Raw genomic sequence first — 72089 nt, 5'->3', positions numbered from 1 at the left:
ACATTGTTTTATGAATGAAATCCAGATGAGACATTTCCCAACTTTATTCCTGTTATATTTGTAATAATGTAAGTAGTAAATAAATCTGCTGTCTGAAGTGTGTAAGACAGTCATTTATTATTTTAGTAGATTTTTTTAAATCTTATTTTAGTTCAGCTGAAGTAGATGAATGCATCAGTGTGTTTTCAAACGCATTAAATCTGAAAATTAATCACAATTGATCTAATGAAATACCTAATCCTAATATTTAAATATTAACGCAAGTCATAATTTCTGTTTTACAGATTTAACAAGTAAAACCAAAATCTTTCTAAGTACCCACTTTGATACATTGCAAGTGATGGTGAATGCATATTGAAAAATCTCATTTTGTTCTCCAGGTCCCTATCATCATTGCCTTGATTCATGTGAGTCATGGAGCGGCAGAGCTAGTGTTTGCAGGAGACCTCCAGAACCTCACAGCAAGACAGATGATCTGCGTGGAGAACCAAGAGTACCCTCACAATGGCTTCTGCTGCAAGAACTGTGAAGCCGGTAAGTTCTAGTGAAGATTCATCTCTGTCAAACCGTGAGAACTTCCCTTGTGAAGGCCAGTATTGTAAACACAAATGACTCAAATCGCTCAAAGCAGTAAATTAAAGCATACACTGGAAGTCAAGATGTTTAAAATGGCTTTCCAGACTTTGTTGATGAGGCGCTAACAAACATCTGCCAGTGTTGCTATTAAGAGTATTATTCTTTGATGAAAATAGCAAAATGGTTCTTTAACAACAGTAAGGGTTAGGGTTGGCTCATCATAGAGCTGCATATCTTGAGAGATATTGTAAGGCTTTTGCCAAAGGTGTTTGTAGGCCTGGACTTGGTGTTTAGATGTCCAGGATGACAGGAATGCAAGCCTGCATGTGTTTTACTCTCTGCAAACATGAAGCACCCATGAAGAGCAGCTTAAATCACCAAACTGCCTGATGGGAATTAAACACTAAATATAGAGTTTGGAAATATAGTATTGGCAGTTACAATGAGAATATGATGAATGTAAAACAAATGATATAATGAGATTAATTTAATGTTTAATATAAAACAAGATCATTTTGTGAAACATAATGGCATAAATGTATTAATAAATGTACATTTATTTTATAAAACATAATGGCACTTAATAGATTCTTGAAAAAATTACTTAAATATGAGAATTGTCATATGAGAAATGCTTATTAATAATTTAATACTAGATAACTGGTGTCAGAATATGTACCAAGACAAAAATAAAAACATTTTAAAAGACATGTAATGTGACAAAGGAGGCATGCAGTTTAAATTAATAATACAATCATTTTTTGTTGCTGTTGAGTTTGATTCTAAATAAGAACTCATTCCCATTCTACTTTTCACTCCTAATGCCATATCTTATGTTCTAATGTCTTTCATGAAATCTTTTCTTCAACACATTGTTTTTTCTATTCACAGGCACTTATGTGAAAGAGAAGTGTAGCAGGAACCAGGAGAAGGGCATTTGCGCTTCCTGTGAGAAGGGCACGTATGCCGAACACCCCACAGGCATGGAGCAGTGTCTGCAGTGCAGCCAGTGCCACAGAGGTAATGTTCTCCACCTACTTCTCTAAACCAGCCATTTACCCCTGAGTTTGAGTCAGTATCATAATTCCAGAATTCATAAAGCCAGATCTTCCTCTTAGAGTTGTTTAAAGTAAGTGTTTGAATTAGGTCTGTGACTTGCAGAAGAACCTTGTGCTTTTGTAATTGATTGTTGAGTTTTCCAGTAGACAGCCATCTGTAGTCTGCTCTGACTCTCTAGAGAAGCAAAGCACTCAGGAATGTAACATTTATACATCTCGAATGATAGAACACACATGGTCCTTCCTTGGCATGCTGGGAAGACAATAACGGAACCAATCACCGGTGACTACTGGACAAACATTTAACCTCAGAATCTAGAAATTAGAAAATAAAAATAAAAAACATTTCTGAGATGATATAACAATGCTGGCATAAGAATGATTTGCTTTTGGAAATTCAGACACGCCTTTGTACAGAATGGAAAAATGTGCGGCATACTGTGATCTCCAAGTGAGACGGAACATCTAAAGCAAGCTGAACCCATCGCAGAAAGCTCTGCTCTGACAGCCCAATTATTTGCAAAGCTATTTAGTCTGTCTGTGGTTCCTGTGAAGTCAAAGCCATCCATTACACTGCTATTTATTTTGATTGGACAGCCACATTCACCGTTTATTAAGTCATTTGATTTACCTAATCACTCTTTCCCACAAGACCCTACTGCTTGTTCAGAACCAAACACTACTTATTCGTATAAAGAAAATCTCACCCATAGGATTCTCAAGAGGAAGGGGACATAAGCAGGCCGCATGAATACAGCGGAGTCTAGTGTTTCCTGTGCTGGACACCTCACTCCTGGGAATCTGATCTCCTAATGTTACACGTCCTGGGTGTGGCCCCACTCCTGTGTTCTTTCACTAGCCATTTGTGTGTGTGTGTGTGTGTGTGTGTGTGTGTGTGTGTGTGTGTGTGTATGAATGACTGATCTATCCTCTAGTTTATGCACACCTTTGTGTCTTTTGTCCAGGTTTGTGTGCATGCTTGGGTTTTAGGATGATGCAGGGCGTGCCTGTATCATGTGGCGTCTTGTTCGGTATCTGTTTTGTGCAATGAATCACTCCCAGGTTAGCCTGCTGAGTCACAGGGGTGTGTTGATAAGACTTTCCATGCAGTACAGCTATTGTAAAGAAAATGTAATTCTGGGCTGAAACTGGATCTTTATTGATTGGAAATTCATCCAGTAATTAATTTAAACATTGAGTAATTTTTTTTTTGTTTTTTTGGATTGAATCTGGATGGGGTTCTGGATTTATCAAAAATGTAACTATTTTATCTTACCCTGCAGAGGTGCATTTCTGCTGTCTGCAGATATTAGTTTTCAAATATATACATTGTATTATTATTTCATCTAAATGTGGATTAAATCTGGATCAGGATCTGGATTTATCTGACATTTAAATAATTTAACCCCCTTTTAAAGGTGCATTTCAGCTTTTCTCAGAGACAGGTTATAGTTCTAACAATAATATATAGAATCGTTTTTTTTTTAATCTAGAGTTGGATTGAATCTAGCTGGATTATTCTCTATAGCATCTGGACTGAATCCGGATTGATGCAATTATTCAGTTCACCCTTCAGATGTGTGTTAAGACATTGTCTCTATTCCAGTTGTTCTCTGAGGCAGATGTTAGCTGTAACAGATAGACACTGAATCATTCTTTCTGAATCTGAATCAAATCTGTACTGATCCAACACTACTCAGGTCACCATTCAGAGACATAATTGTCCCATACATTTGGACTGTTTGCTGAGACAAAACCATTAGGTCCATTGCTTCTCTCCCACTTGTTCTGATTTCTTCATCCTTCTCTTCCTCCCTTTACAGATCAGATCATGGTTGCAGAATGCATCAGCACAAGCAACACAAAGTGTGAATGCAAACCCGGTACCTTCTGCCTGCCAGACGAGCCATGTGAAGTGTGCAAGAAATGTGCCAAGTGAGCTTCTCATTTCCTCTGGAACATGCTCTTCCCATTTGACCTCTGTTCTGCAGCATAACACCCAGATGAAAGCAGACAGATCTGACACTCCCATTTTCTATTCTCTTAACCTTTTAGCCCCAGCCTATGGTTTAGATCACCACCTCCAATGAGTCAGATCCCTTTCCCACTGATTCGCTCTCTCCACCTTTAACCCCTGAGGCTATTACTGTGCTATTCATAATGAAGATCATTTTAAGACTCCTATTTTAAGCCTTTGGCTTCACACCTTTTCTAAAAGGCATTTTTTTGACTGTGGTTTTGCAGGTGCAAAGCTGATGAGGAAGAAGTGAGCCCTTGCACTGCGACATCCAATACGAAGTGCAAAAAGCCAAACTCTCCTCCGACAGAAGGTCCAACGGAAAAGCCTTCGGCACCAAATGACACTAATACTATAGGTAAGGCAAGCACATGTGTACAAAAGTCCAAAAAAAACTTAATGTGCCCCTATTATGCCATTTTTAAGATTCCTAATATTGTTTTGGGAGGCACCTACAATACAATTACATACATGCAAGGTAAAAAAAAAATGATTCAGTTTTCTCAAAATATGCATTTAAAGCTGCGGTAGGTAACTTTTGATGCTCTAGCGGTTAATAAACAGAACTGCTTGCGTCTTGCGGAAGAACATCGTAGCCAGAACTACTTCTCTCTGTTTATGTCTATGAAGAATCCCAAAGGTACTGGGTTACTCCGCCGCGGTACCCCCGAAGCAATCTAAAATAGTCCGAATATAAACACTTATTATAGGTGCACCCTAGTGATTCAGGACAAGCCAAAAGCACGGTTTGGAAAATGGATTCATGGTGTACTCGCTTATTATATACTTTTTTCTACATTTTGAACACAAACAAAGTTACAGACCGCAGCTCTGATTGGTTATTTTTTACCGGGAGCGATGGAGTTTCTGCAAAGGCAATAGGACCACTGGGATGAGCCAGAGGTGCTTGATTTTTTTCACAGATTATCTGTCCCATATTCTACTGTCAGGACATAATGACAGGTTTAACAAATATGTAAAAAATATATTTTTACAAAAGTTCCCTATAGCACCTTTAATATCACCTAATTTTCCAACGATTCTCAAATAGTTTGTTCGAAGCAATTCTAAGATTCAGGATTTCCCTGAGCCTACTCTGCTCTGATTGGTCAGATGGCCCAATCTGTTGTGATTGGTATACTGCTTACAGCTCGTCAGAAACGATACACCCATTTCCATAGTTCCGCATTTTGAACCTTCAATAAAAAATAAAAACATCTATTATTTGTCATACTTACAGGTTGTGATTCAGTAGAGCCAGCTGGTCCAAATAAACAGGGTACTACTGAGCCATATTTCAAGAGCAAGTGTTTTGTGAATCCCACGTTGAGCTTAGAGAAACGGTCTGTTTGTGGCCAGCCAACGTAGGCTGGAATTATGCAAATGTGTTACTTGTAGCCATCACGGAAGTGACACTAATACAATACTAACGGCTCGTTTAGGTTATACAGAGTCGATACTTTATTTTGGAGACAATAACTTTATTTATCGTGCATTTTCGGACAACTATATTACACACGGGATGAAAGGCAATATTGGAAATGGCATAATTGGGGAACTTTAAATTGATAAAATAAGTGATGCAATCATGACATTAATTATACTGCATCATCTAATGAATCAAGGAAATATTTAATCTTCTTTTTTTTTTTCAGCGATTGTTATAACAGTGTTACTTCTGCTGATTATCATCCTGCTTGGAATATTTTTCTTCTATAAAAGATATCGACGTCAACGAAGCAGTATGTTAAAAATCCTTTTTTATTCCTTGTATTGAATAACACTGCTGCAGCAGTTATATCTGTATCATTTAAAGTAATTGCGCAACATTTAATGCATTCGTAGTATTATGCCGTAGATCTGCAAAGTGGAAAATCAACTTTTATTGAAACTGCTTTAAATACATACGTTTTATGGACATAATTCCTGTCAATTTTATTTCAGGCCCTGCTGATGATTTGAAAGAAGTGAAAGTTCCTATCGTAAGTGGTTTTTGGCTTTTTATGCATTACCGTATTTTTCGAACTATAAGTCACACCTGAGTATAAGTCGCATCAGTCCAAAAATACGTCATGATGAGGAAAAAATCATATATAAGTCGCACTGGATTATAAATCGCATTTATTTAGAACCAAGAACCAATAGAAAATATTACCGTCGCGGCAGGAGACAGTAATGTTTTCTATTGGTTTCCATTTTTCAACCATTTCCATTGGTTTTTCCATATTTATGTGTCTGAAACTATATGTGTGCTGCCGTTTTTGACCAGGTCTCCCTGGAAGAAGAGATTATTATATCTCAATGGGATTTTTTTCCTGGCTAAATAAAGGATAAAAAAAAAAAAAAATTCTCTTGGTTCATGTCAAATTAATTTTGATAAATAATTCGCACCTGACGATAAGTCGCAGGACCAGCCAAACTATGAAAAAAAGTGCGACTTATAGACCAGAAAATACAGCAGTTTGATTCATACATGAATATTATTCTAATTCTTCAAAAAACTTTACATTTAATATAATTTAATTTACATTTATTCATTTAGCTGACGCTTTTATCCAAAGCGTCTTACAATTGCTATATATGTCAGAGGTCGCACGCCTCTGGAGCAACTAGGGGTTAAGTGTCTTGCTCAGGGACACATTGGTGTCTCACAGTGGATTCGAACCCGGGTCTCCCACACCACAGACGTGTGTCTTATCCACTGCGCTAACACCACCACAATTTAACACAATAGTTAATATTTTAAATAAATATTGATTAAATTATATGAAAAAAAATCTATATATATTTTTTATTAAATTTATTTACTTATAGTTTTAATAAGTTGATGTTCTTCTTGACATCACTTAGGATAAGCGCCCAAGATCTGAAGAGGAACAAGAGAACAGCCGCAATGCTGGATTAGAGAGGGAAGAGGGTCAACGCCTAGAGTCCCGCCCCTTTCTAATGCAAGAAACACAGGAAACCGGCACCAAGAGCATACCAGTGGAGGACGAGGACCGGGGACTGGGTGACAGCTTGCCAAACACTACCAGCTCTTCCCAAACCAGTCTATCTCCCCTCCCTCCTGCAGTCTACAATGAGGAATCACCACAATCGACTCCCCATGCCCAAAGACAGCCAGAGATGGTTACAGAGCCATGGGCAGGGGTTAGTAAGAACTAGTATCTGTTTAGATCAAAATGCAATGAAACAACAAGATAGTACATTGAAATGTTTGGAAAAATCCTTGTTCCCAAGTAGAAATCTTTATTTCCTAAAAACTGAAAAACAAATTTTACAAAATTGCTAAATCAGTTTTTTTTTTTTTTTTTGTGTATATAGAATGATGGTCCTCCCAGAAGACTTGTTCCTGTACTTGGTAAGATATCATTCTTTCAGACACAGTATTTGGAGAATACATACAACATAACATTTCTTGGCTTATATTTAGTTAATGTGACTTTAGCAGTTCAGTAACCACATCAGAGGATAATTCAGACATCACCAGACATCACAATGTTTCAGTTTGTTAGTTTAGACTCATTAGTAAGATAAATTAGCTATAAAAAGAGAAATAGTACAGAAGAAAGATATATTGTCTCTTTTTTTTCAGTTTTTCTGAAGAGTGCAAATGTTCAAAAAACAAAAATGGAACTGAAAGAAAATGTAAAAAAGATAGAAATAAAAATAAGATACGTTACCGTTCAAATGTTTTGGGATGGTCAGATTTTTTAAAAACAAAATAAGTCTCTTATGCTCACCAAGGCTGCATTTATTTTATCAAAAAATAAAGCAATAATTTTTTTTTTTTTAAATGTTATTTATTATGATGTTAAAGTTGGATTTTCAGTAGCTATCACTTCTGTCCAGAAATCATTCTAATATGTTGATTTGGTGCTTAAGAAACAATAATATCAATGTTGGAAACAGCTGTGCTGCTTAATTTTTGTAGAAAGTGTGATCATATTTTTCAGAATTCCATAAATAGAAGGTTCAAAAGAACAGCATTTATCTGAAATGTAAAACTTTGTCACGAGTGTGAGTTTTGATTAGTTTAATGCATCCTTGCTGAATAATTACTTCCAAAAATCAATAAAAATCATACTGACCCTAAGTGTTTATAATAAAGAAAATAAATATAAAACTAATTCCCTATTTTAATCATTCCTAACCTTAATTATAAGTACAGAACGCGCCCTCTTCATTAAAATAATTGGATCTTTTAAAGTTCATATTCAAAAGGGCCATTAAACATGTTTCTGAAGTCTCATTGCTCTGATTTAATAGGTGAGGAGGAGTCTCTAAACAAGAGTTTCGACCTGTTTGACACCCTGGATGTGCGGTACCACAACAGGTTTTTCCGCAGCATCGGCGTCAGCGACAACGCCATCAAGATGGCTGAAACGCAGCAGCATATGGACAAAGTGTATGACCTACTGCGGGTTTGGATGCAAAAAGAGGGCCTGCGGGCAAACATCAACACATTACTACAGGCTCTGCTAGACCTGGATCAGCGGTATTCAGCAGAACACATCGCCTCCAAGGCTGTTGAACGAGGCTACTACAAATATGAGTAACATGTCTTAAAGACTGCAAGATATTTGTTAAGTAAAAAATCGAAATAACGGAGAGGTGTTGATTCGTTTTAATTTCTCTTCAGAGGGTCTATTGGCATGAACTTGATGTCCCTTTACGGAGACATTGGAGAATCACCTCTCTGTAGCGCCCAAGTTGGGTTTAGAAGCCAACACTGGACCTTTTTTTGAGGATTTACACTGGCTATCAGCACAGGGCGATGTGTTCCCTCTAAACCGTGCATTGTAGTAGCGTTACTTGATGCACTGGCCTCAGGCGTTTAAACTACAGGTTGATCCAAAGCCTACGTAATGATGTCAATTAAACCTTTGATTACGCCAAATGTTCAAACTAAAGCAAGTGTATTTAGTTCCGTGCCTTACTTGTTCATACTCAACAGGCACAAACTGAAGATTTTCACAAGCTTCACACTACATGTAATCATATTCTCATGAACAGAATCACTTCTGTTCTTAGCTACCAAACCTTGTTAACGAACTCAGTTACAAATGAGCAAATAAGCCTCAGAATGAGTTTTGGATTTCAGTCGTATGTCAGCAGTCCAGAGTTTCATGTGAAGTTCAGAACCTGAATTTTTCTTTGGTTGTTACAGAATAGGCTGCCCCTGAATTATGCCAATCTGTGAAAGGTGATTTCTATTTTTTTTTATTATTATTTTTCTCGACAAATGACCTTCCTTCATCTGTTTGGTGCATGGACGAGATGTTTTGCAACCTTCTCGGCCTTTCTTGCCTGTTCTTTTTTCCTTATTTATATTTAAACCAGTGATGTATTTATTTGTTTCATGTAATTACGCATTATTTATACCTGTTACCAATATTCACCTAGAGTAAGTGTTCCTGAAGCATTTAACATAACTCAAATGTTCACCAGTCAAATCCTTCCGGTCCTTTCACAAGCAGATTAGTGCCATCTTCAGGTAGTTTATCAATAGCTAAGAAGACATTTCTGCATTTCCCCCCAGTGTGTCACTTAATACTGACACGGCATTTCTTGTTATATGAATCACCAAACGTGGATGTAGTCGTTCGTGTTCTGAAATGCTAAAGAAAAGCTTGAACGAGTACCAGGGTCAGTATCTCTTGGACGCCCGTATCTGCTTCCACAGATTGAATTAATATTGAGGATGAGGCATTTCAAACCTCTGCTCGCTGTTCTTGTTTTTATCTGCGGTAGTGCACAGGTACGTGTTTTTAAAGGGTTAAAAGATGAAGGAAATTTGTGCTCACCCAGAAACTATTTTCAGTTCAGTTACGTTTTGTCTAGAATGTACATAGTTGTCCAGAATTTTATTAAACAAAACTAATAGATATATATTTATGCAAGCCCTAAGAGCAAAATGTAATGAAGTACTGCCTAAAAACTGAACCAGAAGGAACAAACAGAAATAGAAATGAACAAGTGGAATTGATGTTATCTGAATAAACAGGGCTCTTTAATTCATTTACGTAGCAGTAAATGAACTGTCGTCTGACTCGGCTGTATAGCTATGTAACTGTATTGGTGTATGAAATATATTTTCAGAACATATCTCACATCAGCTTTACTCCTTAAACAGACTTGTTGGGAGTTTAAAAGCTGAAATCAGATCCGAACAAAATGGCTCCAATTCTTAAATTGTAGAGATGTGTACAGTGCAGGCACTGCCACCTATTGACATAGAGTTGAATAGCAAGAGAAAAAAACCTGCATCAAATTTAAGGGACCTTTTTCCCCCCACATCTACACAGCCTTTTCTTTACATCTTCAATCTTTTTGCACTGAATTTAACATTGAGTGTCTCTTCAAATGTAGATGCAGGAGTTTTTACCTCTGAGCAGGTCAGTGCCATCTGTTTCTCTGTGTTGTTTTATACATATTTTTTTTTAGTTTTATATCGACTCCACATTGATCCTGCCTTGACGCCTCTAACACAGCCTCGCATGCCTCAGTTCTCCCTCATTCTGCACTTCATTTTCTCAGTGAAGCATAGAGTAGAAGTTTTGTATCCCTTTCTTTTCCCCCTTAGACAGTTGTTTCCTTGTTTATGAATGTAAAATGTGTGTTGTTGCAAAGTAGAATGTTTTTGTTTTAAAATAAAATAAAATAAAAATAATTAAAAATGGCATTTTTTTTTTCTCTCCAATTTATGTTTTAAGACATGGTGTTATTGTGTTTAAATATTAATTATATAATTATTATACTATTATTACGATTGGTTTTTATTATCTATTAATAATGTCTATTTCTTATTGTATTTTTAGTCATTTATAATATATTTAACAGTACATAATTGTTTCCTTTTTAGAAATGGTGGTGCTTACAAAGTAATATGTGCTTAAAATTGCACAAAAACTCTTTAATTTTTAAATCATTTTGCAATCAACTTCTGTATCTTTTAAAATGTATTTTATTATAATATTTTATAGCCTAATACTAAAGGGTTTACTCTGAGATAAAGAAGACTTTAGTGTTCATAAAAGAGAATGGTATGCAGTGACAGAAGACTTTCAATGTGGAACATCAAAATAAGTCACAGTGTAACAAAGATATACAGATGAAATCATCTAAGCTACTTGATGTGCATAGCAATAGAAAAATATACACGTTAACAATCTTTTAAAATACCATCTTTTAATTAAATAGTTATAATCATAAAGCTGTTCATACTATGATGGGCTGAGGTATCAGGGTGCAAAACCTGTATGTAATCTCCATCGCCAGGTTGTCTCAAATTATAAAACATTGCATGTAGCAAACTCTACAACTGTCTTAATGTAAATCCGCATGTTGTTAGGCTTTATGGAAGGTGTCATCCGCACTCTGCCGGGCACTTCCAAAGACCTCTGCGAGTACCTGCTGACTCCCAGAACTTCCAGTAGACTTTGGGCCCCATCCATGCAGACAGAATCCACACTCCATGATGCAAGCACACTCCTGGATATGAGACATGAACGCACAGCCAAACAATCATCAAATAATCTTTAAAGCTACACTCCATAAACTGACATCAAAAGAAACTGTGTCTCATTCACTAATCAATGCGTGGCTTATTCATTATGATACGCACAGGAGAACTTCTCATTAATACGTTTGTGCGTATATGAATTTGTACTTCATTCTAAACCGTGCAACCGTGTGCCTGAAGTTAGGAATCCACACATCTTTTATCACATATGACGCTATCTAAATCAACGCCAAGCAAATGTGTCATCTTTGAAACCACTTCAAACACAATTATCATGTATTATACAGACCCAGTTTATAGACCTCTCAGTCAGCTATATATATATATATATATACGTATCTGCATTTTTATGCAGAGGAACACACTTTTTTTTCTCTCTTTTTTTGGCCTGAAGAAAAGATTTAATCTTTACATGTTTATAATTCTACCCATAGTATGTAATTTTTGTGTATGTGTGGTTTCAGCTTAAAGGGGGGGTGAAATGCTCGTTTTCACTCAATATCCTGTTAATCTTGAGTACCTATAGAGTAGTACTGCATCCTTCATAACTCCAAAAAGTCTTTAGTTTTATTATATTCATAAGAGAAAGATAGTCTGTACCGATTTTTCCCGGAAAACACGAGCGCCTAGATGCGTGACGTGTGGGCGGAGCTAAAGAATCACGAGCGGCAGTAGGCTTTTGCGTCGAGAGCGTTTGGAAGCTGTGACATTACCCAGAGCCTTTGAAAAACATATTTAATGGCTCTGACATTGCCTTGAGAAAAAAACCATCATCCAAAATAAACCATGGCTAATAGTCAGATTCAGCCGTTTATTTATGATCCAGAATCAGATCCCGAGGCTGAAACTGAACGAGAGCAGCAGTAGCAACGACTTGCTCCGAGCGGGGCTCGAACCCGGGTCTCCGATGGGAGGCGGACGCACTAACAAGGAGGCAGAGATATTTTAAACAGTTTTACTCGCCGCCTGCGGTTCCAACACACGATCGTGACCCATTTTCGTTGGGATTGCATCATCCTTAAGAAATAAACGATACGCAAATCCGTCGTCAAACTGGCCCTTGTTTGTAAAACAAGCATCTTCGAAATGCAGGGAACAAACACAAACACTTGCACAACTCCGTTGATGCTCTGTAAAAATAAACTCCGTCCACTGGTCCCTTAATGCTGTTTTTTCTTTGGTAATCTGTGCAGGGTTGTCTTGCCCTGGCAACCAAAAACACACTCCTTTTGTGACATTTCGCGATGCTCTCGCTCTAATCAGTGATTGTCTGTGCACAGCCTCTCTCTGCTCTGCTATACGGGAGCGCGCGCTCTTCCGGGAGAAGTGCCCTTAGGACCCATATAAGGAAATTCCGCTCCATCTAACGTCACACAGAGCCATACTCGAAAAAAACTTTCCGAAACTTGTGACAGAAAACAGAAACTTTTTGGAACAGAAATACTCCTTCAAACGTACAACTTAATTTTTGAAACTTTGTCCATGTTTAGCATGGGAATCCAACTCTTTAACAGTGTAAAAAACTCAGTATGCATGAAATAGCATTTCACCCCCCCTTTAATACAAAATTTAAATACAAAATGTATTGGTGAACGTTCAAAGAGATTTCATGTAGAAATTCCAAATAAATAATGAATGAGACATTATTTTACACATTTAGCTGGAAAATATAAGTCTAGGAAGGCTGCATTGAAAGTATGATCTTTGGTCTAAGCTATCTAGTGTGTTTTGGTCTTTCTCCGAGCCGAACCAAAACTAATGATGTGCTGTAAGTGGTCTTGTTCATACGTGGTCTTCAGAGGCTCAGAGATTGAGATGCCGGTCCGATCCAGACGTGCTGTTTGTGTGTGGAGGGTCAATAACACTTAGTATCATGGTACTGGAGGTCTTTTTGGGCCTGATGGCGCTGAGAAGGTTCATGGGGGGAAACATGTTAGTCGTAGGCCTCTCTGGTTCAGCCTCCCATGCTGTTTTACTACACGATCTGATCCCTCGTTGCCTACACGTTGTCTCCAGGCCCTGTCTGGGTTCCACTGATTCCACTGCTGAGATGCCCACTCGTCTGTGACTCCTCCAGGACCAACAGGAACATGAGCTACAGCAACAACCTCTTGCTCCTGAACATCCTCGGGTGAGCAGAGCCAGCAGGTCCCTTTTGAAGGTGGTGTTGAGGGCAGCATAAACCAGCGGGTTACACACAGAGTTGCTGAATCCTAGGATCTGAACCACGCTGACTAAGAGAAACTCGGAGTCAAGATCAAGGTCCAGCTGACCTGAGTTCAGAGAACATACATGCAAGGTACAGTTATTAAAGCGTATGGAAATTTCTCTACAAATCAAGGAAAAAAGCTTTCATTAAATGCTTTAGGGTTGACTTTTCGGGGCTTTAAACAAATTCATTTTTTGTGATAAAAACAAGAGGCAGGGTAAAATGAAAAAAAGGCAAGGAATAGAATATACAGTATATTAAAATCAATAACAATATGTTGCGTTACATCCTAAGCTGCTAGTCGAGCTCTTTAAGATCAAGTGAATTCTGATTGGCTGTCAATTTTTTTTATAGTTCATCAGCTGAAAAAAAAAAAACTAATTTTAAAGTGATTCCAACAATATCCTGCCTTATTTATAACTTTTCTATTTTTATAGGATTAGAACAGTTATTTAAACTTTATAGTTACAGCTATTGTTGTTGGTGTGAACAGCCTTTTATGGTAATGTCTTGCTCTTAAGTGGAACTAAATAGCTTCTATAGGTCAGAGAGATGAAAAGCAGGGATTTACCAAAGCCACACTGCATGTCCATTTATAATGAGAAAAATATATGCGACCCCAGAATAAACGGCACATAACACTGAAATAATTAAATTATTTTTTTTAATTTAAATATTTCCTCTTCATAAGCATTTCCTAGAGTTCTGATATCCTGCACTTGCTTATGTATTATTATTATTATTTTTATTTTTTGCATAAATTACATTAAGGATGTTTATGAATTACATAAAATGCTACACCTGCATTAATGCATTTTTGTGTGATATCACACAATCTGTGTATGGAGACAAAAGTGCTACACCAAATTCAGAATAGTTGCCAATATGATAACTGTGAGAGGAATAATAGAACAAATGGTTGCCTGTCGAAGATTCACAGGAATGAGGTGTTGACCTCTACGAAAGGTTAGGGAGGAGGAAAGGGATAAAGACGGACAGAATCTGAAGTGAGAATGGGTTTACTCTACTCTCACAGAAAGGACAGCATCTGGCTGACAGAAACATGTAAAAGGTTTTATTATTTTACAACAATAAGCAAGAGGGAAGGGCACAAGAGGTTTGGTACCGTAGTCAAGCAGGAGGGAGACCAGATGGAACGGCGCCCAGCAGGCGACAAAGAGCATCACCACGGTGGCCATCATTCTTACTGCACGCTTCTTCCTCCTGAGAATGAAAGGCATTTCTATTGTTAAAAGCATATCAATAGAGGCGTGCCAATCAAACAGCATTTCTTTGGACCAGTCTACCAAGATCATGAGAACTGAGAGCAACAATGTAGACGTTATGCTATGTTGGCAATGAAAGCATCTGCTAAACTGACCTTTCAAAAGCAGTGTGTGATTCCCAGAATTAGATGGACAAACAAAGAGTGTTTTTTGTGTTGCTTATTGTCAAAATCATTAGGTTCTGAACACATGAGTATCCATGCTGCGCTATTAGCCCAGGGGCCTTCAACTTTTTTAGGCTCCTTGGTGAAAAGAGCAAGGACACCCTGTTATATGTTTTATAAAACCGAGTGTTGCATTTTAAGCTTGTCCTATAACTTTGTACCATATGAATGTATTTATATACTTTGCAATGATGCTTACATTGCAAAATCTTAATCACTAAATGGATAATTTACCCAAAAATTGATTTTCTTTCATCATTTATTCACCCTCACGTCATTACAAACATCTATGACTATGACATCTATGCCATTTTGAGAAAAGTCTCAGTTTTTCTGTCTACACACTGTACGTAATGGAAGCCGTTGGTCACCAAAATGGTTGGGTAACCAATATTTCTTCAAAATGTTATCTTTGATGTTGCACAGAAGTAAATCCAGATTTGGAATGACACGAGAGTGTGTAAATGATGACATCATTTTCATGTTTGGGTGAACTATATCTTAAATGATTTATATAAATGATTATAATCATTTAAATGATATAAATGAGTCATATACTTGTACACTAGATTGTAATTTTACTCAATGGGATAGTTCACCCAAAAACATAAATTCTTCATTAACAACTCACCCTCATGTTGATCCAAACCTCACTTTTTTTTTCTGTGGTACACAAAAGACAATATTTTGAAAAATACTACAGTGTTTTTGTCCAAACAATATAAGTCAATGGGGTCCAGTGTTGCTTTCGCGCATTATGTGGACAAAGAGTTTGAAACATTCTTTAATATATTCAAAAGAAAAAAAAATTGCTTTTATACTGCAGTCCAATAAATAATAAGTAAGTATTGAGTAACTTATATTTTAGACACAGTATTATTATTTAAGGCCCACTCACACCAAAACCAATAACTATATTAATGTCCACACAAGCGCATGTTAAAATTTTGTTCATTATAAGCATGGGCCGCAGTGACGTTGTCTGCTGCTTTAAATATTTAAATACTTAAAGTCAGTTGTATTCTGATTTGTATTCAGTTTTTTTTTACGTTCATCAGCTGGAAAAAAAGTTCCTTAAAGGGGGGGGGGGGGTGAAATGCTCATTTTTACTCAATCTCCTGTTAATCTTGAGTACCTATAGAGTAGTACTGCATCCTTTATATCTCCAAAAAGTCTTTAGCTTTGTTATATTTATAAGAGAAAAATAGTCTGTGCCGATTTTTTTCGGAAAAACACGAGTGGCTGTAGGCTGTGGGCGGAGCTAAAGAATCACGAGCGCGAGTAGGCTTTTGCGTTGAGAGCGTTTGGAAGCTGTGACATTACCGTGAAGAAAAAAAACAATCATCCAAAACAAACCATGGCTATCAGTCAGATTCAGCCGTTTATTTATGATCCAGAATCAGATCCCGAGGCTGAAACCGAACGAGAGCAGCAGCAACGACTACAACAGCGTCTCTATGTGGTAGTATTGAAACTGTATATATTTGATTGCGTAACCCCTCTCTCCCGGCTCCTTTCTGACGGTCCTCGCACTCGCTCCGAGCAGGGCTCGAACCCGGGTCTCCTCTAACAAGGAGGCTAAATGGCTACAGCCACTAGCGTCTGTTGCTAGTGCGTCTCTTGAGATCGGGGTGGTTTACCTGCACAGCCACTACTCGCTGGCCTCCGTTACACTTAGCGGTTTTGGAAAATGACTAAGTTCCACTTTATGTCGTCTTTTTTTTTCTTTAAAAGTGTACAAGAGGTTTACTTGATGTGCTTACACGCCGATAGCTAAGTTAACAACACAGAGATATTTGAAGCAGTTTTACTCACCACCTGCGGTTTCAACACGCGATCGTGACCCTTTTTCGTTGGGACTGCATTATCCTTAAGAAATAAATGACATGCAAATCCGGCGTCAAACTGGGTCTTGTTTTTTTTTTTTTTTTTGGTAATCTGTGCAGGGTTGTCTTGCCCTCGCAACCAAAAACACACTTTTTTTGTGACATTTCGCGACGCTCTCACTCTGATCAGTGAAGTCTGTTGTGCTCTGAGTGCTGTGCTCTACGGGAGCGCGCGCTCTTCCGGGAGAAGTGCCCTTAGGACCCATATAAGGAAATTCCGCTCCATCTAACGTCACACAGAGCCATACGCGAAAAAAAAGTTTCCGAAACTTGTGACAAACTGGAAGGAATATTTTTGGGACAAAAATACTCCATCAAACGTTCAACTTAATTTTTTAAACTTTGTCCATGTTTAGCATGGGAATCCAACTCTTTAACAGTGTAAAAAACTCAGTATGCACGAAATAGCATTTCACCCCCCCCCCCCCCCCCCCCCAAACATATTTATCATACATTTGTTCTGCCAATGCACATAGTTGAAATGGAATAAAACCTCAACAAAGTTTTTGTTTTGGTGGGTAAAGTATCCCTTTAATATATTTAGCTTCTTTCTGTTACAGTAACTTTGGTTGAAGTGAATTTAATATTAATGTTTTGTTGAATGCATAATAAAATAGTAAGCAAACCCACTGTTGTAGACTAACCTGGTAATCTTGCTGATTTCAGATCCCGGGAGCATTTGAAACATGACATCATGTACTTTGTGCTTGCCCCAGAGCTCTCGCATGATCTTCCAGTACAGGATGGCCATGGTCACCAAGGGGGCCAGAAACACCAAGACGGACAGACAGGTAGTGTAGGCTCTCCTCTGCCTCTGGCTTGGCCATACTTCCAAACAACATGTATGGTGGACATCAAACAGGAAGTCATATTTCACCTGGATAGTTAAATAAGAGGAAACTTATTATGTAGGCCCTTCATTCTATTCTATTTCGAAAAAAAAAAAAAAAAAGAAAAAGGTTTGACAGATGGCGGGAAGGCTAGAGGCAGCTAAATATTCAATCTAATGAATTTGTTCAGCTAATAATATTGTGATTATTGATAATTCATCATGTTCCCAAATGAACTCTAATGGACTGATTTACTGACTGGCGTTAATAACGATAAAAGACAGCTATTATCCTTCTTATAAAGTTTCTCCTGAATTCCTGAAACAGCATGACATCATGATCATGTGATTTGGAGTTATGCATACAACATGTTTTTGAGGGGAACAAAATGTGTGAAAACTGCACGTGCAAGAGACATGTTCTGCTCATGTTTAAACTGTCAGCTGCTTTTTCTTTTTTAATTTCATTTAGTCTTTTGCTTTAATAATCACAACCCATTTCATAAACTTAATGAAAACTAGGACATTTCTTTCTTTCCTCAGATAGATTTAGCTGATACTACTATTTGAGCCAAATACTGATGTTTAGGACCTATTTCATTGTGTTCCTCATCTTTGACTGTTAATGACTTGAGTTTTGTCTGTTTAATAATATGTCCCTGCAGCAGAGTGGGAGCAATCACTAAATTGCTTGTTTAATCTAAAAATAATGTGTAAAATGGATAGGGATTGTTCTGAAAATGTCAGACAGAATGTGAATGTAGTATTTTTATGATTTTTTTTCTTTGGTTTGCATGTTTACCTCTACTTTCTGAACAAACCACATGGGAGCCGCGATTGCGAGGGCAACCAACCACACAGCCACTGTAAAATGAGGGACAAGACGTAACATTTGTACTTTTGTAGAATTTCAAAAGAACACAAAAGAAGATGATTTGAAAAAGGTCACTGTTTTTGTCCATAAGTCAATGGGGTTCAAATTTGGTTTGCACTTTCATTATATGGACAAAACATTCTTTAATATATTTGGGCAACCAACCACACGGTCACTGTAAAGTAAGTCAAAAAACACAATATTTTTTGTTTTCTATGCAGTGTCTAGCTCAAGGTTTTCATATTATTGATGTCTGAGGACTGCAAGGAGTCTGCAAACTAAATTTACTATATTTGATAACATTACTGTTTATCTGCTTTCTTAGAATTCATGAGTTTATTTCTTTTTTTTATGACACTTTTTTTAACAATAATAAATCTAATAAATATTTTTGAGAAAATATTGATTATATATTGAGAAAATATTACGCTGAGAATATTTTTGTTATAATATATATAATATTTTAATTTCCTTACTGTACTGACAACATAAAAAAAATTTTTTGATTTAAACATAACAAAAAATATTATATGAATTACAAAATTAAATTAAATTCACACTGTACAAATAGATGTTTATAAATTAAACATATATAATTTAATATTTTTAAGAGGACCCTTATATTTTTAGAAGGGTTCCCTTACAATGGGGAAAGGTAAAAAAAAAATGGGGCTTTCACAATGGATGAGTTTACCTGCTGTTGTATGAGATATCTTTAATAACCTCTTTTCATAACTCACCCAGCATTTTGAAGGCATGACAAAGAAAGTAGCTGTTGCGGACATGCAGAGGATAAAGGATTCCCTGGAAACGTTCTATAGCAATACATGTCATGGTGAGCATGCTGGTCCCGATGGCCGTCACTTGTAGGAATGGTATTAACTTACACAGAAAATCTCCTGTCGGGCAAAAAATTCATGAGGCACAGTGAGTGAATAGTTGAGACAGAATATGAGTGAATTTGAGAACAGGCTAATTAACTGATGAAAGACTGTGTAAAAAATACTGAGTACCAAACTGCTTGACCAGTTTTCATATACAGTATACACAGAAGGTAGGATTAACTGTTGACACATAAGAAAAATTAAACTGAGGAGGACTAATAGTGATAGAAGGAAATGTGTTCGCAATTAATGTCTTTATGGACAATGATGAAGACGTACAGTGCGTCACATTTAAAATGTTCGTCACATTTAAAATGTTCGTCACATTTAAAAGATTCAGATTAAGCAAATTTCACTTTTACACAAAGATAATGCAAGTAAACATGCAAAATACAGTTTTTAAATGATAATTTTAAGCGAACCAGTCAGAGCCATTATCCACAAATGGCGAAAACTTGGAACAGTGGTGATCCTTCCCAGGAGTAGCGGGCCTCCCAAAATGACTCCAATAGTGCAACGACGACTCAACCAGGAGGTCATAAAAGAACCCAGGAAAACATCTAAAGAACTGCAGGCCTCACCTGCCTCAATTATGGTCAGTGTTCATAATTCAACAATAAGAGAGACTAGGCAAAAACAACATCCATGGGAGAGTTCCAAGGCAAAAGCCATTGATGACCAAACAGAACACAAAGGCTCATTTCACATTAGCCCAAAAATATCTTGATTATCCAAGGCTTTGTCAAATATTCTGTTGACTGAAGCGAAAAACGTTTATGTTTTTGGAAGGTGTGTGTCCTGTTACATCTGGCATAAAACCAAACAGAGCATTTCATAAAAAGAACACCATACAAACAGTTCAACTTTGCGGTGGTAGTGTGATGATCTTCAGGAACTGGACGACTTGCCATAATTGATAGAACCATGAATTCTGCACTCAGAAAATCCTGAAGAAAAATTTCCGACCGTCAGTTTGTGACCTCAAAAGGGGGCAAAAACTTTTTCGCACCACTGTTGGGGTGAGGAACATTGTGACACAATGTACCATGTCTACCGAACAAATACAGCATTGATTTAACCACTGCACGAGCAGAACTTCATTGTAAACTGTATATATTGTTTTATATATTGCTATTTTTGACAAAAAAAACGAAGTCTCATCTTTCAAATGATGTCCTTTTTTTCAGAAAAATTCAAACCATAAATGCCATCTTCATGCACTTTGAAGTGGTGTGACAGGTCGCTGTAAACGCATCGGTTCAAACGGTAACTCGGAGTGTGAGTCAGCACGAACGTCCCTTCCTCTTTACTAATAGTTTTAACACAAAATAAACATGAATGAACATGTCATGCCTCATGTAATCGCTAATCAGTGTTTCAACCTGGGAATGAAACAGCTTGTAAACAAAATGTCACGTTTCTACGTGCATTAACCTCAGGAAATCATCAGTGTCCACAGCTTGTTAAAGTGTGCTATAGCTAAATGAAATCAAGGGAAGAGCATTTCGCGAAATATAAAAATAAAAAAGGTAATTAAATTGAATTTGGGCTCTGTTGTTAACTGTAACCTTACAGGCTTATGGTAAAAGAGCTCACTATAGTTAAGAGCGTAAGCCGAGGTAGATTTTTATCCTTAATACATTTTTAATAATTGTTAATGTGTGTTTTTTTTAGTACACCACTATTTAAAGAAAAAGAAATATTGTTTTCCCCCTGCTTTACCGAAACTGTACCGAACCATAACATCAAAACCGAGGTACTGTACATACCGAACCATCATGTTTGTGTACAGTACCTTTACAATCATAACAATAATTATTATTATTATTAACATAAAATACCCTTTCTTAGAGATGGGAAAAAAAAATCTGACATTCTTTTGAGATGCCTAAATAAATTGTAGCACAGTTTATGTCTTTTTAAAAACCTCAGTGCTAATTTTTGTGCTTCAAAGATGGTACAAAAGACACCTGCATTTTAATTCAGTAATGCAGGTGCAATATACGGTACTGCATTATTATGGATAGACTTCAGAAATTCAATTTCAGGCCTAAGTGCAGTTTTGCACATGATTTATTCACTGGCATGATTTCATGTTACAAGTGCATCTTTTAATCTGTGCACATATACTGATGTGTACTGCAGCACAAACTTTTGACGAAATGTAGTTTTGTGAAAGATGAAAAAAGAATGTGAAGAAAGCACAGAAATCCTTTACTCTTTGAACAATACTATACCATTTAAAAACGTTGAATTGTGAGATGAATGCACTAGAGGTCAAGTACTTTGTTAGGGTGCTTTCACACTTGGTTTAACTGCCTGTCGAGTGCTCACCAGAAGTGATGAAATCACCCTTAGCTTCATCAGTGGCTTTGACCATGCATTAACTATATATGCTTAAAGCTTTGCTTTCCCAAAGATCTCACTAAATAGTGTTGAGATTGAGCTATAAATCAGGAGAATCATAAAAAGTTAGGGAATAAGTGGGCGACCAATTGTTTAGACAGTTATGGTGCATTATAAACATAACAGAAACTGATTTCTGCCAAGTGTGAAAAAAATTAAGCCTACCTGCCAACCAGTTGGTGAAGAAGTGCTGCAGCAGTGTGGCAGGAACACACACTATGGATATAAGGAGGTCACTGAGTGCCAGAGAGCAAATGAAGAAGGTGCTGGGAGACTGCAGAGCCTTCCTGTGACATAAGAGAACCAGCACCGCCCCATTTCCCACCACTGCAAGCCCAAAGATGAGCACGTAGAGCAGGCCAAAAACCGGAAGCAGGGCGCTAGGGAGTCTGGGCACAGCCACCAGAGGAGGAATGGAGAATTCCTGTATGAACTGCCAGCGAGAGAGGTTGGAAGCCTTCAGCATGAGGTCCAGGAAATGGGCAGTCAGGTTCATACTGATGAAGGTCAAGGGTCTTAGCTGTTTGTAGAACACCAGTGTGTTGGATTCTTCGGTTGTAGTGCCAAATATTGTGTAGCAACTTATTAACAATCTGTGGAGTCTAATCTTCACGATTTCTACAGAGTGCCTGTTTAAGTTACATTAATGAATGGTTATGTGTGCAGTACTGATCTGTTTCTCTTTGATTTTTCATGGCTGTTCCTTTTTGTTGATGAAAACATGCCTTTATCTCCTTCCTATTAAGGATATGCTTAGGGAGCATTGATTTTAAGTCACTGTGGACAATCTATTGTGTTTATTGACAGTTTGCTACACTGCTTGACAAAAACCTCTTCAGTCAGAAGTTGTGTGACACCAGCATTATAATGATGCCCCACTGTTGACTCTCAGTATGTCAGTAGAATTTCCTTTCTCTTTTCCAGCTCTTTCTTGCTGATGCCTGATTTCACTTTTTCTCTTGACTCTTCTTCATCTTGTAATCTTGCAATATGCTGACAAATCAACAAACATGGTTCGGTTCAGATGATTTGAATGTCCATGTGCTGAGAACACAGTCCAAACTTTTGGGTGAAATCTACTTTCAATATATAGGTAACTCAAAATAAAATACAAATTATTATTTAATTTAAATTAAATGTTTGAATTTGAGGTACTCTCTTTGAGACAACGTTACCTTCAAGCAACTTGCACCGTTCTCCCAATATTAATATAATATTCTATTAAAATTATACCGTGGTTACACACCAGTAAACAGTAAATTGGATTTACATTATATAAAAATATTGTTTGCACATTTATGTGTCTATTTCATAATAAATATACAAGCAAATAAATACGATTACGACTAGCTAATGAATGCATCGATGACGTAAGTAGCCTATAATAACTTTATATTTTTACATCACAAAATACTTGACGAGAGATTTTAAGATTGTAATCTTGCCATTTACATTAGTTAATTAAAAACGAATTTAATAAAGTTAATACAATGTTAATGTTGCATTAACTAAAAAGTGCTATAGCCGCTTGTTAAAAGTTATGTAAAACGCTAAACCAACAGATAGGGCTATTCTAAAAATAATAACAAATAAATAAACCGAAATCGATTCATCCTCCCCACATGTGGAAAGGCGAATCCGATATGATGTTATGAAGTAAAATAATAAATAATCCTCACATTTTCTTTCAAAAGATCACACAAATGATGGCAAATGTGTCCATTCTCCTTTTCAAAACCGGATCGCTGTGTTCTGTGGATCGTTATTCCTTCAAAGTTTCTCCGCCGCTCGTTTGAACTTCTCCTTTCATCGTCTTACTGAACCGGGCTGAGACACTTTGGAAAACGTCCTCTGCTCCTCATCACAGCTAGCAGGTTTTATCTATGTATTTATTTCTTACCTGGAATTAGTCAGTCATGATTTCCTCTCACAAGACAGCAAGACACACTGACAGTTGAAGTCCAACATTCAACTATTGTAGCCTCGGTGTAATCAGGCGACAGCAGTAACTACTCTATCTATCTATCTATCTATCTATCTATCTATCTATCTATCTATCTATCTATCTATCTATCTATCTATCTATCTATCTGTCTCTCTGTCTGTCTGTCTGTCTATCACAGATCATGTTTTCATGCAATTTTAAGACCTTTTTTGAGGCAACTAGTGGTTATATCTAAGTGTGGGTTGCTTACTTTTCTAATAGTCTTCCCAGTAATGCCTTTATATTGTTCATTCAGACTGATTCAATGTGGAACTGGCAGGAACACAAGAGGCGGGATCTATCGCACGAACCAATCACAGCCGAGCATAACCAGTCATTATGTCTATCTATCTAGCTATAGCTAGCTTAGGTCAATAACAAACAATAAATAATGCAGTTTGTATTGTTATTTACAACAGTAATCACATGTATGTAATCATAATTATATTTATTATTATATATTACTTTAGTTACAGGAAATATAAATTAAAAAGCTGCCATAAACTTACTTTAGAATTATATTTACAATTATAACATTACATGTTTAATATGAAGTGACACTGACATGGTAGGTAAACCGACAGTCCATACTGTGATTTGATCTCTATGAAAATGTAATGTAAGAGATTCCACATTACATAAGTACAATAACATCATTTGTATTTAAAATTTTACTGCAAGAATACTATGATTGTCCCATGGTCTGGTTAGTGTAAGTGTTGTTCTCATACTCTAGCCCTAATGCATGATTTTCAACTCTTTTTAACTTGCCATTGAAATAGTAGAAGTGGCTATTTTCATCTTCAGCAACTTTATCCATATTATTTTGGGTAATTTGTTTAGCACTCTGAGGTGATGGTTGCAGTGCATTCTGCAATATGAAAGATAGATCTGCTGTCTCTTGCTTATGTTTCACAGTTGAAAACTCTTGTGGTTTTGGTGTAGTATTGTATGGCATAATTATTATCAGCTTCTCCTGGCATCTTTTCAACCCAGAGCTGGTGCGATGAATTAATCCAAAGCAACCGTCTTCATCCGTAGACTGAGATCCTTCTGTTTCTTGGTTTGGTGTTGTTTTATCTTCTGGGGTCAGTATCTCAATTTCTGTTGTACATTCTGTTTCTGGAAGTTCAGTTGTCATTTCTATCTCCTGTTTAGTCACTATGACAGTATGTTCATGTGTGCTTGAAGGGGTGGACACAACTAATTCATTCATACCTTTTGTTGCAAGATATTCTGAACCTAAACCATTATGTTCTGACTGTCTTTCTTCATTTGTGATATCTGTTCTCTCCACAGGTGTTTTATCTTCAAGTGTTTCTATCTCAATTTCTGTTGTACATTCTGTTTCAAGAGTCTCTGTTGTCATTAATATCTCTTGTCTGGTTACTGTGAAGTCTTCTGCAGATTTTCTGGAAGGGTTTGGTGTCACTAGTTCATTTGTATCTTTTGTTTCAATTTTGTCTGAAATAAAATCAGCAGGTTTTGTCTGTCTTTCTTCATATGTGACATCTGTTCTCTCCACAGGTGTTTTATCTTCAGGTGTTTGTAACTCAATTTCTGTTGTACATTCTGTTTCAAGAGTCTCTGTTGTCATTAATATCTCTTTTTCAGTCATAATTAAATCTTCTGTAAGTTTTCTAGATGTGGTTGCTGTAATTAATGTATTTGTACCTTCAGTTGCAAGATGGTCTGACATTAAATCATTAATTTTCATCATCTTCTCCTGGCATCTTTTCAACCCAGAGCTGGTGCGATGAATTAATCCAAAGCAACCGTCTTCATCCGTAGACTGAGATCCTTCTGTTTCTTGGTTTGGTGTTGTTTTATCTTCTGGGGTCAGTATCTCAATTTCTGTTGTACATTCTGTTTCAGGAAGTTCTGTAGTCATTTCTATCTCCTGTTTAGTCACTATGACAGTATGTTCATGTGTGCTTGAAGGGGTGGATACAACTAATTCATTCATACCTTTTGTTGCAAGATGTTCTGAACTTAAACCATTATGTTCTGACTGTCTTTCTTCATGTGTGATATCTGTTCTCTCCACAGGTGTTTTATCTTCAGGTGTTTCTATCTCAATTTCTGTTGTACATTCTGTTTCAAGAGTCTCTGTTGTCATTAATATCTCTTGTCTGGTTACTGTGAAGTCTTCTGCAGATTTTCTGGAAGGGTTTGGTGTCACTAGTTCATTTGTATCTTTTGTTTCAATTTTGTCTGAAATAAAATCAGCAGGTTTTGGCTGTCTTTCTTCATGTGTGATATCTGTTCTCTCCACATGTGTTTTATCTTCAGGTGTTTGTAACTCAATTTCTGTTGTACATTCTGTTTCAACAGTTTCTGTTGTCATACTTTTCTCTTGTTCAGTCCTAATTAAATCTTCTGTAAATTTTCTAGATTTGGTTGTTGTAATTAATGTATTACTTTCAGTTGCAAGATGGTCTGACTTTAAATCATTAATTTTCATCATCTTCTCCTGGCATCTTTTCAACCCAGAGCTGGTGCGATGAATTAATCCAAAGCAACCGTCTTCATCCGTAGACTGAGATCCTTCTGTTTCTTGGTTTGGTGTTGTTTTATCTTCTGGGGTCAGTATCTCAATTTCTGTTGTACATTCTGTTTCAGGAAGTTCTGTAGTCATTTCTAGCTCCTGTTTAGTCATGAAATTATGTTCATGTGTGCTTGAAGGGGTGGATACAACTAATTCATTCATACCTTTTGTTGCAAGAAGTTCTGAACTTAAACCATTATATTCTGACTGTCTTTCTTCATTTGTGATATCTGTTCTCTCCACGTGTGTTTTATCTTCAGGTGTTTGTAACTCAATTTCTGTTGTACATTCTGTTTCAAGAGTCTCTGTTGTCATTAATATCTCTTTTTCAGTCATAATTAAATCTTCTGTAAGTTTTCTAGATGTGGTTGCTGTAACTAATGTATTTGTACCTTTAGTTGCAAGATGGTCTGACTTAACATCATTCATTTTCATCATCTTCTCCTGGCATCTTTTCAACCCAGAGCTGGTGCGATGAATTAATCCAAAGCAACCGTCTTCATCCGTAGACTGAGATCCTTCTGTTTGTTGGTTTGGTGTTGTTTTATCTTCTGGGGTCAATATCTCAATTTCTGTTGTACATTCTGTTTCTGGAAGTTCTGTTGTCATTTCTCTCTCATTTTTAGTCATTATGACAGTATGTTCATGTGCTCTTGAAGGGGTGGATGCAACTAATACATTCATACCTTTTGTTGCAAGATGTTCTGAACTTAAACCATTATATTCTGACTGTCTTTCTTCGTGTGTGGTATCTGTTGTCTCCACAGGTGTTTGTAACTCAATTTCTGTTGTACATTCTGTTTCAAGAGTCTCTGTTGTCATTAATATCTCTTGTCTGGTCACTGTGAAGTCTTCTGCAGATTTTCTGGAAGGGTTTGGTGTCACTAGTTCATTTGTATCTTTTGTTTCTATTTTGTCTGAAATAAAATCAGCAGGTTTTGGCTGTCTTTCTTCATGTGTGATATCTGTTCTCTCCAAATGTGTTTTATCTTCAGGTGTTTGTAACTCAATTTCTGTTGTACATTCTTTTTCAAGAGTCTCTGTTGTCATTATTTTCTCTTTTTCAGTCGTAATTAAATCTTCTGTAAGTTTTCTAGATGTGGTTGCTGTAATTAATGTATTTGTACCTTCAGTTGCAAGATGGTCTGACTTAACATCATTCAGTTTCATCATCTTCTCCTGGCATCTTTTCAACCCAGAGCTGGTGCGATGAATAAATCCAAAGCAACCGTCTTCATCCGTAGACTGAGATCCTTCTGTTTCTTGGTTTGGTGTTGTTTTATCTTCTGGGGTCAGTATCTCAATTTCTGTTGTACATTCTGTTTCAGGAAGTTCTGTAGTCATTTCTAGCTCCTGTTTAGTCACTATGACAGTATGTTCATGTGCTCTTGAAGGGGCTGATGCAACTAATTCATTCATACCTTTTGTTGCAAGATGTTCTGATCTTAAACCATTATATTCTGACTGTCTTTCTTCATGTGTTGTATCTGATCCCACCACAGGTGTTTTATCTTCAGGTGTTTGTAACTCAATTTCTGTTGTACATTCTGTTTCAAGAGTCTCTGTTGTCATTAATATCTTTTTTTCAGTCTTAATTATATCTTTTGCATGTTTTCTAGATGTGGTTGCTGTAATTAATGTATTACTTTCAGTTGCAAGATGGTCTGTCTTTAAATTATTCATTTTCATCATCTTCTCCTGGCATCTTTTCAACCCAGAGCTGGTGCGATGAATTAATCCAAAGCAACCGTCTTCATCCGTAGACTGAGATCCTTCTGTTTCTTGGTTTGGTGTTGTTTTATCTTCTGGGGTCAGTATCTCAATTTCTGTTGTACATTCTGTTTCAGGAAGTTCGGTTGTCATTTCTAGCTCCTGTTTAGTCATGAAATTATGTTCATGTGTGCTTGAAGGGGTGGATACAACTAATTCATTTGTACCTTTTGTTGCAAGATGTTCTGAACTTAAACCATTATATTCTGACTGTCTTTCTTCATGTGTGATATCTGTTCTCTCCACAGGTGTTTTATCTTCAGGTGTTTGTATCTCAATTTCTGTTGTACATTCTGTTTCAAGAGTCTCTGTTGTCATTATTTTCTCTTTTTCAGTCATAATTAAATCTTCTGTAAGTTTTCTAGATGTGGTTGCTGTAATTAATGTATTTGTACCTTCAGTTGCAAGATGGTCTGTCTTTAAAACATTCATTTTCATCATCTTCTCCTGGCATCTTTTCAACCCAGAGCTGGTGCGATGAATTAATCCAAAGCAACCGTCTTCATCCGTAGACTGAGATCCTTCTGTTTCTTGGTTTGGTGTTGTTTTATCTTCTGGGGTCAGTATCTCAATTTCTGTTGTACATTCTGTTTCAAGAGTCTCTGTTGTCATTAATATCTCTTGTCTGGTCACTGTGAAGTCTTCTGCGAATTTTCTGGAAGGGTTTGGTGTCACTAGTTCATTTGTATCTTTTGTTTCAATTTTGTCTGAAATAAAATCAGCAGGTTTTGGCTGTCTTTCTTCATATGTGACATCTGTTCTCTCCATAGGTGTTTTATCTTCAGGTGTTTGTAACTCAATTTCTGTTGTACATTCTGTTTCAAGAGCCTCTGTTGTGATCAGTGTCTCTTCTCTGTTCTTTGTTAAGTATTCTGCTTTTATTTCGGATACGGTTGTTGTCAATGCTTCATTTGTTGCTTTTGACTTAATATTTTCTGAAACAAAATCAGCAGGTTCTGAGTGTCTTTCTTCATGTGTGGTAGCTGTTGTCATCACAGGTGTTTTATCTTCTGGTGTAAGCAACTCAATTTCTGTAATACGTTCAGTTTCAAGAGCCTCTGTTGTTAGTAATGTCTCTTGTCTAGTTGAAATGAAATCTGCATATTCTGTTGATATGGTTGGTGTCACTGGTTTATTTGTGCCTTTTGACTGAATGTTTTCAGAAATTAAATTAATAGGTTCTGAGTGTCTTTCTTCATGTGTGGTAGCTGTTGTCATAACAGGTGTTTTATCTTCTTGTGTTTGCAACTCAATTTCTGTTATATGTTTAGTTTCAAGAATCTCTATTGTCATCAATGTCTCTTGTCTGGTTGAAATTAAATCTTCTGCATATTTTGTGGATATGGTTGGTGTCACTGGTTCATTTGTACCCTTTGACTCAATATTTTCTGAAATGAAATCAATAGGTTCTGAGTGTTGTTCTTCATATGTGGAAGCTGTTGTCATCACAGATGTTTTATATTCTGGTGTTTGCAACTCAATTTCTGTTGTACATTCTGTTTCAAGAGATTCTGTTGTGATCAGCGTCTCTTCTCTGTTCTCTGTAAAGTCTTCTGTATATTTTGTGGATATGGTTGGTTTCAGTGGTTCATTTGTAGCTTTTGACTCAATCTTTTCTGTAGTGAAATCAGCAGGTTCTGAGTGTCTTTCTTCATGTGTGGTAGCTGTTGTCATCACAGGTGATTTGTCGTCTGCAGTTTGTAACTCGATTTCTGTTGTACATTCTGTTTCAAGAGCCTCTGTTGTTAGTAATGTCTCTTGTCTAGTTGAAATGAAATCTGCATATTCTGTTGATATGGTTGGTGTCACTGGTTTATTTGTGCCTTTTGAATGAATGTTTTCGGAATTTAAATTAATAGGTTCTGAGTGTCTTTCTTCATGTTTGATAGCTGTTGTCATCACAGGTGTTTTATCTTCTGGTGTTTGCAACTCAATTTCTGTTATATGTTTAGTTTCATGAAGCTCTGTTTTCATTAATGTCTGTTGTCTGGTTGAAATCAAATCTTTTGCGTATTTTGTGGATATGGTTGCTGTCACTGGTTCATTTGTACCCTTTGACTGAATGCTTTCTTCATGTGTGACAGCTGTTGTCATCACAGGTGTTTTATCTTCAGGTGTTTGTATCTCAATTTCTGTTGTACATTCTGTTTCAAGAGTCTCTGTTGTCAGTAATGTCTCTTGTCTAGTTGAAATTAAAACTTCTGCATATTTTGTGGATACGGTTGCTGTTAGTTTATTTGACCCAATATTTTCTGAAATGAAATCAGCAGGTTCTGAGTGTCTTTCTTCATATGTGGTAGCTGTTGTCATCACGGGTGATTTCTCTTCTGCTATTTGCAACTCGATTTCTGTTATATGTTCAGTTTCAAGAGCTTCTGCTGTCATTAATGTCTGTTCTCTGTTCATTGTAAAATCTTTTTCATATTTTGTGGATAAGCTTGGTGTTACTGATTCATTTGAACCTTTAGCCTCAATATTTTCTGAAATGAAGTCAACAGGTTCTGAGTGTCTTTCTTCATGTGTGGCAGCTGTTGTAATCAAAGGTGTTTTATCTTCTGATGTCAGTATCTCGATTTCTGTTGTACATTGAGTTTCATGAGCCTCTGTTGTCATTTCCTCCTCATGGTCTGTCACTATGGTAGTATGGTCATATCCTCTGGAGGGAGCTGATGTAACTAATTCATTTATACTCTCGGTTTTAAAATGTTCTGAAGGTAAACGATCATATTTCGACTCTCTTTCTCCATATGAGGTATCTGTTCGCTCCACGTGTTTTTTGTCTTCAAGTGTTTGCTCAATTTCTGTTTTACATTCTGATTCAGGAAGCTCTGTTCTCATTCCGGTCTCTTTATCGGTCAGCACGGTAGTATGTTTATTCCCTCTGGATGTTGTTGGTGTCACTGGGTTATTTGTTTGGGGTTCTTTTGTCATTAACATATCAGGTTGACTCGTAACCAAGATCAGCTTCTCTGTTGCTGTCAAGTCCTCTCTTTTCTCATCCTTGTGTTTTATATCATATACAGTGTTTTCTGCTGTCGCTTTTGCCAATGTTAATGTAATTCCACTGAAGCTTGTCTGGTGTTTTTGACCATGTTTTGTGGTTTCCTGAACTGCTTCCACTGTTGGCCTGATTTCTTTGCTCCCTGAAGATATTTTCTTCTCACTTCCTTCATTTTCTGCTGATGGCATCTCTAGTTCTGTTGTACAGTCTCTTTTAGTCTGCACTTTTGTAATTCCCATCTGTTGTTTTGCAAGTGCGACAGTATTTGCATATTTTCTGGAGGTGGCTGGATTTTCTAATTCGCTTGTATTCATTATAGGATCTTCTGTCTTTAACAGATCTTTAGTGCTTTCGATCTCAAAACTCTCTGTTACTTCTACGTTATGCGGCTTTGTAATCGTTTGACTGAATGACATGGTTGAAGTCATGTTGTCATCACCTACAATAAATTCATCATCTATTATGACAGTCGTTGGTGTAACTATGCTGTCCTTTGCTGTCATTGGGAAAAGTCCCATTCCCAACAACAGCAGTATTTTTTCCATGTGGATGACAGCATCATTACTAGAATTGGACACGAATTTCATAGCACTTTCTTCTAACTCATTTATTTCGATTTCTGCTCCTTGGTGCTGTTGAGAATATCTTGTAGCCTGGTTTATGGGACAGATAGTTAAACCCTTTCGATTAGTAAATATTTTCAACTTTGTGGCAGATGGGAAAGTATTCCTTAGCATCTTAGCTAGTTCTGACACCTGGTTCCATAAACATCTTTCAGGTGCGTCTTCAAAAGCATCTCCTGGAAATCCATCTGTTATTTGGCAAGAATGATGGTCAGTAGTCCAGTAAGTGGGGTTTTCACTTGGCTGCTTGTCCAGTTTTGTGGCTGCTTGTCTTTTTACATGGAATAAACCAATTATAAGACATGTTTTTGAAGTGATGTCTTGTTTAGATGAATGCTTCTTCCCTCTTAGTAAGCTCCTAACTATCTGTCAGGGAAATATTTAATATACAGTGAGACTTCAGGTATTTTTCCTTAATGGTATTAGTGCAGCACTGACGAAAAAACAAAAAACAAATGTAACACAACTGAAATATAGATGGTATGTATAATGTTAATAGATGGTATGTGATCTCAATTAAATTCTTTGTATGTTTACAAAAATATAATATAGCATATAATATATCAAAACCAATTGTTAAGAAATAAAAATGCTTTTAATCAGCATTTCTGCTGATTTTTGAATTTGTAGACTTCAACAGACAATGAGTGCTTAATGTTGAATCTTTCCCAATTACCATTTATTTGAAAAATTATTCTTGCTAAATTATTATGCTAAATTTCTGTTTTAAATGTTTGATTGTCTTGCTACCAGCATAGCTTACCTTTGGTTTTAAAATGGCACTCGTTATTTTCTCTTTATGATGTCCTCTGTAAATCCAAGTGCATGGCATATGATTGATCCTGCGCACCTCGGCAATGTAGACACACTTTACTATAAAGCACCTGCAAATGAATCCATTTTTTTTAAGAACAGATTGAAGTAGAGCCCAGTCCTGACAAAGTATTTCTTGACATTGAGTCCTATTAGGAGTCCTAGATGTTTTCAGCAGAGGAACTACCATAAGAAGAGACAAAGACAACCACCATAACCTCATCACGCCATAGGCTCCAACAACATTTCATTTGCTGCTTCAGGTCGTTAGACAGGAAGGTCACATCATGTCCTTATCTTTATTTTATCCGAGTCTCTGGGTTTTACTATATACATATGATAAAACAAGACATGCACCACACTGCAGCTGGTGACTATAATGTTACCCCGTATCATCACATCCAACCTCCTTTAAAGGAATTACAGTTCCAGCTTATTTTAATGTGGAAATTGATTGTAGGCCTTGCAAACTAAGCCCAGAACCTAAACCCAACACAATTACCGAGACACACACTCATAACCAAATTAATCTTGAATCACTAAAAGGAGCACCATTATCAGTGTAACTGCTGTGAAAATGATCTGCAAACATTATTCAATGTTAAAGTCAACATGAAATGGCAACGCAACCCATTTTAATTTTTAATTAAATTAAATTTAATTAAAAAAAAAAAATTACTATTTGTGATTGAGGGAAGAATGATTTAAAGAGAACAAGAAAAGAGTCTTATACAACAATTTATTGTGTTTTAAGGATGTTTAAATATACAAATAAACACTGATTTATAACATTGATTTGTAAAGAAGGCAAAATATTATAATATACATTTAGCAAGTGACTTTTGCATAAGCGATTCGGCAAATAAATAATATACTGTAAATATATACCTGACTGAACGCAGCGGGAATAATTTAAGAAATTATTTTGAATTCATCATGTTTCTTTTGGTAAAACTGTGATCTATTTGTATCCATTGTCATGTTCTGTGTTGTTTCATGTTATTTATTTCACACTCCACGTCCAAAGTGGTTCATTGTACGTTTCATCTTGCCATCAAAGTAATAAAAATGAGCATTTTCCTCAGCACTGAGTTCAACACTGTTGTGTGGCTTTTTTGTAGTATATTTACTGTGATTAGTGATTTCACTTAGTTGAAGAGGGCTCTGTTTTTGGAGGTCTGATCTTGCATTACGTGTATTGTTGCTAGCAGGGAAATACGAGAGCGGTGAAGAGGTGGTGTAGTTTTCATTGTCTAATAACATCCTCTCAAGACATCTCTTCAAACCAGTGCTAGTCCGGTGAATGAGCACAGAGCACAGGCCTCCAATCATATCAGAAGTTTGCAGGGGTTTGCTGCTTGTTGTCACTTTGGAAAAGTCACGTTTTGCTTCTTTGACTTGCATTGTTGTTGTCATCACACATGGCAGGTATTCATCTATCCTTTCACCTACATAAAAGCGGTCTGGAATTTCATCGAAGCTGTTCAGGTTTAAAGGTCCCGTGTTTTGATGCTTGAAGTAGGTTTGCATGGGTTTGGCCAAAAAGACTGCAGAAAGAATCCCAACCAGTTGCTTCACCATCAGCCATTTCCACTTACATTTCTCCTGACTGCTTTGGACAAGTGCTCCTTCAAAACTAAGCCCCTTCACATTTGTGTGGTGATACGTGATCCAGTGAATGTAGCCCGAGTTGTGCCAGTTTCCCTCTTCGTGAATGTATTTCGCTTTGAGAGGAAATGCACCACTTAAAATATGCGTTGTTGATAGGGAGGGTATTGAGGTCACTTGAAATGGGAGTGAATGCAACTTTTCTCTGAGTAGATCCTCAACAACCTGTCAGAAACAAAAAGAACAATGGAAATAATAAATGTGAGAAAGAAAAAAAACACAAAAACAGGGGACCTCCTGCTTTCTCTAACAAGTCTTATTTTAAGGTTTGTTTAACAAAGATTATGCTCCTTCTAGAGTGTATTAAATATGAAATTAATTATTCATTATGACATATTCAGTGAGCAAGAATATCAAAGGTTTCTTTTTGGTCCCTTGATCCTGCTTTGAATTTCACTTTAAATATGCAAATTATATTGACTTTATGCTTTAATCTGTCAAATGACAGATGTTTTAATAAACCGTTTAAAGAAACCGCTTTGTTGCGAGTAGAAAAAAGGTTTATGCTCAGTATAATAGTGCACCAAAATCTTGTTCACATGGAACACAAACAGAGTTGTAAAGTCATGAAGGTGAATAATTGATTTGAATGTCCACAGACGTACATAACTCCAGAATGGTGTAGTATGAAAAGACTTCATGCTATTTTTATTATTCAATAGACATTGTCAAAGGATAAAATGCAAGATCTTACCGATGGTGATATATACCAATTCGTAATATTCTTCAACAGATTGTGCTCTGACAAATCAGGGACCCCTTTATGGCTTATTTTATACGCCCAAAAAACGGGCACATGTCTTAAAGTTGGAAAAATAGCAATGGAAATGCATTTCTCTTCATGGCATTTACAACAGAAGTCCACAGGTGCTTTTTTAAGAAGCAGTCGAAGATGGGTCCATCCCTTGTAAAAGTGTCCTTCACAATGGTTCCACTTTTCGTTGGGGTGATCCGGCTGAAATATATCACCGCACACACACAGGCACATTGAGGCGAAGCTGAGGTGCCAGTGTAGCCTCATCATGGCTCTTTCTCGACAGCTGTCTGGAAGCAGTTGGGCTTATGCGACAAGCTCTTATCTTTGTTTGATTTCTTCTTGCACATATGACTCACTGTGCTCTGTCATAGGATACCAGTCATCTTAAAACTCATTAACGGCCGAAGCGTAGCAATTTAACATTTATTTTTTTGTCTAGTTTTTATGTATAGCTTTTAAGGGATAGTTCACTGATCCATGTATATTTGGATGACCTTATTCCAGGTTTAATTGGGAATGTAGTGTAAAATTGTACTGACATGTAAACTACAATGGAAAAAAAAAACACTACTGACGGCATCTCTGGCTCAGATTACCACAGAAAATGACATTTAAAAAACGAATACTCTGCAGTAATGCTCTATCTCGACTTGTAGAGCACAACTAATAAAGATAAAGTTCCTGGGTTATATTCCCACAGAACACACTGACGGATAGAATATACAGACATTAAATGTCACTGGAGGTCACTTAGGATAAAGGGCTAAAATGTGCTGTGACACACTTACACTGGAAGCCTGTAGTCTAACGGCACTGTTATCTCTTTTTTCTTTCAGAAATGAAAGGTCTTTTCAAGCGTGTGACAGAATGAAGTGTGCATTGACATTTGCATGTGATTATGAATGTGTGCGGACGTTCTGTATTCAAAGTCTCCCAGGGCTCTGTCTCACTTGATGTCTGACCTGAAACCAGCACAGAAAGCGCACCTGAATCTCTCCAACCGCGGAGGTAGGAATGACGTTATTCTGCTAGATTGGGCGCACACATAGACCAAATACATTTCTAGCTTTTTAGTGTTTTTCACACTGGTGCTGATAGAACAATGCAAATATTTGAAGTGTTAGTGACCCTGAGCAGAACCAATATTTAATTAAAATTGGATTTAAGGGCCACAGCTTTTAATAATGACCATATGAACACCATATTTAATCAGAGAGGAATTGTTGTCTTTCAGTTTGTGACCCAAGGTGATAACAGCACGAAAGAAAGAACGCCCTTTCATTTTTTGCCTTGCGATCAAAGTTAAAGATCACTAAGAACAGAGAGGAAAGTGGGTAGTGTGAGGACAAATAACAAAGAGAAACCAATGGAAATAATCAAAGCATGCACTTTGGTCATAACCAGGAGGATGTCAAAGAATGGAAGCCAATCTATCTCACAGATGGAGGTCAGATCTTCATCAGTGGTGGTCACAGATGGGGTCCTTCCTAAGACATTCTTGTTTTCGCTCCTTACAGTCATGGTTGCGTAACAAAAAGTCCAAAGCCTATCTTTCTAGTTGAATTTGATTGTTGAGTTGTACAGTTTTGTCTATTGTTCTGACTTCATTTATCTGCATAATTGTTGCTCTGTCTGTTGTTCTCTTCATTTTTTTTCTTTTTCTTTCAGGCCTTTACAATTTCAAGTTTCAACATTTTTGTGCTTTTTCAGTCGGCATTCAAAGTTGTCTTGCAAAACGTTTCTATTTAAAAATGACAGTTATATGTATTTCTTTGAATTTCAATTAATCTTGTGTTCTACATCCTTACATTTCAATTTGAATTGGAATCCTGCGTACTATTCCACACCAATTAAAATTCTAATTGGAATTTAAAAGGCATTGTCAGTTTGATTCTAAAAACCTGGTTGACGCTGTACTTACGCTGTACCACTGACGGCATTATATTTGATGTTTGCATTACACATTTTGTATTCATTAGGAATACTGCAGACAATGGGCAATGAAAATGCTAAAGTGAATGTGATGAACAGGAGCAGCAGGAACGTTCGAGCTTTTATAAGCCAAGAGAAGCTGGACGTTGAAGCCTTCATCACAAAATACAATGGCCAAGACATGATGGACACCCTGCTGCCGCATTCTGCTATAAAGAAGTTCTGCTTCCGGCCCGACGTCCCAAGCTACCGTATTCTCATTTCTGAAAACGGTGAGCTTCCTTGGGAAAAGAACCAGTATATTTCACTGTTCATTGAAGATGAGGACGATAAAGAAATCTGTATTAAGCATGTCTGTCTCTGCTTGCCCTTACCTTCTGTAGCTTCAGTTTTAATATATGATATATGATGAGACACGTCATGTCTGTTTATTAATGACTCACTATGTGACATAATCATCCTCCTTTGTTGTTTTTCACCATTATGTTTAATATCTCTCTGGTAAATTAATCCGTATTGGCTACTTAACCATATTGGAGTTAATAAATATATCTGTACAATGTACATCTTGGTACATCTTGTGTTTTTAAAAGCATCTAACATTACATTACCATTGAAAATATACCACTTCTGGTAAGTTTTGTGGACTGAGAAGATGAAAATTTATTTTAATTAAAAAGTGAGTAAACGGCCATCAGTATTTGAATGAAAAAGACTGTTATTCCCTCGCGTGGCTTGATTTCATGCAAATGTGAGTAAGTGACTAGCAGACGAAAGCTACCCAGAGTAAAATTTACTTTTATTATGACATATAAATCACGTCTCCTTTTTTAAATACCTTAGGTTATTTCCTGGATAAAGCTGGCTGCCATTTAGATCATGTCTCCTGTCCAGCATTGAGAAATGTGCCATTTAGATAAAGGTTGAGTAAGATAGTCAACACTTACTAGCATTTAAAGACAAAAAAGTCATATTGTGTTGTATTTGCATTCTATCTGCTCTTGTGATAGCTTATGTGAAAGAACATCTAGCGTGGCATCATAACAATTCTGAAGGCAAGCTTCATCACAGAGTGACACGAACGCCTTTGTGGTGCTCTAATGTCTGTATGACACAGCAAAAAAATAACAATTTGCAATGTATTCTGTATTTTGAACTTCAGTGGTAGTGGTATTTGCCATTTATTATTTATAATGTTTTGGTACCTGAAGCAATGGCCTAAGGAACATGGCAATTTATTAAGTCAGAGAAATAACTGTTACTGTTTAGATTTTTAAATAAATAAATAAAAACTATTTTTACCTTTGTTAATATCAAAATCATTATGGGTGCAAGAAAGCCTAATCCAGAAATTGGATAAGCCTGTATAAAACATTATATAGAATATTTTTCATGTGTATAAATTCTTTAAGACCCCATTATAGTTATTTTGGCACTTGAGACAAGCACAAAAAAAGGTCTTTTAAACTTTCAAGGAGAATGAGTTAACAGCATGACCATGACTTGCATGACATCTCTCAGAAATCTGGAGTTGGATACATAAAAGAAAGTTACAGAGAGAAACGAGAGATATTATGCGCGTTGAATGGCTTGAACATAAAAAGAAAGGTAATAATTTTTAAATGAAAGAATTAAAACTTTTTGTTATTACAAAGCTGTATTAGATGTCACTGGTACTGGCTGAAGAATTGAAAGCTATTGAAGATGATAAACTTAAATGTAAAGAACTATTTGAGTATTAAATATTCATGTTTTACTCTGAAATCATCCAGTCAATTTCTTTGTCTCTGTTTTAGATGAGTGTGTGGCTTGGGTTTTTGTCTGTAGTGTGTGTGTGTGTGTGTGTGTGTGTGATCTGGAGAGGAGGATTTGCCTGGGATGGATTCTTTCCTGCAGTTTAACTGGCACCCGGTCCTCATGGTGACAAGTCTCGTGATGCTGTATGGAAATTGTGAGAGGAAACACTTCTCTTTCTGTCTCGCATTTATAAACTTTTCTGTTGCTTTCTTGTTTTTATCTGGCCTCTTCTCTTTCCTTCTCATGTTTACGGTCTTGCTCCATCATGAATAGTCCTAGGAAAAATAACGAATGATAGATGTATAGATGTACTTCCGGGGATATTACCATGGTGCATGTCAAAAAGAACATGGTACAATATTTATGTACCATGTCTAAATTTTCTCCTTTACTTTTCATCTTTTTCTGTGTGTCTTTTAGCCATTGTCCTGTACCGTGTTCTCTCAAGTAGAGCAGGTGGTGGTGTTGTCTGTGCTAGGAGTATGTGTTGCCTTTGATTTTCACACTGCCAACAACATCCTTCATCTGTATTTATTACACAGCTGGAGTGGGATCTCCAGAGTGGCCCTATTCACTTTGCAGGTAGGCTACAGCACACATGGACTAGCCTGATGATATTTTCACTGCTTCATGCTTGGCAAAGCTCCATGAGTATGTTCTACAGCATACAACGATGGTTGATGTCATCTCTTGAGCCTTTCTCCTCTGATTGAATTAGTGGTTTGGGTTGTATGCTTTCTTGTTGCCCTGGACTCCTTTGGCTGTTAGAGCCTGCCTGAAACCTCTCCACATCTGGATGGGCATTGCCTGAGTCTCATCATCAGCCTCTCTGAGATGAGTGAGAAACTATTACTGGACAATGAGCGACAATCCTATTATCATAACCATGTAGCTGCAAGAAATGGCTGTGATTTATCTTATTCAGATAAATAATACCCTTTCTCTTAAAATTAGCTGTGTAGGAGGCTCTTAATAGTGAAACCACACTTTAATTTTTTTTTTTTTTTTTAATGGCTCAGTTGTTTGTAGCTGTTTCAGTGCCCAAACCGACTTTGTCTCAGCATAAATGGGAGAAATGGAAGCAATACAGAACCATACACGGCACTTTCTGCTGAAGCTCTCTTTGCAAAATCATTAGGCATCAGAAATGGAAGAATCCAGATTTTGAGAATGAAACTGAAAGAGTAAGTAATGATGAAATCCACTTTAAGATGTCAAAAATGAATTATAAGAATAAACACTAATGTTGAAAATTTTGAAAATATATATAAAAGCATAATTTCTGAAGGATAATGTGACATTAAAGACTGGAGTAATGGCTGCTGAAAATTCAGCTGCCATCACAGAAATAAAGGACATTTTAAAATATTACTGTATTTTTGATCAAATAAAAGCAGCCTTGGTGAGCATAAGATCATTTTTTAAAACATTTGCACGGTAGTTGTTATGTATTTTATTTTACATTTTCTAAGAGTTTGCATTTGTAACATTAAAATCTAACATTGAGTTCTCAACAGAGGCAATAGCTGAATTTATTTTATTTTTCATTATGTGACTTGTGGCCTTTCCTGACAGATGCCAGATGAAGACTGAGTACACAAGAAGAAACATGATGTGTACCACAATTATACAAATAACTTTTTGACTACTCCGTGCCAGCTGACTGGTTTTGCTTTTTCAACACATTTAAACAAATTGAGTGTCTAGTTGATTGACGTAAAAGAACCTTATCAATGTGTGAGACAGACCACTTGTGGTTAGCAAGACAAAAAATAAAGTAATTTTATTTTTTCTATGTATTGCCCTCCAAATTATATTTTCGCTCAACCTATATATGTTGGGTTTTATGTTGAATATAATCGAACTGTACAAAAAGTGGAGATGCCGGGGATTGAACCCGGGGCCTCATACATGCAAAGCATGCGCTCTACCACTGAGCTACATCCCCTTGTGCTGAGTGTTTGTAAGTGTAGCTATTAGACCGTCATAGAAGGCTAGTCTTGAAACAAAATTACATTCTCTAGGTAGGAAATAACGAAGTAATATTTTTACTTCAGCAAAACATTTTATCTTATAGCTAATTTTTAAACTACACATGCGTAAGTTATCTTTATTCTAGTGATGCGTTAAAAATTAATTTTACGAACAGTACATGAGTACTATTAGTAATTTAAATAAAACATTAACGTGTCTAAACCTTAAATCTGCTTTAAATATTTGTAGATATTGTTTTTTTCTTTGGTTTTATACAAGTGTAACGTAACTTAACGTTACGTACAGCCGTAGTTGTGGCGGCACCGACATCCCTCACTCATCGATTACGGTGCTGATTGGTTTGAAATTCCACCAAAACTTATGGAGGCCAATGAAATTCATTTACGTTGAACTCTAGCACTGATAACTCGTTGCATTCATCGGCGTTGTGTGACTGGAAACTCGCAGGTGAATGTGTGTACACACAGATGACGAACCACACACAAGCGCTCTGAAATGGGCTGTTTCATAGGCTAAAAATTACGACAAACGCCGGGTGGACAGCGGAATTTAAATCGAATTTCTGTATTATATCAAAAGCATGTCCGCTTTTGTGGTGAGTGAAAGATTAAACGTGAAATGCTGTGAGTTTTGTGTTAGCTTGCTAAGTTGTTAGCTTGATTAAGTGTGCAAAAGCTGCGTGCACCTTTTAACTTTTTTGCACCAGTGCGATTCAGTGCAGTAACGTTAGTCAAGATTTGCATAATACACGTAAAATATTATTAATATGATTTTATAACGACGTTTTATTTCATTGAATTACTTTCAGGCCTTGTGAAATATATGAAAATACAATTGATAGCAATGCTTCAGGACCATTTAAGTATATGCTATTCATGTTCAACATGTACCGTTAACTTACATGAATAATAACATTTTGCAAACGAGATCTCAAGATAATGGTGGCAATAATTTCTCATAACGTTAAACTTAACGCCATGGGCTAAGTTTTATTGATTTATAGCGGCAATGCTTATGTTTACCACAAGGGGCTCCTGAAGCTTGAAGCAATGCATCTTTAAAAAAATTGTCAAGGTGTGAAAATAATGCAATTCTATTGTGTAAACACATTTTACTTGTTGATTCAAGCTAAATAAACTACATAATAATGGATATTCATAAAGTTCGTTTGAGATTGAGGGGGTGACAGATGTTGGTAGCCTCTCATACTGCCTTGTCAGATTTGGTGACTCTGCAGAATATCTGCAACTGTTTACACCAGAGCAAAATGCTTATATCTAGAATATAAAAGTGTTTAGACATCACCACACAGTGCATCTGTGTAACATTAAAGCCATCATGTGCAAAATAGAGAGGGTTAACAGATTTCAGTAACCTTTAATGCTGCCCTGTCAGATTTGGTGACCCTGCTGTATATCTATCTGCTGCTGTTCACATCAAAATGCTATCAAGAATAAAAAAATAGAGGAGTGTAGACATCACCAGAGTGCATATTTCAATACCCTTTATACTGCTCTGCTGTATATCTTCAGCAGAACTGTAAAACAACATCAACATCAAAAGATAGTCTTAATGACAGAGCAAGACCTGTTAGATCACTACTCACTCAATGCGTGTTTTTCTGCCGCCTCAACAGATTGCCTCTTCACGCTCACAGTAATGTGTATGAGCCCCAGATGTGCTCTCAAAAGAACATTTAACAGCATTGAACAGCAACCTCTAGTCACTGATTTTTCCCAGTTAGAACAAAATAGAAATTACTGCTCTTTGTGTTCTTTGTGTATTTCTTTTCATGTCACCACCAGCGCTAAACAGCAAAGTGATTCACATTGTAATAGGGCTGCTTATTCGTTATAATCTCTCTATTAGAGTTGCATTCACTGGCTTTCTGCATTTGTTTGTCTAGGCCCATCCTTCTGTACGTGTCAGAGGAACAGAACACACATACACACCTGTGCTGTGTCAGGATGAGAAGTGTTTGGGACAGGAGAAAGGAGTGCACATGCACTGCCCGCTCTGTTCTGTGGCCGAGGCTTACCAAGATCCCGTTATCCTGCGAGCTCACTTCCGCATCAAACACGTGGACAAAGGCATTGACTTTGGAGGTGAGGCACAGTTAGACTATAGATTCACATGTGATTCATGCTCTCTGGAGACCGTCTCTCTCTCTCATTTTTTATGGACAGGCTTGAAGGTGCTGCGCTGCTGTATCCATTGCGAGATTGTGGGCACTATTAAAGGAGAAAAACGGTTTAAAGGTGCACATTGGCACTGTTACCGCTGTAGAAATGGTTTCAATAGGAGGGATGAGGCCATCAAACACTATAAAACACACTTCCGAAATCCCCACACCACATTCCAGATCCAAGTCACGCAGGTAAAGGTGGAAACAAGAGGTTAAATCTGTTTTCCCACTTTGGATATCACCGTTTTTGATCATGTTTGCATATATGTGCTCTCACAGAATGTGAACTGCCGACAGTATTATGGTGAGAGCTCAGAGGCTCATGCTAAAGCATATGAAGGGCTGGCAGTGAGTCTTGGACCAGGTGGAGATGGCACTAGCATTGGATCCATCTTAACTCAGCCTTTCCTAACCACTGGCACTGAAACCCTATTGACTGTGGAGCCAAAGGTAGACAGTCTCAAAGCTTTATTTTGGGCATATTCATTAACAAGCATGATCTACTACGAAGCCTTTTTTGGTGTTTGACTTGAAGTATTGAAGTTGACCTCTCTTTTATATTTGAAGGAAGATGGTGAGAGAAATGGAATCCCATTGGGTGCTGAGGAAGAGGTGGGGTCTTCCCAGAATTCATCTGATGGGACTCAGACTCTTGTTCTTATGGACCCTGATGGACAGGGAAACAGTGTGATCTTTGACACAGCTACTGGTATCATCACTGAACCGGTGAACATTATTTACATGAATCACTTTTTTTCTTCTTCTTTTTTTTTTAAGCAACCCAGATATTTTAATTGTAGTGTATTTTATTTGTGTAAATTATTCAGTATTCTGGTTTAACAGTTCTCCTGTAGGAGCTGTCTAAAATTTTAGTTGCTGTAATTCCAGGAGACAGAAGGCTGGGAGCAGGCCCTGTTACAGAAACGACTCCTGGAGCTCCACCAGCAGATCGACACAGTTCGCCAGGAGAAGGAGAGCATGGAGAACACACTACGAGCTGAGATTAAACAGCTCAAAGAACAGGTATATCTGAGGTTTATAATTAGCTTTATACTACGGGGCTGTTGAATGCTTAAAACCGATCGGCTGACGAATGTTCTAAGGTGTGAAACTATTTTCAGGGAAATGCATTGCTAAAGTAGTTCCAGGCAGGTCTTGACCACATTACATGTCCATATCCCTAATTACAGCAGCAATTAATTACAGAGGTAATTACAGTGCTGTTCCTGAAGCAGATGAATGTAGAGATTTGCTATTAGTAGAGACGCTTTTTCCGAATTCACACAAGCTTAATCTCTCTCTCTCTACAGGAATAACTGCATTAATCTGCTATCAATGTCTCAAACATCTGTTACTCACTATAAAGTTACATTTTAGAATTAGCAACGGAGGCTTGAGATGAGATGCGTTAGACATTAGTCCTACACACCAGAGCGTTTTAAGAACAAAAACCAAACGAATGTCTTAAAATCATCATCTGAATAATGTGAGGTAACCATGGTATAATTGGAATAATTGACTCTGATCTGTTGAATTATTAAGCTAAAGGGCACCTTGGGTGTGCATTATTTTCTAATAATTAAATGTTCCATCGTCAATTATTCCTTGCTTATTGTATCTCTTATTTAAGTCTTTTTTTTTTCTTTTGTTGAAGTAATGTTCAGTGCTTTATGTAAAACATTTTGCAGTGTGTTCTTTATCACACAATAATTTCAAATTGACCCATTGTATTAACAAATGGGACACATTCACGATAAATACACTTATACTAGATGGTTAGCTAAGCAAGCAATATCACTACTAGAGTGACAGTTCATTTCTGTTCATCAAAGATAGTTGATATTGATAGTTGTATTGTATTGTATTTTTTTCCCTCCAAAATATGAACTGTTTTGAACGTTGATGATAGTAAGAAATGTTTCTTTAGCAGCAAATCAACATAATAGAACAGTATCTGAAGGATCATGTGACACTGAAGAATGGAGTAATAGCTGCTGAAAATTCAGCTTTGCCATTACAGAAAAAATTCAATTTTTCTGTTAATTAACTGTAAGTTTTAACCACAGGTCATAAACATTATTTTGTACACTTGCTATAATTCAATCTTCCTCTGCATTCTTTTTATTTTATTTTTAGGTTGCAAGCCTGGTTCAGTCTAACGTAAGGATGTTTGAGGAACTGCAAGCTTATCAATGTCCAGATCACAGCCAGCAGAAGGTGGCCAAGCTTGTAAGTGTTCTGAATGTATAGGCCTGGGCTAATTAAAATGTATATTTTTCCCAATTTTTTTTTTTTTTTTGTATTGTCAGCTGGAAAACCTTGAAGCTCAACACAAAGAGCTCCTGCAGGCCCAGCTGGCCTCACTCAGGAGGGAGATCCTGTCAGGATCACATAACATGCCAATCGATGGCCACACGGGGGTTCTGGAGCTCAGTGTAGATTCAGAGGAGCCACAGACTGAAGCCATTAGTGGCCCTTTAACAGGACTGGAGGATATGGATGTGCAACATGAGAAACTAAAATCCACAGATCTTGAACTAGTACCAACTGATACAACGCCCTGCCTGGAGAGCCCTGGCTTGGACTTAGATTTGCCAAACTCTGGCTTGACTACATCTACGGTTTTAGAGGACAAACGGGAAGTGACATTGTCCCCTGTGTCATCTAAGAAGCGCAGCTCAGCAGATGACTCCGAAGAGATGACTAAGAGCAAAGTGCAGAGAGTCAGCTGAGAATGACTTGATGTTAAAAACAAGCATTTTTATCACTTCCAGTCTTTTTATTAACAAACTGCTGTTACCTTTGCCACACATTTCCTGGTAAAAACTATATGTATAGGTGTGTGTGTGTGTACACACAGAGTGATCTGTATTGTGTAATTTGGCCCAATATACATAAATGTTTCCATGATGAAATATTTCTAACCTTGAATCTCGCTTTTCCGTATTTATTTACGTTTAAATGCTGGTTTTGACTATGCTTTTTGATGTAGTTATGTTCTTGTCATTAGAGAATGTATAGAATTAAAGCATAGGATTTCAGTTTATTTCTGATGTTCTTTGAGCATTAACAGAAGCATGTTACTGATTATAGATTCATAAAGTAAACATTCTATAATCAATTGTTATGGGAAAAACTTTATAAGCTGGGTTGTCAACGTTTGAAGGTTTATCAGCATAAATTATTTTTTAAATGTATTTATTTTATTTTTATGTCATGTGTAAATTTTTGTTATTCTGTATATTACATTATCCACTGAGATAAACAATAGTTCTGGGATTAGACTGGGGGATGCAGTTTACATATCAGCATTCAGAATCGGTTTTCCAAGCGCCCGCTAGAGGAAGACAACCGCCTCCTCCAGACCAGATGGTGGCAGTAAGTAATGCTGCTTTGCCTTGTCAAGCGGCAACAAACCCGGAGGAAGGACGCGGGCAATTTACTACTGCATTTGGTGCATTATTGTGAGTATTAAAATTTATAATTTTCTTTTTAATCCTAAACAACATGTTTGTGTACCCCACGTATCACTTGACTTTAAATACATTTCATGAGAGGAAGTGTTTTCCGTGGAACTTACAGCATCGGCGAGCTCTTCCTGCTTGTTTTATGATTGCTCTCAGTGTGGTTTCATGTGTTTTTGGATGACGCAGATGTCACAGTCAGCGATGCCTTCAGCCCCGGACTCCCCATCTCTGAGCGTGACCGTCAGCGGGAATGTGCAGAAATACAACATCAAGAAGAAAAAGGTCTTAAATGCGGAGGAGACTGAGCTGTTCGAGCTCACTCAGGCTGCTGGGATAGTCATGGACCAAGAAGTTTTCAAGTGAGTCCCACACAATCTAGAGCTGTATATCCGTTCATTTGCAAACATTCCGCATATTTTTATCAATAAAATCGAAAGGTTTAGTGTAGTGCTGCTGAAGTGAGGATTTCTGTCTCAGTACACAAGGGGGTAAAGTAATAGAATTAATACCTTAATGTGTATTTTGGATGTTAGCATCCGTTTTGCGCTGTAAGCAAAATAGCTCATAATTGACCAGTGCATGAATTAACATTGGATTTGTTTCGAAGGAATCGTTCATTTGAGTCAATTCTTTTAAATGAATCAATTGGACTGAATTTGTCTGAATCGGTCAGAGCAGTTTTCCAGTCACCGACTCTGAGAACCTACTGCTAAATTATTTTAGCTGTCTAGTTGTTATCCATTTATTAAAATGAAAACAGAAAAAAACATCTAAAAAAATATTTTATTCAAAATATTATTAAAAAACTACAGCTGTGAAATATTATTATTGAAAACTTGTTTTAAATCCCACTTCTGTTGCCACTTTCAAAAAAGCAATTTAATAAAATATAATTTTGTATCTGTAGTACACTGTAGCATAACCCCCTTTACTGACTTAGCAGTTATCTTTATGTTGCTTAATTTTAAATGGTCCATCTCACTGCTACAGAATCATATTGGACCTGTTAAAGATGAACGTTGCTCCTCTGGCAGTCTTTCAGACCTTAAAGACCATGTGTGCGGGGCAGAAGGTCTCTGAAACATCCACTGGTGACACATCCACTTCGTCCCACACTGCCACTGCACCTTCAGAGTCTAGAGGTGAGGGCCACACATGTAACGTAGAAGTTGAGTGAACAGACCTAAGCATGATATACCACAGAATCATATGATTTGAGTTGGAAAATAGATGATCACAGCATCTGTGCTGTTCTGGTGGTCCTTTTGAACTCTGAATGTCTTTGGATCACTTTCTTCATATTTTGCAATAAAATAGATTTTTTTTTTTTTTTTTGGTAACCTGTGTGTGACTTCCTATAGAAGAGGAGGGTGTGGTCTCAGGAAAGAGCACTAAAACTGTAGCACCTCCCTCTGCGTCTGTGTCCCGCCCACCTAGGGGAGGGGCTAAGATAGTGGTCTACAGTGCGGGTGACACGAGTGCTCCCATCTCTCAAGGTTTATCTTCTTCTCCTCTGTTTTAGCTTGGTTCTCTCATCCTTTTTTTATCCTAATGCTTGCAAGTTTAAGGTCTTCTCTTCACTCCCATGAACTATTGCAGTACATTTCTCATGCTGACATAACTAATTCCTGCCTCAGCTTCATAGCGCAGTATATCTGTTCTCATTCTCATGCCTCGCCGATTGTGCCTGCGATTTTCCAGGCTTAGTGCTCTGAAAATAGGGGTGAAAATCCCCAGATCTGCTTCCTTCATATGTCTCATGGACTCTGTGAAGCTCATCCAGCTATAGAGTCCTCTGCTTCTCATGGTAAATGAATGTCTGTTAATGGTGTGTCATATGTGACACCGTAACGCACCAGTAAACCAGCATCCAGAAAAAAAACTGTCTGCCATCAACACTGAAAAGCTTGCATGTGACTCTCAACTTCATAAATGGATGGTGTTTGCCACTTCATCACTTGAATCATCACTTCACATCACGTCATCACTCTGATTTTTTTACATAACCTTATCAAAATAATGTCCCTCATATGTGTCGTCCTCCATCATTTTGAGTCATTTTGACATAGAAACACACTTTTGCATTTTTATGTAAAGAATAAAAGTTTTAGTTCTGTAATGGTGTAATTATGATGTCTACTCAACCAGGTCAAAATATAATAATTTATATGGTGTCTGTCTGCTGTAATTTTGAATTACAAAATTAGTTTTATTCAATCTTACATATCAAATAAAATAGTAATTGCTAAATTTATAATAATATATTTTATACATATGCTTTTTTCTAATTGTTTCCCTACCCAACAAGTTTTTTTATTTATTTATTTATTTATTATTCCAGCAATCAAAACACTGAACGGTTACATGAGAAATGAAACATTTTAGTAAATTGTTCTGAATCCTTTAGCTATAGAGCGCAATACTCAATCTCATTCATTTTCTATTCTCATTTACTGATATTTTACAAACCTGTGAATACAATTATTAATCGATGCTATATGCTTCTGTTAAAGCTGTCATCCCGCCTTAATTATTATTTTTATTATTTTGGATTATTATTTTTTGGAATACGTGGTGGAGAAACTACACTGCACATGATTCTGCAGAGAAAGCTCTACCAATCAGAAAATTTAACAAAAATCACACCCGTCCACACCCATGAAGCACCTCAAATGAATCTGTCTTCCTACACTCTCACAATACTTAAATATTTGTATATAATGTGCAGATTGTGATATAATATCTTACATAAAATCTTTAAATCAATAGTTCAATATGTATTCATTTTTATTTCTATTACGCCATCCACAATGGATTGTAGTCCTCACTAAAGGCATTACGTACCCATTATTGTACTTTGTCTTATTGTCCAATTTAAAAAAAAAAATATTCTTGGTTTGGTTCGTGGCTTTTAACTCCGTAATGAAGGCTTTTAAAAACACTATGGGAAAAGCAAATTCTTCAAGGCGACAGAAAATGTTGGCCAGCACTATAGCACTCTGTAAATAATAGTTAGTGCAGAATAGATGATCAGTTCATGCCCACATGCTGCTGTTTGAACTGAAGCTTCATCAGCGATTTGTCACACCACATTAATGAGTGGTGTTTTAATTTAATAATTGTTTCATTGTGTCTTTTGTCTCAAAGCGATCGAGCATGTCACATGTATATGTTTCACATGTTTACATGCGTTCCTTCTGTGTGTATTTGTGTGATCTAGTACGCAGTAAAACAAGTTCAGGGCAGGGGGAGAAAACTGCAAGAGATGGTTCAAGCCAGCGGGTGCCACGGCAGGTCAGCGCCACCAGGGGGCAGAAGAGCGCCAAGAGCTCAGGCAGCAGCAGCTCGTCTTCTCAGCTCACCTCCAACTGAAGGTCTCCGTCAATTAAACAACACATACTAAGCTTGCTGAAAATAAGCGCTTTTTTTTGTTGGAGAAGGTTCCTGTAGAAACTGCAAAAACTTTTGCACTGTAAACAAAACAGTTAAGTTGTTTTAGGGATCTCCTTCGGGATGTCTTCAGTGTTTCTTTGAAAACTTCTTTGCATTAAATTTGCATCTAGCCCAGAGAGACTATAGCTGAAGTATGCCATATTTTCCACGGTTTATTTTACACTTTCACACCAAAACCATTAGAGGAAAACACAGAAAATCTTTTGCTATCTTTATACCATCCATTTTCTCAAATCCAGCAGCTTGGGGCTGCTGTGAAACACATCTGTCTTAAACCGTGCTTGTGTAAAACACTCAACATTGTCTTTATAGACTGTGATGTATATATGGACTTTATTTTCTATTATTTTCAAATGTGAAATGTGCTTTTTTTATGCATTCTTTTTATTGCATCTCCAATATGGAGTCTTTAAAACAGTTATTGTATGTTGCACTTTAAATCTTTACTTGATGAAGGAAGGTTTGTATGCATAAATGCTTTATAAAACAAAACATGAGAGAGTTGTTTTTTAGATTTAAAAAGTCTTAATGTTTCTGGTTTAATTTCTCGATGAGAACTAAGACATAAGCATTTAATTATGCAGTTACTGGAATTTTGACTGCTCTCTTCATTCATTCTGACCGGAGTGAACTCTTGATCAGCATACTTCAGATTCCATGTTGAACGAAATGGAATTTGATACACTGCCTTCCTCTATAGAAGGTGTACTATGTAAGAAAGTGCCAGGGTCAATGGAAGCACTTGTGTGTTTGTACACTCCTTTCTCTTTACTATATGTTCAAACTTGTTGACTTTGTAGGTTAAGGCAAGACCTCTTGCTATTGAGACATGCACAATGGTTAAAGAACTTCTCTTCAATAATGAGCTGAAGGAAAATGACAACGTTGCTTCAGGGGGATAAAATATATATATATATATATATATATATATAAATGTTTCAAAATGAACAACTTGAGAAAGATGTTTTTCAAAGGACGCTAAACACTCAAGTCTCATATTTTATGTACTTTTTTGATCATAATGTCAAGCTAGTTCAAATGATCAAATACAGAAAAATGAATCAAAGAATCAGTGCTGGATAAACTGGAATTCTGCAATATATATATGTATATGTATGTGTGAGTGTATATATATATATATATATATATATATATATATATATATATATATATATATATATATATATATATATGTGTGTGTGTGTGTATATATGTGTGTGTGTATATATGTGTGTGTGTATATATATGTGTGTGTATATATATGTGTGTGTGTATATATATATATATATATATATATATATATATATATATATATATATATATATATATATAAAATAGGTTGATTTTTAGTTTTTCTTGTAGAATGTTAGATGATTCTTGATTGATTATCATCTCTAGGATTTTGACATCATAATGTTGGGATCATTGTTTTTTTTAAATAAGAAATTAATACTTATATTAAGCAATAACTATTAATTGATCAAAAATGACAGTAAAGACTTCTACAATATTGAAAAAAATATTTAAAGTAAATTATGTTCTTTTGAACTTGCTAATAAAGAGTTTGGGGTGTTGGGTGTTTTCTATATAGGTAAGAAATTTCCTAGTTTTTAAATGAAATCAAGCATTTGATTTTTACAAAAAAAGTAATTTTTACAAAAAACTTATACTTAAATTTATAATGTTTAATTCTGTGCATTGCTTGCCATTTCTTTGAAACAATTTTCACTAAGAAATGACTGAAGTTCACAAATAATTACAAAGGAAAATCACACTCTGGTGTAGAATAATTTTTAAAGGATCATGTGACACTAGAGGCTGCAATAATGGATACTGAAAATTGAGCCTCTCCATCGCAAGAATAAATTACATCTTAAAATGTATGAAATATAGAAAACTGGTATTTGACACATTTCAATGGAAGCCAGTTGCGTTTGTAAACCATGGTTATCATATTTTGGGGCAGTGTGTGTGTGTCCAAACAGGCTTCTCAAACACCAGTCTGTCACTGCTCGGTCAGATATTGTGTATTGATCTCTCTGTATACAGTATGTATGCAGTGAGCAGACCATGACAGGATGGATGGAAGGGTTGCGAGGGGATTTATGGTATACCAATATAACGATGGTATTGCTGGATTTTTGAAGAGCATGGGCCATAAGTAAAGTACAGAGCGCTGCTCATGAAGGGAGTAGAAAAGAAAAGCTTTTGTTTGCCTGACAGAGAGGTATGAGGACAAAGACATACACTTGTAAAGAAAACATAAAAGAAAAGAGCTTGAGGGGCTTTAGCTGAAGAAAATAGGTGTGTGCGTGAGCGGGGAATGAGGCGAGAGAGGTTCAAACCTCGAGAGAGAGAGAGAGAGAGAGAGAGAGAGAGAGAGAGAGAGAGGTGAGCTGGAGGTTTTAATGTGGCCGTTTGTCGTGTTTATGTGGCTGTGGTGGTGCTTTCTCCTGCTCTTTATATTGATGGCAGTGCAGCCAGGCTGTAATTGATGGCAGCATATTGCTGTACTCCGGCAAGTGTAATGGGCCGAGACACAGAAGCAGAGAGCACAGCGGGAACCCTCTTTAACCCTTTATGCACTCACACACTCAAACTCTGAATTATGTGTGTGTGTTTGTGTCTCTGTAGGGAAGGAGACAGGTGCCACATTTCGACTACAGGTAGATTAACTTCTCTCCCTATTTTGTAACCCCACATTTGCTTTAAAACATTAATTATCAATTCAAAACACCTTTTGTTTTGAAGCTGCACAAAAAAACCATGGTTCTTCCCTTTTGTAGAGCTCTGCTGCCATAAAACAATATGGATATAATGTTACATTGTTAAGTTTACTCGTCTGCTTTGTTCAGATGTACTTTAAAGTGATTTGGGCACAGGAAAGCTATCAAACCTGTCTTGGTGGAACTGGTGGAAACAGTCAGTCGTGATCTCAGAGTGGCAGCATGAAGGGACCATTTTTAGGCTACTGATATGATTAGTTATTCATTTGAAATGAGTGCAGATCATTTTGAACATTTGTCTAAAGTTCTTGAGGAATAAAACTTTTCAGAGTGGAGAAAATACTGATTTTTTGGGTATTTTGGGTTAAATACATGAATGAACTTTTAACTGTGAAACAAAACTGTGACCACTAAATAAATACATTAAAAAATAGAAATGAAAAGCATATTTAATTACAGTTTTTATTAAATATTTAAAAATGTAAAAAAAATTTGTATTTTCGGTTTGAATTGTTTACATAATTTGTCCTGGTGAAGATTACCAGTGCAAAAAAAAAAAAAATAAATTCTAGCTTTTTTTCACTAACCTGGAATATTTCATTGTAAGACATATTTAATAACTCAAACCTATATGCTCAATTCTCTACTGTACAAACTAAAAAAAAAACAAAAAAAAACGGGTGACTCTTGTTTGGGTGGTAACCTGCGCGTTCCCAAGTCGCCAATAGGGGGCAGTGTGTCTCTATTGGCACTTTAGCGCTCGGGTGCTGAGATGGTTGTACCTCATTTCCCCCTTCCACATATGCCCTGCCTGTGGCATCATACTTCTATGTGTGAACATCTTTGGCAGCGTGGAGAGGGAATGGCCCGTCAGCCAGCATGCTTCCACGGCTGTGAACATATTTGTTTGCTTGACTGTTTGTTTCTATTTTTGAGAGTTTGACTTAACCTTAGTCATTAGCAGGGCAGATTTATGGTAATTTTCATTGTTTATTTGCATGTTTATTCATGGGCCTGTATGCTTCCATAGTGGTGACAGTGATAATTCATTCAGAGACGAGAGCTCTTAAAATATATCATAAGTCAAGGCTTATAACTTAACATTCATTATACTATAATGCCAATGAACAAAACTGTTAAACCACTAGCTAATCATAAAACACTTTTATATATATACACTGGAAAATACATTTGTCACAATATTTAAGTGTGAATGAGCAACGAAGAACTGTAGGCTTGTCTGTACTCTCACACAGTAAATAAAAATGAAACTAGCCATCCTTTTTAATATCTAGCTGACATCCTTATCAAACAAACGTATTTAATGTACAAGACTTCATCCTCTCAGTTTGAATACTATGAAACAATATTGTGCTCGCTGTATCTCTGAGCACACAAACTAATCAAAAGTACTCCATGTGTTCACCAAATAATGACTCTAGTGAATAGATCTCCTCTTGTAACACAGTGTTATTTACACAGTTTACGAAAACAGGCTTTTTCCAGCTCTATTTGCAGCAGTTGTTTAATAATGATTCAAGAAAAGTCAGCTGTCCAAAAAACAACACGAAGATAGATTGAGCCCATCATTGCATTCGATGACAAAATCACTTAACTTTGCTCCATGGTTCTTTCATGAACACTGCATATAAATGTATTTTATATTCCTACCAATAGCACGCCTGTGTGAAACTATTTATTTATTTTTTATGAGAAATTGATTGGATTTATTCGCTGTGCCGACAAAAATATTTCAAAACGAAGCACAAGCAACACTCAACAGCTTTTTAGTCCTAAATTGAATCAGAGGTTTTTAATAAAATTGATTCAGTGGCCTGAATGATTTAAGATTCACTAATAATAACTGTGGCTGTATCAAATCGGCATACTTCACTACTATATAGCAGATACAAAAAATGTGAAAAGAGTTTGTCTGAATTAAACTGAGTTTGTCACAGTATTTATAAAAAAGTAGTCAAAAAAAAAAAAAAAACAGACAACCTGCTACTTACTGGAGGACGTATGGACATTTTTCAGTTACATTGGGAAAGGGTTTGTGAATGCAGGTAAAGTCAGCAATGCAGTTGCAGTCACATAACAACAACAACATGATGAATTCCATATAGAATACTGCATATAGCATACATTTTTTCATAAAAGGTAACTACTCAGAGACTGATTTCTGATGAAACCTGTGTCTGAATTCGGAATAGCATATAGCATACCACACTTAATGTTTTGGCATGTAAAGATATGTAGAAATAGTTAGAGTATCATGCCAGTATTCTGTTGTGGTTGAGTAACTTATTTAGCTTTCATAAGAATCCATGTTTTTGAATGAACTGATTTGGTTTAGCGATTCAATGATTCAATACTCATGCGTTTCTGAATGAATCAGTATTTTTGAACAAATTAATTCAGTGAATGAATCAGAAAAAGTCACTGAAAATCCCTGTGCCAAGACTGACAATTTTTTTAATTTTTTTTTTATAATTTGTTTTGTGTCACAATGAAAGAAACCAGGCTCTGATTTGAAATCTTAAAGCTGATTTGTTTTGTCTCTCGATATGTTTTGCCGCTTCGTCCGTCTCACCCTCATCCACCTTCTGGCATTTCCCCAGGTGTTGAGGCTGAGAAGAGGAAGTGCTATTTTTACTAGTCTGAGCTCACACCTCCCTCCCCCTCCCCCTCAGTGTGAGGAATATGAGGCACGGATGGGTCTAACGAGAGCCCTGAATATTGCACGCACACATATGCTTTCAGCCCTCCATCAGCTTTTGATTCAAACCTATGAAGGTACTCATGTGTCTCGCAGATACTAAGAGAAACATCTGTTATGAACTGTTCACTTTTTTTTCTGAGACACTTTTCCTTTAGTTTAATCATCATTTTCTCCCCATTTTCTTTTTGTTGAACCAGTCTGCATGGTGTAGACTTCAGCATATCAGTGCTTTCTCTCTTCCTCCCTTTCCTCCTGTATGTGCCCTTCCACTCTTCCTCTCCATTACTGTCGTCTGTAGATGCAGTTTCTGCACACGCTCTCTGGCGTGCTTATCGGAATGCGAGTGCTGATTGTTGGCCTGTCTCTCAGTTTGACTGACAGCTCCGGCTTTGCGGCGGAACGCCTGATTTTGTCAATGTTTGTCTGCGAGGCCTTATCTCCAAAACCTTATATTAACTGCCTCGACAGTTAGTGTAGCCAGTCTCCCTCCATCTCGCTTTCCCTCGTCTTATTTCATCCTCCCTCGTTCCATTTTTCATAGACTGACACTGTATCAGCAGTTGTTTATTTAAAAGACCCCAGTCGGTTAATGACTCATTTCTGATGAGAATATCATGCGTATCATGGTTCTGGTTTGATCCAGTCTCATTTTTAAGAATTGATGATGCTTGAATGGTGGGATGTGGAGGTGAGAATTGGATAAATCAGTGTTTCCATCATCTGTTTAGAGTAGATCCTGAGGTTAGCAGATCACTTCACACTTAGTGAAATCCAATATCCTTCCAATTCTAGTCCTCTGAGTCAGTGAGTGGACAGACATGATCATACAGTCATCAAGATTAAACAATTAAATGCAATTAACACAACTCTCTCTCTCTCTTACGTGTACACACACACACACACACACACACACACATGTGGTTGATGGTCATCATGTTCCATCAACCATAGATTTTGGGTTAAAATCTATATGAATTTATATTATACAGTGCAAATCTAACTGATCACTTCTTTACTGCTTATCCCTTGAAATCAAGATATTTTTTAGTCCATTCTCAGTTTTGAGGTCATTCAGTAAATGTTAGTGTAATTCTAATGGTTGACTAAATATAACATTCACAGGATGATTTTTTTTTAATGCTTTTTCTTATGCTCACCAAGTCTAATTTATTTGATCAAAAATACAGTAAAAACAGTAAAATGACTGTTTTATCTATATATCTATGTGAATATATCTCAATTTATTCCTGTTTTGAACATTTTGCAATGGGCGTCCCGAGTTTGAATCCTGACTTGGAGACCTTTCCTGATCCTGCCCCCCATCTCTCTCCCACTTCACTTCCTGTCAGCTCTGATATGTCATGTCATCATAAAGGTGAAAAAAAATAATAATTCAAATAGGCTGATTTGGTGCTGAAGTAACATTTATAATTATTTTGAAATGTCCTCCTAAAACGGTGTTCTTCTTATTTTTGGGGGGGAATATGTGAGTCTTCTTTTGCATGATTCTTTAATAAAAGTTCAAAAGAATAGCATTTATTTAAATGGTGTTTTTTTGTAACAATATAAAAATATTTAGTGTTACTTTCGATTAATTTTGTACTATTTAAAAATAATAATAATAATCTTACTGACTTTAAGCTTTTGTACAGTACTGTTTATGTGATCCATGAATATATTGATGACTTGTCCTGCACTAAAAGGTCTATCTGAAAATGTTCTTCTAATAGTACCTTTAACCAGCTTGCAAGTGATTCATGATTAATAGCTGTGTTCTAGCATATTTTTTTGTGATCTAACATTTTTATAAAAAAATAAAAGTCCAGAATAAATGTGTTCTGTCCAAATCTTCTGTTTCAGTAGGAAGTATGTCAGCAGAGTAAAGAAAACTGTGCCTGTCAAGGGGTTTCGTGTTTTTATTCGTCTTTATCAGTTTTAAATAGTCCTGCGATGCAACCAATGGATTTTTAAAAGTGAATATGTAGTCTTTCAATTAATAGAAGGTCATAAGCTGTATGCATAATAGTTATAAAATAATTATTAAAATGCTGTTTAAAATAGTTTAAGATGTTGTATTCAAGTATTTCATTTAAACTACCCACATATATAGTGCCAGAGTGACAATCAACACATATTAAAAGGACGTATTGAGATCTAAGCACTTTTGAGAATCATCCTTTAGATGTGTCACAAAATAGCAGTTTCATACCAAGACTGAGTAAACTGCATTTAGACTATTTTATTAAACAGTGATTTAAAGATTTCAATTCCATACTCATACGCTCTCTTTTTTTCTTTCCTTTTTATTCAAAGACACTGTTGACAAATGTCTAATATATGTACTCACAGTCTAAATGTGCTCAATTATTGCTTCTGCTTTAAAAAAAAAAAAAAATATATATATATATATATATATATATATATATATATATATATATATATATATATATATAAATATATATATATACATGATACAAATTGGTCAACAGTAGCATCATTTTCTGGTCATATACATATATATAGATAACTGACATATGTGTGTGTGTGTGTGTGTGTGTGTGTGTGTGTGTGTGTGTGTAGCTGGTCCAGACAACATTTTCATACATGGGCTAGTTTCAGGTCTCTTTTTATTTATGATAAAACAATTTAAAGTAAATTGCTATCTCATGTCCATACATTTCTTTAACCGTGCAATCAGCAGGATAATGAGCAGTCAGCTGGTCATTATTGCACCATTATTGGGTTTGATTTGACCTGTGGACTAACAGTCTGTATTCACATCCAGTTTGTTGCAATGAAAATGCTTTCAAAGCCATTTGTCAAGGACATGAAAGACTGAGCAGCTTTCTATGTTTCTTAGCGGTTATTGTGTTGAAAAGAGTTTCTTTTTAAATAGATGCATGAATATGTTTGATGAAGCAACTGATGTAGCAAAGATTGTCTTTATTCAATTTCATATATTTTATAACAAATGTGGGTAAAAGAGGATTTCCTAGGATTCCAATCCACAACCTTGGCATCTCCAGACCTTTCTGTGTGTCAGTCTACCGTGTCTGTATGTTTTATTTCTCAAATGAATGCACTCTGTTACCTCATATTCAATATACAATTAAAATAACAGAATAGAAAAAATAAATAGTGAAGTGTGAGGGTTCGGGGGTAGGTAACTTATAAACAAGGTGGAAATGTGGGAATTTAATCAGTCAGTAATAAAAAAAAAAATACTAAAAAATAAATTAGAAGGTGTTTTGAGACCCTGCGTTAAGAGACTTACATTCATTAACCAGGTGAGAGTGCAAGTCTGTCTTTGTCCTGATTATATTTTTAGGCTGCGTTTCTGATTTTAAATCTGGATGTGCTTTAATTTATCCAATTAAGCTTGTGTACTCATTACCTCTGAGCTTACTGAACGCTGATTACACCTGTAGTGTTGTTTATGCAGACTGAGATGCAAATCTAATGCATTGCGTGGGAAAAATGAAAAGGGATGGTTTTGAATATATCTTTCATATCTGCTGAGATCACATACAGAATTCAGGACTTAACAGTTTAATGGTTTAATGCTAAAAGAGTTCATATTTTGCCACCTCAATCCCAAATCACCATGCCACAGACAGCAATATTCAGATTAGTGGTCAACACATTCTGAAAGTATTAACCATAATCTAAAATATGCAGTTTCAACTTTTTAACACACCAATCATTTATTGACATTAAAAGTACTGTGACACATTACAACGCCATCTCATATGCATACTTTTTCTGCATTCACATATAGGCTAATTTGAACAGAAAACCAAGTAAATCATGGTTGCTTCTCTTTTGCTGTTCTGCAATAAAACACACACACACACACATTTATATATATATATATATATATATATATATATATATATATATATATATATATATATATATATATATATATATATATATATATATATATATAAAAATGTGTGTGTGTGTGTTTTATGCCAACCCTCTCAAAATGTTTTTGGGGTTGAATTAATGTTGGTCAAAGTTCAGTGCAAAAAAAAAAAAAGGCTTAAAACGAGCAAATATTACCGCAGTTTCTTTTCTTTTTTTTTCCTTCTTTGTTTCAAAATGATATTTTTCCTCATAACATATTTGAAATGTATAGCTCTATGAGGCTGTTAAGTATAAACATAATGACTTATTAAGTGTATGTATATATATTAATATTCTATAGGCATTAGTATTTTAAAATGATGAACTGGTGCATGCAAAATAGCTGATATTGAATTACATTTATTTATTAAATGAAATATGAAAAGTTTATTGTCAGTTATAGTTGTGAGAACACAAATGACAAAGAATAACGCGGATCATATCACAATTCTCATTGTTTTCCTGTGCTGTGCTGTTCTGTACTGTGTGTATAGTATGTGTTTGTGTAATCAGTAAATCCCTGTTTATCTACAAAGAAAAAGAACCCTACAGTGTGTGTATGTTTGAGAATTGGTGTGTATGCGTGTGTGATGGCGAGAGGCACTGTGTCAGTAGAGATATGCTAACATGCCTGCTTCATTGTGCTGGTGTTGCTGTTCTTTGAGTCTGAATGAATAGAGCTCGTGTCTTTGCAGCGAGAAACATGCCAGTCAGCCCTGTCTCCCTGACCTATACCTTCCCTCACTAAACCTCTCACACTTCTTCGAATTCTCACACACAAAACCAGTGAATAATAAGGAAGTAGTGATCCCATGACCTCTCCTTCTAACCAGTCACTACTCACTTTTTTCAAAAATCTTTCTTCCAAACTGAATATGCAACAGAGTCAGACTACTGTAGGTTCCAGTCCGGTTTTAACCACCTTGGCAAAGCACAGGTGCTACCAAAGAAAAAAGTGTTGGTTTGCCATGCAGTGTTTCGCTTGAGGTGCCTCTAGCCGTGACCCCCATACTGACCTGAAATCAACACATAAACTAAATTCTGAAGGCCACTCCTGAATCACGACATGCACTTGTGGTGGCCTTGAGACTCCAGTAGATCACAGGGCAGTGGCCTCCTCTTGGCGGTTCCTGAATGCATTTCTAAAAGCTGCCCTCATACAGTCACCCCAGGATTATTGTATCAGTGACTCTGGGTGCTTCTTTTTGTTTTCTAATTTGCTTATACTTTACAGAAGACTCAAAAAAACCTCTCCTCTTTTTATTACCTCATTTCCCCTGCTCTTGCTTCTGTTTGCTTTCATTTCAATACAGCAAATTAGCGTTATTTATTTACATATTAATATATAAATAATAGTATTCAAATAGTTTTTTTCCATGCAAAAATAAGCATAATTTCTTTATCGTCATGTAATCTCATTCAGTTGATTCTACTGAAGCCTGTTTCCAGCATGAAAAAAAAAAAAAAATTCAATTTGGACGTTTTTCTTGCAATTCTATGAAAACAGAATTTAATTATTGCAATTCCAATTCCACTCATTTTTTTTCTCACAATTATGTTTATATCCTACAATTTTGACTTTTCTTCTCTGAATTGTGAAATAAGAAGTAAAAATGACCTTTCTTTTTTATCCTTTGCTGGAAACAAACAAAGAAAGATTCATTTGACCGAACTGATTCGAATGGTTTGTTCATGAATCAAACCGATCCGCTTCCTGTTTCTCTCCTCAGCTCTGTACTCCTCTCTCCTCTGCTTTCACCCTTTTCCCTCCGTTGCATCTTTTCCCTCCCTTGTCTTCCCTCCCTCTTTTTCGCTCTCTCGTTCTGTGGCTTGGTAGTGATTGACACTTACAAATTACCCCGCGGTGGAGGCATTGTGTGTGACCCTTCTCTCTCTCATCTCCAGCGAGCCTGCCGTTTTGTCATCTAATTACTGTGAATCCCTGGCCTGTTCCCTGCTGCTGAATTTTTAATGGGCCTGCCTGCCTGCCTGCCAGCCCGGCTGTCCACTCCCCAAACTCAACCCCCCCACCCGCACCCCCACCCCCTCCCTCTACATCCTTCTCTCTCTCTCCACCTGACAGCCTGGTGCTTCTCTCTCTCGCTCTCTCTCTTAACCTGTGTGTGTCCTCATTCAGTCTCCTCTATCAGTCTTTCTCCATGTTATCAAGGTGTGTCCTCTCAGCACTGACTGAGCCGCCCACCTGACAAATCTGCCAACTTCCTGTTCCCTTTCCCTCTTAAGCTGTGCTGACTTCTTGCATCCATCCATCAATCTGCAAGTATCACTCCATTTTTCTGCCGTTCTAGCATTCTATTGTTCAACCTATCCATCCTTCTATCTATCATCTATCTGTCCATCTGCTTGTCTATCCATATGTCTATTGTTCTATCTTCTATCATTATATAGTCTTATCTGTCCATCTATCATTCTTCCTATCATTTTCTGTATATTTTTGTTGTTATTGTAGATGTATGTTCATCTAGCATTCTAACATCTATTATTCTAGCATTCTAGCTATCCATCTATCAGTCTGTCTATATAGCTTTAGTTCTATCCATAATCTATCATTCTGTCTATCATTCGATCTATTGTTAAATTTATCATTCAATCTATAGATCATTCTCTTTATCTATTGTTCTGACTATTCATCTATCAATCCTATCTATAGTCGTTCTATCTATCATCTATAAATCCTCTGTTCTATCATCTATCCATTTTTCTATCTATCTTACAGTTTGTCCTCTCACAAAAAACATACTTTTGCATCAGATCAGAAAGGCTACAGCATCAGACAGGCCTTATAAATTCAATCTGAAACGGTAAGCTGTATCTTACTGGAGCAGCAGGCAGCTTGTCTGTGATCTACAGCCCCAGAGCGGCTGTAGTTCTGCGGCAGAGATGTGAGATGAAGAAGATGAAGCGTGGTGCTCTGATTCGGCCTAGGACTTCCTGAGATCCCTTTTTTTTCACTCTAGAGAAACCCACACTCAGCATACAACACAGAAACCAGGACCCTGTGTGAGAAGCCAGCAGAAAGGAAAAAAAACAAGGGAAAAAATCAGAGCTCCCACAATCCAGGTACTGTGTCACTGGGCCCCTGGGCTGTAGCCGGCAGGAAGTCCCCTGTCGCTGGCACTAGAGTAGCTAGAAATCATCAGACCTTATCAGCCCGATGTTAGAGAGAGAAAGAGAAAGAGGAGGGGAAGAAAAGGGCAGGAGAAGGGAGAGGAAAAGTGATCGGGATACTGAACGGAAAGAAAGATTAATGTTAGGAAGCTGGAAAGCAGTAAAGCAAAAGGGCAAGGAAAAAAAAAACAGGAAGGAAACAAAATTGTGATGCCACGACATGGATGGTTAAATTTAGAAAAACATTACGCCATAAGAGTAGTATGCCCAAATTCATAGTATTCTAAAAACATTTGGTCGAAAAGTACATACAAATTTAATTCACCATACTCATACTACATGGAACATACACTATATAGAATTATATACTATAATTCATACTATGAACCTTTTTAAACGGTTGTGAAATAAGTTCAGATTGAAATGTAGTACCTTCTCAGACAGTATGGGATTTAAAAGTATACATATTTGAATGCAGGAAGTGTGACACTAGTGATGCAAGCAAGTGTTTGTTTGCAACTACAATGTGTGCTACTGAATCTGTTCATGTCAGATTATGGCTCTTTTACTACTTAAAATACAATGTATGGCAATCGAATATTTCAAGAAGCTTACATCTAGACGAATCTGTTGTAAGAAACATGAAGGGACAAAAAAAAAAAAAGAGAAAACAAATGTGTCATTGTGACACTGTAAGGTGTTGAAACTATGGAGACATGCTTTTTAAAAACATTTCCATAGATTTAACATTATATTATCAGCTCTGAAAAATATGTTTATTTTACTAGAAACACCAGTAAAGCATCATCAGACGGGTGAAATTTGTTCAGAAAAAGGTGGTATGCATGACTATAACCTATAATGACAGTGACATACATAAATACATTAAATCTGTATCAACGGTAACAGTTCATAACAGAAGTGACAATGTGGCCTACATTCTAACTCCTTAATATGGTTTTCATGAACTCTTAGAGAAATAGGAGAACGACAAAGGAAAAGGGAGGAGAAATAAATGAAAAAATTATGGTGTCCAATATTTCAGATTAAATTGTTATACATAAAGCCCTTCCTGCATAATGTTCAATGTGTATTTGAGAGATAGGCGAGAGAGTCTGTTTACCCTGTTTATCAGGTCTGTGGTGGACAATAACATCATAATGCTTCATTTGACCGCTCTATGGCCTCCTGAAAAATAAATAACTCAGCACTTCCAGGGGTGTTAGATTGAGTTCATGTTTAACAGGGCACCCTGCCCCGCGGCCTCCTGGGAAAAGGGATGGGGCGTGGCCACCGGGTGCAGAATGAGCTCATTATTGTGTCATGGGTGAGGAGAAATATTGGCCTCGTAAATGACTGAATGAGAGTGAGAGAGGAGGGTGGAGAGGTATCGGACACGGAGCGATAGAGAGAGAGAAAAGGAAAAGAGGGAGGAGGGAAGCAGAGGGGAAACAAACGACTTAGCCTGGAGAGATAGCAGTCAATCAATCATCTTTAAACAAAAGCAGTGCTGCCCCAGAGAGCATTTAAGAAGTGCTTATTTAATTAAAAGTCCTTCTCTTCATATTTATGGCCATCCACCTTCAAATATTAACCTTTTGGGCTGGGACAGGCCCTGATGAGTGAAAGGGGGGTTGCAGAGGGGTCCTTTAACTGCCTATTCACAATAGATGTGGATGTTTTGTCGGGGTTGTTATAGACTAGTGTGTAAATGGTTGTTGAGATGGCTGTCCAGGGACTATTGTGACTCAATTATATGTTGCTTTGGTTTGTTTTTGTTTATGTGTTATATTATCTTTAAATAGTTATATTTTGGCATGCATGCTCCCAACAAATTATAAACTGTAAATGTCAACAACATTTTTGACACTATTGCCAGTTAAATGTTATGCATCTTTGATAGAAAAAAATAAATAAATCTACACAATCGTGTTAATAGTAGGTTCATTCTTTAAAGGGGGGGGTGAAATGCTAGTTTTCACTCAATATCCTGTTAATCTTGAGTGCCTATAGAGTAGTACTGCATCCTTCATAACTCCAAAAAGTCTTTAGTTTTATTATATTCATAAGAGAAAGATAGTCTGTACCGATTTTTCCCGGAAAAACACGACCGGCTGGAGGCGTGACTTGTGGGCGGAGCTAAAGAATCACGAGCGCCAGTAGGCTTTTGCATTGAGAGCGTTTGGAAGTTGTGACATTACCGTGAGGAAAAAAAAAACATCATCCAAAACAAACCATGGCTAACAGTCAGATTCAGCCTTTTATTTATGATCCAGAATCAGATCCCGAGGCTGAAACTAAACGAGAGCAGCAGCAGCAACGACTCGCTCTGAGCGGGGCTCGAACCCGGGTCTCCGGCATAGGAGGCGGACGCACTAACAAGGAGGCAGAGATATTTGAAGCAGTTTTACTCACCGCCTGCGGTTCCAACACACAATCGTGACCCTTTTTCGTTGGGATTACTGTACTTCATCCTTAAGAAATAAACGATACGCAAATCCGTCGTCAAACTGGGCCTTGTTTGTAAAACAAGCATCTTCGAAATGCATCTACACAAACACTTGCACAACTCCGTTGATGCTCTGTAAAAATAAACTCAATCCACTGGTCCCTTAATGCTGTTTTTTTGGTAATCTGTGCAGGGTTGTCTTGCCCTGGCAACCAAAAACACACTTCTTTTGTGACTTTTCACGACGCTCTCGCTCTGATCAGTGAATCGCTCTGATCAGTGAAATGTCTGTGCTGCTCAGCCTCGCTATACGGGAGCGCGCGCTCTTCCGGCAGAAGTGCCTTAGGACCCATATAAGGAAATTCCGCTCCATCTAACGTCACACAGAGCCATACTCAAAAAAAAACTTTCCGAAACTTGTGACAAACCGGAAGGAGTATTTTGGGAACAAAAATACTCCTTCAAACGTACAACTTAATTTTTGAAACTTTGTCCATGTTTAGCATGGGAATCCAACTCTTTAACAGTGTAAAAAACTCAGTATGCATGAAATAGCATTTCATAAGATGAATAAGATGAATAACTCGCATGTGCTCAGGGTGTGCTAGCGATACGTCTGCTGTGTGGTCATTCAAGGGTTCTGTGACCTGAATGTTTTGCATCACGGCAGTTAATCAAAGAAGAATGATGCGTCCAGTGTGCGAAATCATTTTTATTGTTATTATTTCTTTAATTATTATTCAACTGCATCTGTCGAAAGAAAGAAAGAAAAAAAGCAAACCTTTTAATGTACTCACATTAGTAAAGTTTTTTAGTTCTAATGAATAGTTTTTGCTCAAAGCTAACCAAAATGAAAAAAAAAAAGTTATTAATTTCTGCACAGGAGAGACTTGGTCTTTGTCAAAACAAAAGGAAATAGTTATCGGCCAAAATGATTAAAAAAAAAAATATCAGCATATCGGATATCGACAAAAATCTAATATTGTACATCCCTATGTAATATATATATATATTCGAGAGAGTCACGTTATAACACGGGGTGTTTCAGCCTGGAATTAGCAAGTTGCTCTAGTTGTTTGCTAAGTGGACACTAAACAGAACTTTTATTCACTCTGGTCCCAGGACAGGCCAAACTCCACTCTACACTCATTACCAGAGAATCAGCCGAGGTGGACCTGGCCCAATACAAAAGAGCAGCTGTACCTGGCATCAAAGTGCAGTGCTGGGCATCAAACGTCTTTTGAAGCTGGAGGTTTCGGTGACTTTGCTCTCTGTCACACACCATATGTTTGCACCTTCTGTACCCTCTCAATACACCCTGCATGCCATCTGCACATGTCCCCCTTGTGTCGGCTTACATGTGTATGTGCGTTTGTATGCAACTTAATATATCTGTGCACAACTCTATAAAAACAGTTTTCATATACATGTACACAGGTGTGTAGACATCTACATTAATAGGTGGTATTTAATGAGCATCCTCATGGTAATGCAGATAACCTCAGAACAGAACAGGTCCAAACACACAATACAGGTGGTTAACAAATTTGCTATTCAATCTGTTGCATTTTTCCTTGAACTATTAATGTCACATAAAATTACTTTAAAAACTGTGGTTCCCAAAAAGGACACTTGGGTCACACTTAAATGTATGAATTTCTTTACATCAGATGCAAAATATGAAACTAAGTGTCATGCGATGCTAGACCTTTCCTCAGAACTAACTTTTTATTACTTTCAAGTAACTGGCATCAAGGTGAGTTCTAGTGGATGTATGAAGTCAGTTCAACTAAAGGTCACACAAGTGTCAAAGCAGACTTCATCATTAACTGTAAACATGTTTTGAAAAAAAAAAATGCAATAAAACCAGTTATATAGTGAAATATTATTGCAATTTAAAAGAATTGTTTTCTATTTCCTGTAATGGCAATGCTAAATTTCAGCTGCCATTACTGTCTTCAATGTCACACGATCCTTCAGAACTCATTAACTTTAAGAAAAGTCCGTAGAAATATTGCTCAATTATCTCTAAATCCCAAACATTTGACTTGCCGAGAGAAAAGAAAATTATGCAACAAACAAGCAAAATAGGAACATGATATCCCAGGGTTTGAATTTCGATAGCCAGGAAATTAACTGGTACATCTAACACATATCCAGAGTCCTAAAAAATGAACAGCTGCCTCACTCTAAGAGTGCGGTAATTGGGTGCGCCTCTTTGACGTGTTCCCACCTAGCGCTCGGCTGTTAAGCCACTACATTCTTTATGAATCATATTTACTATGACAATATTCTCAGCCTTGCTCGCTCGGTGCTAATGCATTCAGCTCACTTCTCTCTTCTACCTGGCACTGTATTCACACGCACAAAAAACACAGACACACACACATCATAAACCACAAAAAATACACTTACATGAATATAAGACTACACAACATATGTGTTGTCTCATCTGTCAACACTTTAGAGGTGCATGGAGGCCATGTGTTACAAAGAATTACTGTTCCCTCGAAACCTAGTGAACAACTCACAGCAAATTTTGTCACCCTTGCAGATGCGAGTCTCCTCACATTGTGGTATTGATATTATGAGACGGCTGCTCCATAAACTGTAAGCTAGCTGAGACAACATGTCATTAATTTATAGATTTATCTGGTTTGTCAGTAGCCTTCTCACATCACACATGATTTTTTTTTTTTTGTTTTTTTTTGTTGAATAAATCTAGATCATTATTTTAATACAGATTTGTCTATTCTCTAATGCAAAAACTTCTGTACAAGGACAAGCTCTCATCAGTCTGGTGTTAGTTAAATTGAGGGAGTCGGTGGAGAGCAGAAAGAGTGACAGCTAAAGGAAGCCACGAATCCAGGCAGAAATGACACACACTTCTGAAATAAACTTTTAGCAATAGACGGACAAATATTTGATTGATGGAGGCACTCACAGACAGCGTGAGAGATATGATGGGAAATGTTTCTGTAAAATGCTAAAAGTGAGATGTTTCTCGCATATTACATGCATATCCTTACTTCTCCTCCCACAAGCAATGCATTTCTACAGCATACAGTATATATTCAAATTTGCTTTGCCATGAAAAGTGGAAAAAAACAACAACTACAATTTAACTAGAAAATGGAAAATGTGCAAGAGTAATGCTATGTTGTTGTGGATGTTTGCTCAGTAATTGCTGGGGTGTTGCTTGGTTGGTTGCTAGGTTATTGTACTAGTTTAAACCATTGGTTACACAATTTTGTTTTGTGAAATGTAGCAAAAATTATTTTCGGTTGTTTATGCATAATCAAACATTAATATTTGATGCATAACTCCAACTTATTATTTAAATTAGAAATGCTGCCTTGGCAACTAGCATAAGTAATTAAGTTTAAGTACTAAGACTACTAAAACTAAAACTGATTGAAACAGATTACAGCTGTATAGTAATAAAAAGAAATTAATAAAAGCACATAAAAGTACTACAACGTCAATTAAAATTTACAATACAACTGAAAATAAATACATATACAAATCTCATTCAAAATATTAATAAATAGTATAATAGTATACATAGTACATAAAACTAAAGGAGGAAAAAACAAATATTCAGAAATAATTATAATATATATTATATATATATATATATATATATATATATATATATATATATATATACATCAGTCTGCCCACTGTTTACACATGCGAAAATATGAAATAGTTATTTGTAAACAAAGTTATAAATCAAGATATTAGAATGCTTTTTGCATACTGGAGTAATTGCTGGTGAAAATTTTATTTGCCTCACAGGAATAAATTAGATTTATAGAAATCAGTTCTTTAAATTGCAATAATATTTTACAGTATAATTGTTTAACTGGATTTTTGATCAAATAAATGCAGCCTTAGTGAGCATAAGAGACTGCTAAAACATTCAAATCTGAATAAAAACAAATATGACACTTCAGTTTTACATACTCAGCATATAAGTATGCGTGTGTTTCATATACATTATTCTGGTTGCACTTTATTTTACAGTACGTGTAACATGTACTTATAGAGTACTTACAGTGTATTTATCTAAGAAAGTTCTGGTAACACATGGTAACTACATGGGGTAGGGTTAGGTTTAGGGGTAGGTTCAGGGTTAGTACCTAGTTATTACATAGTTATTGTAATTACTATAATAAGTACATAGTATGTACATGAGGAACATGACTGTAAAATAAAGTGCTACCATTATTCTTTATGTTTGTGAATTCTCCTCTCTTTTTGGTCTTCACGCTGTATAATCTATTGCAGATCAGTGCCAAATATTTACTTTGGCAGGTGAACACAATTAGTTTTCGAGGGTTACATTTTCTGACAGCAGTTTGTGACACCACTTTCTGACAATAGTGCAATGAATTCTTATGGATGGGTATGTGTATCAAAACACAATATATTTTTACAACAAAAATAATCAAAATGATTGCAGATTGTGTTTTGAAAACGTTAAGAAGCACTTTTGAGTATGTGACTGTAGGTACATGTGTGCGTCTCCATGTAGAAGTCTGTGTCTGTGCAAGACTCTGGGTATCACTAGAGAGCGTGAAGACAATAATGCAAACTGACACTTCAGAAATGAGAGGGCGGTTGCCTGGCGACCGTCACTGGGGTGGTTGTTCCCGTGGGGATGGGGTGAGATGCAGACTAAATGATGTTTGATTAGAACTTAGATCAGTTAGGCGGCCACAGACATGCCTGACGACAGGATGAGGGGGTGTGCTATCCCAGAGCTCTGTGTAAATGTGGACAACATACTGTGAGAGAGTGAACATGCAAATGTACATTTTCAAGGTTCACTTTTTATCTTTATTATGATGCATTGTAACAATAGAATGAAAGAATATCTTCCATGAGAATCAAGGTTTCAGATCCTGGTTTTCCTTCATTTTCTACCTTTCTCTTCCTATTGATGGAGGAGCTACAGTGGAGTGAACAAAGCATTATACAGTAGATTGACTTTTGACCTCTCCAGTGGGCCATAAACTCTGGAAGCTTAAACTCTTTAGCATGCAGGGGCATCATTTATTGTGCTCATTTTTGAGGTACAGATGTAGGCCACTCTTTTCTTATGTATAGTTGATTATATAGTGTGTGAGATCAGTGTGTTGTCCAAAAGCTAGGAGCCCACTAGTGAAAATGTTATTTTTTTTAAGCATTTTTTCTAATTTAGTAAACTTTTTTTATTACAAATTACACTGATGCATTCAGTTATTTTCTTAACATTTATGAAAACAGTTCTGCTGATTTTTTTTTTTTTTTGAAAACTATTACTGACCTCAAACATTTTAACTGAAGTGTTATAAGCTCATGACTTCTTGAGTGAAAAATTAAGTTTTAAAAATGTACATGAATTTAAATTTAAATTAATTTGCTGCATCTGAGTATTTGGTTTGCCAAATGATCAGTGTCATACATTTGTAAGTGAAAATCCTATTTATTAAAAAATCCTACATTACATTTTGAATTACAGAATTTCAGTGTGGCCACAGACTTTTGAACTCCATTTTGTGTTTAATTCATAAATACAAAAAATACATATCTGAATAGGATAAACAAATATATGAATTTATGGAATAATGCATGGCTGATCTCTGTTACCAGTTGTAGAAAAATATATTTGTAGTATATTTGCTAAAATTGTAGTGAACAGCACAAGACTAGAAAATAAAGGACATTTAAAAAATGTTTGCAAATGCTTTAAAGAAATGGTGAGAACTTAGAAGGGCATAAAACAGAAGGCTGAAGATGTCCAGAAGCTTTGCATTTTTAAGTTTTTGCTTTCTGGAGGATGAGGAAAATAGCGTGATGAAGAGAGAAAGAAAGGTGAGAGCAACAGGTCATGAGGTGATTGTTTTAGTGCTGAGTAAATATGTGCGAGGAAGAATATTTTCTCCCACTAAAATTCCTTATTTACTGTTTAAGATTCATCTGTGATAAGATAAATGAAAGACTTTATCTTCACTGATTTGTTCAAAAAACATGACTTGCCTCCCTCTTTATTAATAATACACACACAAACACACACAGGGATGCACACACTCACTTAGACCCACACCTAGTCGCATGCATACGCCCAAGCACACGCACACACACGTACACTGGCAGCAGCAGAATTGAATGCGATAGGGAAGTGAAAAATGATTAACCCGGGGTCAGCTCTCAGCCTCAATCTCACCAGCGCTCAAAGAGCAGCGCAGACTGATTTAAACTCGTCATGTTCCGCCGCACACATTTGCATATATTTATTAAATTCAGCTTGCACCCAGGAATAAAATAAAGCAGACCAGAGAGAGGGGGGGGATAGGGGGGACAAGCAGAAGGGAGAATATTTAAACGAGGAGTTTTACAGCGAGATCTACCTTTTCATTCATTGTGGAGTTCATCTGAAATTAGTTGAAAAAGGGAAGACATGATTTTGGACTTCTGCAAGTGTTCTTTTAGAGAGAGGAGTGGCTCATTGCTGGCTAAATCTGATCTTGAGTGAACAAGGGGTGAAGTGGATTTTTGGGCCTGTGACTTTTGACAAATGATTTGTGATCGGTATGAAATATCAGTCATGTTTATGTTTGATTTTATAATTTTAAATGAATTATATAAATAAAAAAAGTTCATGAAAGTAATATAATTGCACAAAAAACTGTTCAGAAAAAGTATGTACAATTATACACAAAATTTAACAAAACTGCGTGCAAAATTGTTGTTACACAGAAATTTTATTCTGTTAAACAGAATTGTAAAAATTGTAAAAATGTACATGCAATTCAGTTAGTATTCACGGTTAAATTATGTACAACTTTATGCAAAATTGCACTTACAATTATATTCAAAAACATTTTGTACATTTCTATTTAAAAAGCCTAATTAATTGTTCACAGAAATTGTATGTTCAGTTACATTCAAAAACAGTATCTACATCGATGTGGTACATGAAATTACATAAGAAAACTCTGTACAATTAAATACAAACAATACACAAACTATTGTACACTCAAAGTGCATGTATAGATGCAGAAAATATGTGCAGTTGCATTCAAAATTGTACATGCATATACATGCTACAACTGTATGTACAGTTATGTGCAAATAAAGCACAAAAATTGTAAACAGAAATTGTACAAACAATTAAGTACAAAAATGTACATACAAATATATGTACATATGCACATATAATATACCATTACATGCAAAAAAGCACAAACAATTCTACGAAGAAATTGCTGATAGAGTTATAGGCAAAAATTTGATGTACAATTGCCAAAAGTATGCAAAAATCTGTTCCAGGTGTAATTGTGAACGAACTGATTTTACTTTGCATGTTTAATATTAACTTGCACTTGTGAGATGTCAGAATTAGTGGTCAGTTTTACCAAAATTTACATCTGCCCTTTTTATGTTTTTTTTTTTTTTT

The 72089-nt window shown here is 36.5% G+C and overlaps 4 protein-coding genes and 1 non-coding gene across 7 annotated transcripts in view; 3 read left to right on the top strand and 2 right to left on the bottom strand.

Annotated features, from left to right (window-relative positions):
- LOC127941908 (tumor necrosis factor receptor superfamily member 10B-like) overlaps positions 1 to 10336 on the top strand; it is a 24851-nt gene extending 14515 nt beyond the window's left edge. Inside the window, exons 2-10 of the mRNA XM_052537363.1 lie at positions 381 to 534; positions 1468 to 1596; positions 3458 to 3569; positions 3879 to 4009; positions 5307 to 5393; positions 5596 to 5633; positions 6502 to 6801; positions 6976 to 7012; positions 7921 to 10336. Of these exons, the coding sequence (XP_052393323.1) occupies positions 381 to 534; positions 1468 to 1596; positions 3458 to 3569; positions 3879 to 4009; positions 5307 to 5393; positions 5596 to 5633; positions 6502 to 6801; positions 6976 to 7012; positions 7921 to 8210 (1278 nt within the window). The 3' untranslated portion in view covers positions 8211 to 10336. The remainder of the gene's footprint in view (positions 1 to 380; positions 535 to 1467; positions 1597 to 3457; positions 3570 to 3878; positions 4010 to 5306; positions 5394 to 5595; positions 5634 to 6501; positions 6802 to 6975; positions 7013 to 7920) is intronic.
- A 328-nt stretch (positions 10337 to 10664) lies between these two features.
- Positions 10665 to 22539, bottom strand: LOC127942280 (pyroglutamylated RF-amide peptide receptor-like). Its single transcript, XM_052537963.1, has 6 exons — positions 21880 to 22539; positions 19165 to 19323; positions 18353 to 18414; positions 17366 to 17598; positions 14512 to 14609; positions 10665 to 13449 (listed from the first exon to the last, which is right to left on the bottom strand). The coding sequence occupies exons 1-6, from the start codon at positions 22208 to 22210 to the stop codon at positions 12980 to 12982; spliced, it is 1353 nt and encodes a 450-aa protein (XP_052393923.1). The 5' UTR covers positions 22211 to 22539; the 3' UTR covers positions 10665 to 12979.
- A 17944-nt stretch (positions 22540 to 40483) lies between these two features.
- Positions 40484 to 40555, bottom strand: trnaa-ugc (transfer RNA alanine (anticodon UGC)). Its single transcript has one exon. It is a non-coding gene; the product is annotated as a tRNA-Ala (tRNA).
- A 472-nt stretch (positions 40556 to 41027) lies between these two features.
- On the top strand, positions 41028 to 45833 carry LOC127942130 (uncharacterized). The gene is made up of 8 exons (XM_052537727.1): positions 41028 to 41197; positions 42509 to 42707; positions 42789 to 42979; positions 43067 to 43237; positions 43355 to 43513; positions 43676 to 43810; positions 44924 to 45016; positions 45097 to 45833. The coding sequence occupies exons 1-8, from the start codon at positions 41183 to 41185 to the stop codon at positions 45517 to 45519; spliced, it is 1386 nt and encodes a 461-aa protein (XP_052393687.1). The 5' UTR covers positions 41028 to 41182; the 3' UTR covers positions 45520 to 45833.
- A 234-nt stretch (positions 45834 to 46067) lies between these two features.
- On the top strand, positions 46068 to 50300 carry LOC127942131 (mitotic-spindle organizing protein 2). Of its 3 annotated transcripts, XM_052537729.1 has the most exons (5): positions 46068 to 46251; positions 46441 to 46613; positions 47245 to 47396; positions 47616 to 47750; positions 49475 to 50300. In XM_052537729.1, exons 2-5 carry the CDS (start codon positions 46441 to 46443, stop codon positions 49624 to 49626), a joined length of 612 nt encoding a protein of 203 aa, XP_052393689.1. In that variant the 5' UTR covers positions 46068 to 46251; the 3' UTR covers positions 49627 to 50300. The 3 variants fall into 3 exon arrangements, with proteins under 3 accessions (XP_052393689.1, XP_052393688.1, XP_052393690.1); XM_052537728.1 differs by lacking the exon at positions 46068 to 46251 and having other exon boundaries at positions 46432 to 46613; XM_052537730.1 differs by lacking the exons at positions 46068 to 46251; positions 47616 to 47750 and having other exon boundaries at positions 46432 to 46613.
- Positions 50301 to 72089: the final 21789 nt, after the last annotated feature.

This window comes from Carassius gibelio, chromosome A21 (assembly GCF_023724105.1).
Source record: "Carassius gibelio isolate Cgi1373 ecotype wild population from Czech Republic chromosome A21, carGib1.2-hapl.c, whole genome shotgun sequence".
Taxonomy (NCBI): domain Eukaryota; kingdom Metazoa; phylum Chordata; class Actinopteri; order Cypriniformes; family Cyprinidae; genus Carassius; species Carassius gibelio.
The sequence above is the reverse complement of the archived record's forward strand: the minus strand, read 5'-3'. Positions and strand labels throughout refer to the sequence as shown.

Coding starts and splice junctions, on each gene's coding strand:
- LOC127942131 (XM_052537728.1), top strand. CDS start 46,432: ATGACGCAGATGTCACAGTCAGCGATGCCTTCAGCCCCGGACTCCCCA. Junction 46,614..47,244: donor ATGGACCAAGAAGTTTTCAA/GTGAGTCCCACA, acceptor TCACTGCTACAG/AATCATATTGGACCTGTTAA. Junction 47,397..47,615: donor TGCACCTTCAGAGTCTAGAG/GTGAGGGCCACA, acceptor GACTTCCTATAG/AAGAGGAGGGTGTGGTCTCA.
- LOC127942130 (XM_052537727.1), top strand. Junction 43,514..43,675: donor CTGGTATCATCACTGAACCG/GTGAACATTATT, acceptor CTGTAATTCCAG/GAGACAGAAGGCTGGGAGCA. Junction 43,811..44,923: donor TTAAACAGCTCAAAGAACAG/GTATATCTGAGG, acceptor TTTTATTTTTAG/GTTGCAAGCCTGGTTCAGTC.
- LOC127942280 (XM_052537963.1), bottom strand. CDS start 22,210: ATGAACCTGACTGCCCATTTCCTGGACCTCATGCTGAAGGCTTCCAAC. Junction 19,324..21,879: donor CTTCACCAACTGGTTGGCAG/GTAGGCTTAATT, acceptor TTTGCCCGACAG/GAGATTTTCTGTGTAAGTTA. Junction 18,415..19,164: donor TCATGCCTTCAAAATGCTGG/GTGAGTTATGAA, acceptor CTCATTTTACAG/TGGCTGTGTGGTTGGTTGCC.